This window comes from Mustela nigripes, chromosome 18 (assembly GCF_022355385.1).
Source record: "Mustela nigripes isolate SB6536 chromosome 18, MUSNIG.SB6536, whole genome shotgun sequence".
NCBI classification, from domain to species: domain Eukaryota; kingdom Metazoa; phylum Chordata; class Mammalia; order Carnivora; family Mustelidae; genus Mustela; species Mustela nigripes.
Genome location: NC_081574.1, coordinates 33692700 through 33763185, shown reverse-complemented (window position 1 = coordinate 33763185; position 70486 = coordinate 33692700). Strand labels below are relative to the sequence as shown.

General features: G+C 43.2%; 3 protein-coding genes across 7 annotated transcripts in view; 2 read left to right on the top strand and 1 right to left on the bottom strand.

Annotated features, from left to right (window-relative positions):
• The window catches only part of LSM1 (LSM1 homolog, mRNA degradation associated), an 11110-nt gene extending 666 nt beyond the window's left edge, over positions 1–10444 (top strand). The window contains exons 2-4 of the mRNA XM_059384487.1: positions 4728–4796; positions 6126–6241; positions 9931–10444. Coding sequence (XP_059240470.1) covers positions 4728–4796; positions 6126–6241; positions 9931–10101 — 356 coding nt within the window. The 3' untranslated portion in view covers positions 10102–10444. The remainder of the gene's footprint in view (positions 1–4727; positions 4797–6125; positions 6242–9930) is intronic.
• A 10202-nt stretch (positions 10445–20646) lies between these two features.
• Positions 20647–25405, top strand: STAR (steroidogenic acute regulatory protein). Its single transcript, XM_059384213.1, has 7 exons — positions 20647–20710; positions 21822–21935; positions 22228–22355; positions 23625–23783; positions 23944–24128; positions 24715–24808; positions 25292–25405. The coding sequence occupies exons 1-7, from the start codon at positions 20647–20649 to the stop codon at positions 25403–25405; spliced, it is 858 nt and encodes a 285-aa protein (XP_059240196.1).
• A 4360-nt stretch (positions 25406–29765) lies between these two features.
• On the bottom strand, positions 29766–59145 carry ASH2L (ASH2 like, histone lysine methyltransferase complex subunit). 5 transcript variants are annotated; one of them, XM_059384155.1, is made up of 18 exons: positions 58875–59145; positions 58146–58212; positions 57891–58042; positions 53628–53716; positions 53265–53359; positions 49375–49470; positions 48647–48742; positions 47194–47269; positions 46448–46465; positions 44892–44985; positions 43919–44136; positions 36759–36926; positions 36329–36522; positions 32756–32848; positions 31417–31515; positions 30616–30675; positions 30410–30521; positions 29766–30305 (listed from the first exon to the last, which is right to left on the bottom strand). In XM_059384155.1, exons 1-17 carry the CDS (start codon positions 59060–59062, stop codon positions 30414–30416), a joined length of 1911 nt encoding a protein of 636 aa, XP_059240138.1. In that variant the 5' UTR covers positions 59063–59145; the 3' UTR covers positions 29766–30305; positions 30410–30413. The 5 variants fall into 5 exon arrangements, with proteins under 5 accessions (XP_059240138.1, XP_059240137.1, XP_059240139.1 ...); XM_059384154.1 differs by having other exon boundaries at positions 29766–30521; positions 58875–59143; XM_059384156.1 differs by having other exon boundaries at positions 29766–30521; positions 57891–58036; positions 58875–59139.
• Between the last annotated feature and the right edge of the window lie 11341 nt (positions 59146–70486).

Here is a 70486-nt window from a genome sequence, read left to right as displayed (position 1 = left end):
GCCTCCACCGGTCCCCGGGCCGATAAGCCACAAGCTGTAGAATTCATTCCTGCTTTGGAGGGACGCGGCTGCTAATACTCAAACTTGAGAGTTGCCCCTCCCTACGTCCACTATCTCCCACCTGCAATATATCGACGTACCTGGTTGTTACTCGTGGGTGAATGAGAATAGTTAAAGAAATGGTTCATTAAGGAACGAAAATTTTCAGATAACAGCTGTTGGACTTAATTGTCAGTAAACGTAGGTTTTATGCCATGTAGCCGTTTGCATTGCAGTCTTTAGCACTTTTAGGTTATGATGATAGAGATCACTGCCAGACAATGATACTGACTTTTCTGGAAAGCCTGAATCACTTCAAACCTATTTTTCTGTTCGACAGTTTTCTTTTACTTGTACTAAGAAGACTTCCCTTTTTCTAAACTCTCATCTGTGAATTATTCCTCAAGCAACATTTTCTAATCCTTTTAATCCTGTGGTCTGTCTCATTAATTTCTAATTGCTGCAGAATGGATTACACAGTTCCAAACAAGTTACAACAATCACAGTTACTATGTATACAAATTTTAAAAGTGAGTCCGGTGGGGCACCTGGCTGGATCACAAAGTAGAGCATGCAGGACTCTTGATCTCTGGATTGTGAGTTCAGCCCTTGGGTGTGGGGATTACTTAAAAATAAAATCCTCTAAAAAATAATAAGTGGGCACCTGGGTGGCCCAATTGGTTAAGCGGCTGCCTTTGGCTCCAGTTATGATCTCAGGGTCTTGGGATCAAGTCCCACATCTGGTGCCCTGCTATGCAGGAAGTCTGCTCTCCCCTCTCCCTGCTGCTCCCCCTGCTTGTACAGTCTTTCTCTGTGTCAAATACATAAAATCTTTAAAAATAATAGTAATAATAAAAAGTGAGGCTGTGATCATACTCTCTTTTTCTCATGGTCTGAAATCATTCTTTAAATCCAAATTAATGATTTTGCTATTGAAAGAAAATGTAGTGTGAACTGGACTATGTTTGTATATGAATAACAATTGCACAAGCCCATCTGTAATATGGTGGCTTTTTTCTTTTTTTAAGATTTTATTTATTTATTTATTTATTTGACAGACAGAGATCACAAGTAGGCAGAGAGGCAGGCAGAGAAAGAGGAGGAAGCAGGCTCCCCGCTGAGCAGAGAGCCCAGTGCGGGGCTCGATTCCAGGACCCTGAGATCATGACTTGAGCCAAAGGCAGAGGCTTTAACCCACTGAGCCACCCAGGTGCCCCATCTGTAGTATGTTATGAAATCTTCACTTTTAGTCATCTATGGATGCCGTTTTGCTCCCACCTCTCATTTTATGTATCTGAACTATGTGAGGCCCCTAATACATTCTGCCAGTCTACTAAAAATAATTTTTATTCTCAAACTTCTAACCACTTCTTTGTGGACTCCAAGCCTCCTTTACTGAGAAGTTTGAAACCATTTCTTACGCACCCTTCGCTGTCCCCCCAACCACACAAACTATTTCCTCTTATCTTCTCAATCTTTCTGCATATTCACCCATCCTCTCATCTGAGTAGGAAGTATTCCTCCCTTTCAGTCTGTGTCCTCTATTACTCTTTCTTCCCACTATTTCTTCCATTAATGCCCTTTTTCTCTCATATCATCTCTCTCTCCCTGGATCCTTCCCTTCATTCTTGTCCATCCATCTCGTACTTTTTTCAGTTATGTCTCCTCATCGAACTCCTATCCCGTTTTCATATCTTTACCACCAAACCTTTTGCATCCTCTCCATTTTGACTCTACTTCCTGGCCATCTACAGTAGACCTCCTCTGTTACTCCCGCAGTCTGAGTTTTGTTGTCATCACACTGCTGAAGCGGCATTCTTAAAACGCAGCAGTTTGATGCATTCTTCTGGGTTCTTCCCTGTCCTCTGCAATATTGCGATACTATTAACACTGGATTCGTAATTCTGCTCTCTTGATTTCTGCAGCACTGGACTTGCTGATTTTCTCACCTATCCAGCTCAATGTTCCCTAAAATAGGTGGCTCCTTGGGTCCTAACTTTGGTCTTCCTCTTTTTTTAAGATATATTTATTTAAGAGAGCATGTATGAGGTGAGTGTAGGGAGGTGGGGGCAGAGGGAGAGCGAGAATCCCAAGCAGACTTCCGTCTGAGCATGAAGCTCAATCCCAGGACCCTGAGATCATGATGTGAGATAAAATCAAGAGCCAGCCACTCAACCAACTGAGCCACCCAGGTACTCCATGCTTCTTTCTTTAAATCTCTAGGAGAGCTTCATGGACTTTAATGATTATATCACCTCTTCGTGGACTTATCCAAAATTGCTCTCATTCTGACCTCTTTGACATTCCAGTCTTACATTTCCAACTGCTTGTTGGCAGTGACCTGATCAGCACTTCAGAATCATAAATAGCTAATAATCTTCCACCTTAAGCTTCTTTTATTGCCAGCTTCTGGTACATCATCCACCCTAACATGATGACTCAAAATTCCTACATGTGGGGGCGCCTAGGTCGTACAGGCAGTTAAGCATCTGACTCTTGGTTTCAGCTCAGATCATGATCTCAGGGTCACGAGATAGAGCCACATTGGGCTCAATGCAGAGTCTGCTTAGAATTTCTCTCTCCCGCTACAGTACACACCCCCACATTTGAGCACTGGCACAAGGTCTTGCTCTCTCTCCAATAAATAAGAAATCTTTAAAAAATTCCTGCATGTCCTTTACTCATTTCTTCAGCACCCCCCCCACACACACACACAGTCACACCCCACCTTTGCAGATTCCCATCACTTAGAACTACACGGTCTTAGGTCATCTGGGTGACAGTCTTTTAAAGTCCAACTCTTGGTCTCAGCTCAGGTCATGATCTCAGGGTCCTAGGATGAAATCCCGTTGTCTGGTGCGCCTGGGTGGCTCAGTGGGTTAAGCCTCTGCCTTCGGCTCAGGTCATGATCCCAGGGTGCTGGGTTCGAGCCCCGCATCGGGCTCTCTGCTCAGCGGGGAGCCTGCTTCCTCCTCTCTCTCTGCCTGCCTCTCTGCCTACTTGTGATCTCTGTCTGTCAAATAAATAAATAAAATCTTAAAAAAAAAAAAAAATCCCGTTGTCTGCATTTGGTTTGGTCTGCTTGAGGATTCTCTCTCTCCCTCTCCCTCTGCCCCTCCCCCTGTGAGTGTGCATGTCCTCTCTTTTTCTCTCTAAGATAAATATATATGTTTTTTTTTAATATTTTATTTATTTATTTGGCAGACAGAGATCACAAGTAGGCGAAGAGGCAGGCAGAGAGAGAGGAGGAAGCAGGCTCCCTGCTGAGCAGAGAGCCCGATGCGGGGCTCGATCCCAGGACATTGGGATCATGACCTGAGCCGAAGGCAGAGGCTTTAATCCACTGAGCCACCCAGGCGCCCCAGATAAATATATTTTTTAAAAAACAGTAGAACAACACCGTCTTAGTTCTCGCAACTCTCCCTTCTCATTGGCCTTAGTGTAGGTTTCCTCTTCATGTCTCACATTCTGCTCTCCCTTTTCTGCCCGTTCAGTCTTCAGTGTTTTCTTGTAAAGTATAATCCAAATTGAACCTGCTTCTGGTACTTTGGGGCTTCATAGCCTGTGACTTCCCTTTACATCCCCACCTTTTAGCCAAACATATGGATACATACCTGCCTTTTTCCCCTCTGCTTCCTAAATTACAGATTCCCCTTTCCCTTTCCCCGTCATTCATCCCAGAGGCCAAAAATTATCTTTTAAGGCTCAGCTCAGATACCTCCACCAGCTAGATAATTTCCCTTACATATAATTAAGATATGCTTTCTTGTTGTATTTAATTATAGTGCAAAGAAGGTTATAAATTCCTTCAGGGAAGAATCACTGTCTTATTTCTCTGTTATGTTTCTAGAATGTACTTTATGCATAGCATTAAAGAAATTAATGAATGAATTTTGCTAGCTATTCTGGTAACTGGCTTATTGTCATTCTTCAGTGTCAGCTCAAAGACACCTCTTCGGAGAGTTTTCCCCTAGTCACCCTCTCTTCTGTAGCTACCTTCCCTCTCTCTTCATCATGTTATCCTGCTATTTTGTTTATTATTCCATTGTACTAATCACAGTAGGTCGTTCGTGTGTGTGTGTGTTTGTGTGTGTGTGTTTACTTGTTTGCCTTTCTCCACCAGGAATGTAAGTTGATATGGTTGGTGACTTTGTGAGCTTTCTTCCCTACTGTATATCTAAGCCCCAGACCATTGCTCTCAATAAATATTAATTGAATTTTTGCTCTAGCTTACTATCAGCATCCTCATTCATCTGTTGGAGGCATTGTTTTTATTTAAAACCTTCCCTGCTCCCAAAGTGTGAAATAGAAGCTCTTCTATAAGTTGAGAGGAAAATAATTCTAATATTAAGATCATATAGGTCATCTAGACTAAATTTCTCAATTTGTGTATATAGTAACTGACATGACACTGGGAGGGTTTAACTGCTAACATCAGCATCTAGAGCTGGGAGTCAGACTTCCAGGCTGCTCACCCAGTCTTTTGCCCACTCTGCCACCACGGGAATCTTCTCATCTAAACCACAGGATGCCTTGGTCCTCCCTCTAATTTCCTAGTAAACTGTGCCTTAAATACTTTGGAAGAAGTGGTAGAGCTTAACCTGCTGTTAACTTTGTTTTATTGTTAATCCTGTAAACTCAATGAAGCTAACAGTGCTCACTTTTTAAATATTTTTTCCTCTCCCCAGAAAAGCATTTGGTCCTGCTTCGAGATGGAAGGACGCTCATAGGTTTTTTAAGAAGCATTGATCAATTTGGTATGTACTAGTTACAGACTTCTCTGTAGTGAACAGCTGCTGTTGTATGTTTGTGTTATGTCATGTTGAAATTTATTTATCTGCAAATTTTTCAAGTGTCTGGCATAATGGCATACTGTTTGGAGTCATTACATCATTGTTTTCTGTTTTATGATTAAGTGATTCAAAGCTAATATTTACAAGCTTGTATTTCTAAAACTGGTTTTCCCTAGAACATTTGATTAGTGTTTTGGACTTTTTTTATTTTCCCCAGTAGAGGGAGCCAAATGATAGGCATAAACTCAGTCCACTGAAAAAGCTGCTCATTTATACATTGGCTTGGGTGCGACTACTCTTCAAAGCAGTTCCTGCACTGAAGGTAATCCCTCCCTGTCCAATGAAAGCTGGGTAGTAGAAGGCATTTCCTGAAGCATTTTTGGGGTCCCAACTTTCGGTTCAAGATTTTACACTTTAGGGATACATCAGACTCGGAGAATCTCAGTCTTTGTTTTGCATCTTGCATTTTTCTATATAGAGATCTATATTTGCTTCTGTTTCAAGGAACTTCTCAGTTCATAACAACATTTGTTGGACATCTGCTAGTGGATTTCAACATAATTGAAATGCCTAGAGAAATTACAGAAGATAGCATAGATACAAACCAAGACAAATAGTACCAATTTATAAAAGAAAAATAATTATTCTTAAAAGACTGGGGTTCTGAATCTTAAGTCAGGTTTGTCCTTTGGGGGAAAAGTAGCAAATCCTGACTTTATTGTCAGATTACCAGGTATTGTTATCTGACAAAGTAAAAAAAGAGGTTTTTGTGTATCATAATCGCTGGATACCTGCACTGGGTTATGTGAATCTTAAGTACTGAAACAAAGTTAAATCTTTGGTAAATCATCATATATACATACTCACGCAACATAGAAAAACTGCTTTTTGTTTAAAAAAAAAAAAAAAGTTTCCAACTCTGCAGTTTTTTAGGTTCTAGAGTCTTCCAAGTGCCCTGCCCTTTTATATTTTCTTCTAGTCATGTCAGTATTCACAATCTCACTGATGTAAAGGAATTTAATTTTTGTAACTGATTCCCACCATCATTCATGCATTAGTGCAACATAATCCCCAATATTCTCTTTTTAACAGTTGTTTAGAAGTCTCACAAGTGGTGTGTCTTAATAAAACAGGGGAAGACTGTTTAAAATTTTAGCTTTTCCCAGAATTAGAAAGTTTGGAAATCATGTTCAGTGAAATCTTTTCTACTCAAAATAACTGATTATTTGAGTTATGGACCTTTACCCAATAATTTGAACTAAATATCTTTGTTTCTTCCCTGTGCACTTATAGCTAATTTAGTGCTACATCAGACTGTGGAGCGTATTCATGTGGGCAAAAAATACGGTGATATTCCTCGAGGGATTTTTGTGGTCAGAGGAGAAAATGTTGTCCTACTAGGAGAAATAGTAAGTGAAAACCGTTAAGCTGCTGTGGGTCTTGATAATCATACTAGTCAGGTTTCTTTTTGCCTTTTCAAGAGGAAAAAATATATTTTCCACATGGCACCCAGCTTCTCACAGAAACCACCACATCAGTTTAGGAAAGCTACAGGTATAAAAGGAAAACTACAGAGAATAATTAACTTTGTTTCAGTGCCTCTTGGCATTTTAAACATTTTGATCCCATTAGCAGCAAAGCATCATTGATTTTACCTGATGTAGAAGTAGCATACTGTACAAACATGTTCATCAATATATTATTTCTTCTATCTTTAATAGTAGAAAGTTGAAAAACTTAATAACAAACAGATGAATAATTCAATAAAGTATGATTTATACACACTGGAATATTTTGCAGTCATTTAAACAATTGGTTATAAGTAGGTTTTCATGACAGAGCTAATGAGCAAGGCTGGGAGGAAAAAACACATTGGATATACATCGTGATGTCCTGTTTTTTAAAGGGGGAAGGGGAAGGAACGAAGGGGGCTGTAGGAGAAGCCTTTCTGTTACCTCTTGAGAACGGAGCTCAGCCTCACTTGGATCCTTAGCTCACAGCCAAAGAGGATACCTCAGTATGCCAGGGAGACCAGTTGGCAGGTGAAAAGTTAAGTCTTCTAAAGTGTTTAGGGGTGTGTGTGTGTGTACATACATAACCATGCATATACACAATATACATTTATTTAGGCATACACACAAACACACACACTATTAGAAAACTAGATAGCTAATAGAAGTGCTCTGACTTTTTGGGGGCGGGGGGCTTTTTAGGTTTTTATTTTAGTTACAGTTAGTTAATATACAATAGTTTTTTTTATTGTTGTTTAAGATTTTATTTTCAAGTAATTTCTACACCCAACATGGGGCTCGGACTCAACCCCAAGATCAAGAATCGCATGCTCCTCCAGCTGAATCAGCCAGGCACCCCAGCATACAGTGTTATGTTAGTTTCAGGTGTACAGTATAATGATTCTCAGACATTTTTAAAAGAAGATAAAACTTGATTTCATGTTTTACATAAAATATTTACTTAAAAAGAAAAATACCTTATTAAAACCTTTGGCTTTGCTTCTGATTATTGGGTTTGCCAGGAGTATCGAACTAAAAAGTTTTGGTGTTTGCTTTTATCCTTTTCTGTCTTGTTTGTAAAGATTTCAGTATAGTTTCTCAATAGCTAACTGCATCTTAAATCAGGTTTACAGAAGTCTTTGGAGTGGAGTGGTTTGGTCTATAGTGACTTTTAACATGAAGTTGTTTGAGAAAGTAAGGAGATAATCTGCCAGGGTCCGGTTGGCCTGGAGACCTCTAGCTGAAACACTAGCAATGACAAATCAATACTGTCAGTAACAGCATTGCTACGTGCTGCTATGAAATGGAGGAAATATTTTTTTCTAATTTTTAAAGTGTTTTTGCGATGGGTATTTTTGGTTCAGTAGATCGTTTTTTGCATGTTTCAGCGGTAGAAGTTAATCTCGTTGTAATACACAGAGGCTGAAACACAGCACTGTGGTACCATGAGGTGTGGGGAGTGGCGTGAGCAAATGACTAAAGTGCCCTGCTGGTATATGAAGAGGGGCTGACCCATCTCTGGATAGTAGAAGTAGGAGTGATTATTTTTCCTTTGTTTATGCTTTTCTTAATTTTCAAAGAGGAAACACGACTTTGCTCTCAGGAGAAAAGATTTAAATTAAAATATTTACACATACTCTGCTTCACTTTTATAGTCGTGGACACCACAAAAATGCTGTGTGTGCCATTGCATTGGCACACGTGGGCCCTCATCTACGTGGTACACATATAGATGAGGAGGAGGGAACTTGCACTTGGTCTTGAGAAAGAAAAAGTTTGTGGAGAAAATACTCATATCTGTTAATGGTTTGGATACTGCAGAATTTTTACAGTGGTACCACTAAAGCCTTGTGGTTTGGGAGTGCTTATACAGCTCTATGATTAATGGTCAGTGTGATGAAATTAAGTATCAGCCCCAGAGAAACTCATACCCAGAAACCAATTCAGGGCTGTAAACATCTTTTGTTTAGGAAGTCCCTGGATTCTGCCTCAAGGATGGTGATGCACACAGCCTTAAGTAATAAGACTGATTGTTGGGAATTGGCATCATTAGAACCACATGACTAGCCTGATGAGTAACATATTGAAAACTAGGCAGTACACCACGCTAAGAACATTATCTTCCCTTCAGCTGCTACCCATGGATTGTGAGGGTGGATTATTCTTGATTAGATATATTTCGCCTGGTTCAGCTAACATTTCAGCCAAGGCAGGACTTGCTTATGTAATTTGTGTGGCTTTCATTCCAACCTCTCTGGTGAAAATCTTCCCCCTGATGTCCCTGTCTGTGGGTTCTGAGGTCTTGGCAGCACATGGCGTGTTAGTACCCAGTGGAGGGTGCAGCGTCTGGAAGGTTTGTGTATATGTTGATGCCTTCCCAGAATTTTATAATCGAAAACCATAGAGGAAGATAAATAAGAATACCCTGTATATATAATCTTTCCATTTTACAGAAACAAGAATAGTACCTATATGTTCATTTTAAGGAGAATAAGTTGAATCTGGATAGTGAGATACTTTTATAGCAAGGTTCTGCATTATAAGATTAGTTATCAGATATTTATCAGGTGTTCAGATCTAAAAATATTAAGAATAGGGGCACCTGGGTGGCTTAGTTGGTTGAGCATCCAACTCTTGATCTCAGCTCAGGTGTTGATGTCAGCATTGTGAGTTTGAGCCCCACATTGGGCTCTACACTGGGTGTGGAGCCTACATTAAAAAGCATATGCCCGAGTGAGTGAAAAAATTACAGTTAATATTTGCATTGTAGGATTTTTTTAAGTCAATATATACATGGAAAAATTAGAAGGCTATTCACCAAAATATTGTTCCATACTGGAATTATGGGTAATTAAAAAAAATTTTTTCTGTTTGTCCATTTTCTAAATTTCATACAGTGAGCATGTATTTTTAAAATAAGAGAAAAAAAATTTTTTTTCAAACCAAAATATAGAGATATATATTGGAGCCAAACTGGTTTAGTAACCTAATTGGTTTACTGAGGTTTTCTCTAGTAAATTTGTTACCATTAGAGGGGCAAAGAATCTTGCATTATAATTTAAAGACTCCTAGTTAATGGAACAGAGGGACAGTTTTTTGTCTTTGGGTGGGGGGTGCTTCTTTGAATCAGTGTTCTCTACCTCCTTAGTCAGCCACAACTGTCCTTTTTAAGCTGACTTTGATAACATAAAAATATAAAACTTATATAAAGCCATCTTGGTCTCAGTAACTTCTTTCTTGGATCCTTTGGGGTTGGGGAAAGAGCTGTTCATATGTATATACATATATATGTATAATTATTGTTTAAGAAAAACAATCCTTGAGTAATGTAGGACTTCAGGTAACTTAAAGTTTATGAGACACACTAATACTTCTCCCTGTTACCAAATTCACATAAGTATATGTTCTAGGTGGTGTTGCCAGCCACTCCTGGCAGCCACTCTGTCCCCAGGAGAAGGCTATTTCAGCCCTGTCACAATTATAAAAAATAACCCAAGCCCGACCCAGGAATCCATTTGCATAAAGGTCTGTAATGTTTTCTATTCTCGATGGTCAGTTGAGGCTTTTCAACCCTGCTTCTTTTGTAGGACTTGGAAAAGGAGAGTGACACACCCCTCCAGCAAGTGTCTATTGAAGAAATCCTAGAAGAACAAAGGGTAGAACAGCAGACCAAGCAGGAAGCCGAGAAGCTGAAAGTTCAAGCTCTGAAGGATCGGGGTCTCTCCATTCCTCGGGCAGATACTCTTGATGAGTATTAAGTCACCTGCTCGGAGGCTATTGCTCTTGGGGAGCAGGGGCTGTCACCCAATGAAAGTGACATCTGGTCACCTTACACATTTGACTAGAGACTAGAGTTTTGGAAAGTCCTTTTTATTTTGAATTCTTTCACATGTGCAACATGAAGAAAACACGTGGCTTTTTTTTTTCCTTTTTAATGACAAAAATCATGGTTAAAAAAAAAAATCAGTGGCAAGGACTCCTTTCACATACCACTGTGGAGCAGGCAACTACTTCTTTATATTGCTCTTCGTGTCCCCAAATTAGCGTTCACAGAAGACATTCTTCATTTACTTGTAAATAAAATAAAAGTCTCAAAACTTGTGTTATTTCCTAAGTTTGAGTTGCCTCCAGTGAATAGATAAAATTAAGTTTCTGCTCCCAAAGGTATAAGCTGTCCACACACCAGGATCTCTCCCTTCTGTGACAATTCCAAGTTGCTAGTTACTTACGAAGGAATATTTTCATTCTAAATATCTTGCAGGCCCTCCCCCTCTCCCCTTTTCATGTTTTGGTCTGGTAAGAAAAACACATTTTCAGGCTTGAGGAAGGAGCTTTCAGTCAAGTTTTGCAGTTACCAGTGGTACCAGAAGCCTCCGTTTTGAGAAACCGCATCGCATCACAGCTATATTGGCTGGTCCTGCTTCGGCAGCAGGTGCTCCAAACTCTGCATGAGATCCAGCACTTAAGTTAACACAGAGATGGACAAGACTCATCACCCACCTTTGAAAAGCATGTGTGACTTTAATCACAAGAAGATACTGCAGGCCATCAGAATTACATTCGTTTTCCTGAGCACCACTCTTTCAGAACATCTGACACCTCCAAGGAATTTGGTTCACTGTAGGATCTTGTTTTTTTCCAACCTCCTTCAAACAACTCCAAATGCATTAGCGAGAGTTACGGTTTGTGAGGAAAAGGGACCTCATTTTCACAATAGAATTTCCTACCTTCACACGGGAAACAAAAGCAAAAATGAACTTTTGGGACTTCATCAAGATAAAGAGCTGCACAGCAAAGCAAACAGTCAACAAAACAAAGAGGCAACCCACAGAATGGGAGAAGGTATTCACAAACGACACTACAGACAAAGGGCTGATATCCAAGATCTATAAAGAACTCAAACTCAACGCCCAAATACATAAGTCAAAAAATGGGCAGGAGACATAGCAGACACTTCTCCAAAGAAGACATACTAATGGCTAACAGACACATGAAAAGATGTTCATCATCCGTAGCTATCAGGGAGATTCAAATCAAAATCACATTGAGAAACCTTACATCATTGGGATGGCAAAAATCGGCAAGGCAAGAAACAATGAATGTTGGAGAAGCTGTGGAGAAAGGGGACCCTCGTACACTGTTGGTGGGAATGCAAGTTGGTGCAGCCACTTTGGAAAACAGTGTGGAGTTTTCTCAAAAAATTAAAAATAGAGCTACCCTATGACGCAGCAATTGCACTACTAGGTATTTACCCCAAAGGTACAGATGTAGTAAAAAGAAGGGTCATCTGTAACCCAATGTTCATAGCACCAATGGCAACGATAACCAAAGTGTGAAAAGAGCTGAGATGGGGGCGCCTGGGTGGCTCAGTGGGTTAAAGCCTCTGCCTTCAGCTCAGGTCGTGATCCCAGGATCCTGGGATGGAGCTCCGCATGGGCTCTCTGCTCAGCAGGGAGCCTGCTTCCTCCTCTCTCTCTCTGCCTGCCTCTCTGCCTACTTGTGATCTCTGTCTCAAATAAATAAATAAATAAATAAACAAAAAGAGCTGAGATGGCCTTCAACAGACAAATAGATAAAGAAGATGTGGTCCATATATGCAATGGAATAGTACTCAGCCATCGGAAAGGATGAATCCCCAACTTTTCCATCAACATGGATGGGACTGGAGGAGATTATGCTGAGTGAAATAAGTCAAACAGAGAAGGTCAGTTATCATATGGTTTCACTTATTTGTGGAACATAAGGAATAGCGTGGAGGACATTAGGAGAAGGAAGGGGAAAATGAAGCAGAGAATATCGGAGTGGGAGACAAACCATGACAGACTATGGACTCTGGGAAACAAACAGGATTTTAGAAGGGAGAGAGGTGGGGGGATGGGTGAGCCCGTTGATGGGGATTAAGGATTGCATGGAGCACGGGGTGTTCTATGCAAACAATGCATCATGGAACACTACATCAAAAACTAATGATGTACGGTTTGGTGACTAACATAACACAGTAAAAGAAAAAAGATATATATGATCTTCGGGAAAAAAAAAAAAAAAAAGAATCCCAGCCTTAGTAAGTTTTGATCCTTGCTTTCTCACCTCTGTCACCCAGGCAGCAGCTAAGAATTAGACACAAACGGTGAAACCGGACTGCTAGCTTCCTTCCATCTCCAGCTGCTTGGCACAATGGCTTGCCCCCAGCTCTGCCCGGCCCAGTCTTTTTACCGGTACTGATATCTGGTGCTGCTTCTCCTGGCCCATTGCTGGCACTCTTCTTCCATTATTAGATTTTAGACTCCTCAGTTCACACTTTTCTATTATCTTTAATCGTCTCTTCCACCAGTGGTTCCCATACGACTGCTCTCTAGGGAGACAAATAAGGATGGCCTGCCAAAGCCCTTTTCCTGTCCGTCTTTATTCTAATAAAATTGTATACAAAAGGGTATCTTTTTCTCCTCTAGCTGTTCTTTTTCCTTTTTTCTTGGCTCTTGACCTTATATTACATGCTCTTAGCTAATTTAAACCACAGCTTTGCAGCACCTGGTGGGCTCAGTTGAGCATCTGCCTTGGGCTCAGGTCATGATCCCACATCTGAGCTCCCTGCTCAGTGGGGCGTCTGCTTCTTCCCCCCCCCTCCTCTCTCACTCACTCTCAAATAAATAAAGTGTCTTTAAATAAACAAATCACAGCCTTCCCCAGCTGTGATAAGCTCCTAACAGGCCCTGGATACTCAGTAGGGCCAGATAGTCTCACAATGTCCATGGTGCAGGGCTTTTCAGGGAAGCCACGTCCACGTGAATCCCAGGCGTATTACACAGAGGGGAAGATGGCTGAAAGTGGTCTTGTTTTGCTCACGTGAGGAGGGGCTGGCGGGCTCAGGCAGAGACAGTACAGATAGTAGACACACCGGGCCACCTCTAGTCTCAGCCATGCATGAACCTCATGACGACACTGCCCAGCTCAAGAGCCAATCCCGGGAATTGCAGCGGGGAGAAACAACTAGAGGCGAGGCAGTTAAGGAACAGTTCCACACCTCCATTCTCCCCCCAAAACAAGTTAGGCATATCTCCGTACCTGTGGAGCATCTTTCACCTTTCAAAAGGCCTGCTACAAGAGCAGCTCCATGCAACTTCCTTTCCCATTAGGAGCCAGGATTCCCACTGAGGTACACAGAAGGCATCCTGGCCGCAGACGTTGCAGGCCAGAGCCCCAGTGCCTAAACAGTCCTCCGGCTTTAAAGGAAGGCCAAGCCTGCTCGTAATCAAGGGAAGAGGAGCAACAAAGAGTAGTCTGAGCGGTCGCCTTGGAGGTAACATGAGCTGAGCAGGAATGTCATCCATGATAAAAGCTCATGTGCAGGGGTGCCTGGGTGGCTCAGTAGGTTAAAGCCTCTGATTTTGGCTCGGGTCATGATTCCAGAGTCCTGGGATCGAGCCCCACATCGGGATCTCTGCTCAGCAGGGAGCCTGCTTCCTCCTCTCTCTCTCTCTCTCTCTCTCTCTCTCTCTCTCTGCCTGCCTCTCTGCCTATGTAATCTCTGTGTGTCAAATAAATAAATAAATCTTTAAAAAAAAAAAAAAAGCTCATGTGCACACACACTCTACCAAAGCAATTGGTTCCTAAAGGTGACCCTTGACAACACAGGGTTTAGGGATGCCAGCCCCCCTACACAGTCAGAAATTCCTATGTAACTCCTGACTCCCCAAAATCTTAACTAAGAGCCTACTGTTGACTGAAAGTCTTGCCCATAACATAAACAACTGATTAACATGGGGGCACCCGTGTGGCTCAGTCAGTTGGGCAGCCGGCTCTTGGTTTCTGCTCCAATCATGATCTCAGGGTCCTGCGATCCAGCCCTGCACTGGGATTGATCCCTGCATCGTGGGGCTCTCTATGCTCAGCAAGGAATCAGCTTGAGGATTCTCTCTCCCTCTCCCTCTGCCCCTCCTTTCTGCCCTTCTCTGAAATCATCTTTTAAAAAGTCATAAGAGAAAATACATTTACAGTACAATACTGTATTTATCAAAATATGCCCCTGTAAGTGTACTTGCGCAGTTCAAACACATGCTGTTCAAGGACCGACTGTACCTTAAATCCAAGAGAGGTCAGGTCTTTGCTGGTAAGACTGAACATGAAAATAACTGGACCCGCCAAGCAACCAACAGGATTAATTAGTAGAGATCATTGGGTTGAATGTGGAGATGTCCTTCGCTGCAGACAGATGTCCAGGTGTGTAGAGTGGAGATACTTGGTATAAAAACGTCTGGAAAAGCATCCCAGGGAAATGTGGGGGTGGGGGTGGGGGAGGACTTGTCAGGGGTGCTGGAAGGAAAGAACATAGTCTTTAGCCTGTTTTCTCCCAACTGCAGTGCCCCCCATCTTACAGATCACCCTCCGGCACTACCGCCCCCCAATAAGGAGAGCAAGAGCTGGCTTCTGAGAACTAAGCAGCTCTTGTATCCAGTTAAGTGAACCAAGATCGAAAGTAACTTTTACTATCCCCTTCCCAACATCTTCTAGCCTGAAAGAATTAGAATACCGGCTCCAGGAAATGGAATGTATCCGTTGTTCATCTGGCTGGGTGCACTTCGGCAGGACTCCCCTACCGGCCTCCTCCTGGGTTCTGCCTGGGCTCCCTCGAAGCAGAGGATGAAATCAAGTTCTTTTCTTTCCTCCTACCTCATTTCACTGCTCTGCCTCTTTCCCATACTCAGCCTATACTGTACCCATTCTCCTTTTTTAAAAAGATGTTTTTCGGGGTGCATGGGTGGCTCAGTCCGCATTAAGTGTCTGCCTTCAGCTCACGTAATGGTCCCAGGACGGAGTCCCACATTGGGGGTGGGGTGGAAAAAAAAAATCTCTGCTCAGCAGGGAGTCTGCTTTTCCCTCTGACCCTCCCCCTTCTCATGCTTGCTCTCTTTCTCTCTCTCTCTCTCTCTCAAATCAACAAATAAAATCTTTTTTTAAAAAAGTGTTTTTCCTAACTCTAGCCATTCAGTAGTTGCTACAACTTGGCTGGGAATGGCCACAGATGCTGCTGCTCTGGGCAGCCAACTAGCCCATAGCAAGGACAAAAAGGAAGAGCAAGGACTCAATGTATCTCAAGGTCAGGTATCCAGATGGCCTGGGAATTTATCTGTAAGACCAGATTTTGTTGATGTACAATTTATACACAGTAAAACCTCCTCTTTCAATGCACAGCTCTATGAGTTCACAACTGCCTACAGTTATGTGCCCACCACACCTGCCCCTTTGAATTTAACTTCTCTCTCCTTCCTGGCCCCTGGCAACCACTGACCTGTTTCCTGTTGCTATAGTGTATGTTGGCAACTAATACAAAATTTTCTTAAAATACTGTACAGGTTAAAAAAAAATTCTGGAAGGTTAAATTCAGCCCACCCGTGTTCCATTTATTCTTCTGGTTTAGGCTATTCCAAAAGGCAGAAAACTTTGTGTACCCTGCCCAGGTACAAGAGATCTCCAGGCAAGGAGACCTAAAGCCCGGCTTACCTGCAGAGATGGAGAGTGAAGGGGAACACGAAACAAAATATAATCTGAGAAAGTCATTCATCGCCCTAAGTTTGTTGATGACCACTATATGCCAGGATTGACAGGCTATGAGAGGCAACACTTGGTACCAGTTTCCAGAGAGAAACACGAGGGTTGGTTTTTGTTTTTGTTTTGTTTTTTAAGATTTATATATCCAGTTATACACAATTAATGAATTATTGCACATTACATCAAAACTAATGATGTACTAGAAGTTGGCTAATTGAATTTTTTTTTTAATTTTTTAAAGAAATTGTATAGCAGTCTATATTTTTTCTTTAAGATTTTGTTTATTTATGGGGCGCCTGGGTGGCTCAGTGGGTTAAGCCGCTGCCGTCGGCTCGGGTCATGATCCCAGGGTCCTGGGATCAAGTCCCGCTTCGGGTTCTCTGCTCAGCGGGGAGCCTGCTTCCTCCTCTCTCTCTGCCTGCCTCTCTGTCTGCTTGTGATTTCTCTGTCAAATAAATAAATAAAATCTTTAAAAAAAAATGTACTCTAAAGCGAGGTAATCCATAATCACCTCAAGTCTGATGACTCAAACTTGCCTTAACTTTCTGCTGCCTCCTCACAATGCCACCTTGGGAGGAAAACACTGCGTACTTTCCATCCTAAATGGATGGAAAGCAGTCCAGGATTTGCCCTCCCCTCCAGGCTGACCACCTTTCAGAGATGGAAGAAAATCAGTATTTATTGAGAATGTGTGCAGTACCAGCCTCTTACGCTTTCCGAACATTTATTAAACATTGATGTGGTTATGAATTATCTAGCACTGTGCTGAGCACGAGGGGTTTAAAAACTTGCAAAGGATCCAAGTTCTCATGGAGTTTACAGGTCCTTACGGAGCTATGGACATGCAAAAAAGGGGGACCTGCATGTGTGGGGACACGGAGTATATAAAAAACCTCTATCCCAGGGCACTTGGGTGGCTCAGTAGGTTAGACATCTGCCTTCACCTCAGGTGCTGATCCCGAGGTCCTGGGCTCAAGCTCCAAGTCAGGCTTCCCACTCTGCAGGGAGCCTGCTTCTCCCTCTCCCTCTGCTTCTGCCCCTGCTTGTGCCCTCTCTCTCAAATCATTAAATTTAAGAAAATCTTAAACACAAAACCTCTGTGTCTTTCTTCCAATCTTGCTGAGAACCTAAAGCTGCCCTAAAATAGTAGTATTTTTAAAAAGGGGTGTGTGGGAGTGAGGGGCGGGAGGGACAGTGGTCTTCCTGATACTGTGATACACTTTTATCAAGGGGGCCCACGGGAAAAAGTACTGGATTCTAGTTAAAGAGCAGAGCAAGGTGGGGGCCCAGGGGAGGGCTTGAGGGCAGGTGATGCTGTGAGTTACCTGTGAGTTACCTGGACTAGAAAAGGGTGTGTACGGGGCAGACAGCCCGCAGGCCCCAGAGAAGACAGCCAGGGTGGGAGACACTGGAGGACCCAGAGACTGGGCTAAGAGGTCTGGACTTTCTCTTTTGAGCTCCTGGTGTATTGTCACCTGATGGCAGCCTTCCCAGCACCCTGAGAGGGTCACACAAAGGAAAAGAAAAGGACAATATACCCCCATTTCATGGATCAGGAAGTTCAAATGGAAGCAGCGAGTGGCTGGGAATCTCGAAGCAAGAGACAGATGGGGGACCGGGGAACCCACTGCAGTGTAACACCCGTGTCTTCCACTCCCCAGCCTCCCCACATGGCCAGCCCAGCCTCTCAGGTCGCGACGAACCCCCCACCCCTGCCGCACACCTCCTCTGAGCCAGGGACCCAGACAGCTCAGCCCAGCACTGCAGGGGAATCTTCCCGTACCCCCCAACCCCGTACTCCACCTCCCACCAGTCCTTACCCTGCTATGGAGCAACCCTCGGATCCTTTCTCTGGGCTGCTGGCCAGACGCTCTTCCCGGAACACACACCCCATCCTCGATCTCAAACCCAGCAGCTCCTAACTGCACTTTCCATGCTCTGGCTCAAATGTCCCTTCCTCCCAGAAGTCTTCCTTCCCACTCTGCGCTCCCCCTGCATGGTGAGGCCCTCTGTACTTCCAAACTCCCTCCTGGGCTCCCCTGCTCTCCTCCACAGCCACATGGTTCATTTTCCCTCGCGAGGGCAGAGCGTCCACACAGTGGACACTCAACAAGGGGGTGTTGAAGGAATGAGGGCTCCCAAACCTGGCCTCTCGCCCCCGCCCACCCCCACCCACCACTCTGCATCGTCTGAGCCTGACCTCTGGTCGCCTTTCTCCCTGGCCTGGCTTGGCCACCCAGTCTCCTCCCTTGGGGCCTCTGTCCTCCTCAAAAAGCAAAGCCAGACACAAATGACATCCAGAGCCAGAGGAAGTTCCAAACCTGTGTCTCCCCACCTTACTGCTCAGAGGGACGGTGAGAGTTAACTGCTCATTGGTCCTGGAAAGGATGAAGAAGGGACTACGAAGGCCTTGGCCTTGGGGGAGGTCACCAGCACCCCTCCCTGAGTCAGTGGCAGCGCTGACATCAGCAGCAGCTGATGCTCGAGTCCGCCATCTCCCGCCCCAACTCCTCCCTGCTTACGGTGGCCAGAACTCTCCCCAGGATGGCAACAGCGGGGCCTTGAACATTATCTGCGTGGACTGTCCCATAATAACCCCCTCCCGCTCCCCACCACCTCCACTGAGGGGCACATGTGCTTGAGGGCGCACGTGTCCCTGTGAGGAGAAGCCAGGGGTAGCTGCCACCCAGCCTTCCCAGCTTGCCCTCTGCACCTTCTCTTGCAGCCGTGAAAGGTTCAGGCCTCCCATGCCTCCGCTGGGGCCTCTCCCTTTGGTGCTGTCTCCTCTGGGACTCTGCCGAGGCTGGAAACAAAGCCTGCAGGCTAGTTTCCTCAGCCAAAGAAAGAGTTACACCCCCCCACCTCCCGCAGCTGGTCACCCCATAGAGAAGGAGCATGAGTCTGCTCTGGGTCCTGCCTGTGGCTGAGTGTGGGGGAGAGAGGGGAGTGGACACGGCGCCTGCCTCAGGGAGGAACAGTCCCATGGAAGAGACAAGAAAACACACACAAACCATTATACAAATCGGGACCCCACACGATGTACCCCGCCAGTGGCAGTGATAGTAAGAATGGGAGACAGGGGAACAAGCCGTTCCAGAGGGTTGGGGGGGGGGTCGAGGAAGGCTTCCCGGAGGAAGAGGGCCCACAGTGGGCCTTGAGAAATGGGCCGAGGGATCTCTGGGCAGCCACTGCTCAGAGAGGAGCCCGGGACAAGGACCCCTGGATTGCTGGACCCTTTCCACTGCTCATGAGGGGCTGATGGAGGGCGGTGGGGGGACTCACTCTGTTCTGCTGGGCGCTGGGTGCTGGGCACCGGCGGCTCTGAGCTCCCATCCCTTTCATCCTCCCTGTAGTGAAAGAGACAGCAAGAGCCAGTGGGGGTCTGCGACTGCTCCCCACCTCGGACGCCTCCCCTACCTGCCACCTCCCGTCCACCAGAACTTTCTCACAAAGAAGGCAGGCCCTGGGCCAGGGGCCACGTAGTGTGATTCTCTTGACCCCCAATATTCTTGCTGGGTGAATCTCGCTTAAAAAGCAACCTCAAGTTCAATCTTTTTTTCTTTTTTAAAGATTTTACTTATTTATTGATTTGAAGGAGAGAGACGGAAATAGCTACAGAGAGCATGAGCAGACAGGAGAGGGAGAAGCAGGCTCTCCGCGGAGCAGGGAGCCCGATGTGGGAGCTCCATCTCAGGACCCCAAGACCATGACCCGAGCCAAAGGCAGACACTTAAGATTCAACCGACAGAGCCAGGTGCCCCTTTAAGTTCAATATTAAAGGGAAAAGAGTTTGTTAGAGACCAGGGCAATGCTTCTCAATGAGTACCATGCAGTTCACAGGATACCTGTGTAGCAACCACCTGGGAATTTTTATTAAATACAAGCTTTAGGGCCTCAATTCTAGACCTGTTAAACTTGAGAGTTTCTGAGGCTGAGGGCCGAAAATCTGCATTTTATTTTTTTATTTTTAAAAAATATTTTGTTTATTGGGGTAGCTGGGTGGCTCAGTCAGTTAAGCATCTGCCTTTGGCTCTCAGGGTCCTGGGATCAAGCCCCACATCAAGCTCCCTGCTCAGTGGGGAGCCCGCTTCTCCCTCTCCCTCTGCCTGCTGCTTCCCGTTTGTGCTCTTTGTCATAAATAAATAGATCTTTAAAAAAATATTTTGTTTATTTATTTGACAAAGATGGAGAAAGCGTGAGTAAGAGCGGGAGAAGGAGAGGGAGAAGCAGACTCCACACTGAGCACAGGACCCCAGAATCCTGACCTAAGCCGCGGGCAGATGCTTAACTGAGCCCCCCAGGCACCCCCAGAAACCTGCATTTTAAACAGTACACCCACATGCTCTTTGAAAACCAGTCGGAGAGTGTGTGCTTTCTTCCAAAGGGCCTTGACCTCAGCGGCTGCTTTTTCTCCTCGCTCCATCCACTGCTCCTTCGGCACCGGCCTCCGGGCTCCTGTCTCTGCACCCTCCTTCAGGCTCCCCGCAAGTGGCCAAAACCACAGTGTGAGGCAATCCCTCTACCCTTGACCCCTTCCTTCGCACAGCGAGCGGTGGCTTTTTTTTTTATCTCCGGATGATGAAGTACAGCCTTCAGCTGGGGGGCATTTAAGACGCAGAACCCTTGGCTGGTCCCCAGCCACAGCTGCAGGACCTAGAGGCAGACCTTGACAGCCTCAGTGGAGGCAGGAGAAGCCGAGGCAACAGCAGCAGGGGCCACAGCACCGCGCCCCTGCCTCTCCCCACTGCCTGGACACCATGCTTCTGGCCACATTCAAGCTATGTGCTGGGAGCTCCTACAGACACTTGCACAACATGAAGGGTGAGCTCCCTGGCCTCTGGGGTGGCCCCGTGCTGACCCAGAGCACTCGGGCAGTGTGGTTGTGTGCGACTGGGAGTGGGGGAGGGAGCCAGCTGCTCAGGCGCTGATCCCACTTGGGCCTCCTGTTGGGGGAACCTGCACAGGTCTCTTTCCTTCTGGACCGCCCTGTTTCCCAGGAACAGCTGGGCTGGATTCTAAGACGCCTGTGTCCCTCCCAGAGTCTGTCACTTCTGCCCTTCTCTCCAGGGCTCCAATCTTTCCTGAGCTCTTCTGACTTTGCCTGGATTGGCCCCAAGGATACCAGGAAGGACTGAGCCACAGTGCAGGGGTGGGAGTGAGCCTTGAGTCCAGCAAGCAGTACTGGGAAGCCCATGCAGAGAAGAGCAAAGTGAAGAGAGAAAGTGGAAAGCTGGAAGTCTGGTTAGATTGTACAAAGAGGAGGCAGAACTGGTTACCCAAGTCTGATTTTATAGAGCTAATCAAGACCTAGGGTTATCTGAGTCAATCCCCTGCAGTTGTTGAAGGGTGCACAGACCAACTTAAAGTGCTTCCCAATTACACCGGGTGGAGCGGGCTTCTGTTTCCGTGGAAGCTGTGCTTGGAATCCCTGCGCCAGCCCTAGACCAACAAGCCTCACCGCTCAGCTCACCATGCTCAACGCCAAGCTCACCGTGCTCAACCCCAAGGACATATTGAGCAGTTACTCCTGCAAAGGACCCCAGCTGCTCACAGCAACACAGACTACAGGGGATGGGGGGGGGGGGTCTTTGATTCTCCTCCTGCAGCAGATTTTTTCTAGTTAGACGAAGCTTCTTTCGGCTCCGGTAACCAACCCAACCCCCCCCCTCCCCCAGTCCAGGCAGGATGAGGCCTGGCCAGCCCAGGCCAGAGGGAAGGTTGACTCTGGCCCCCGGATGCAGCCTGGCTGCCAGAGTAAGGGCCCTGGACAGGGAGTCAACCTGGCACTAATTTAGGTCCCCACTAGGGATCTGTGTTCCTGAGCAAGTCACCTCCCTCTCCCAGTGTTTCCTCATCTGTGGCAAGGAACCCAGTGGTCCCTCTCTAAGGGCGTTTCTCGATCCTAGGCAACAATTTGCTCCCCTCTCTGCAGGGCTGAGGCAGCAAGCTGTGCTGGCCATTGGCCAGGAGCTGAACCGGAGGGCACTGGGGGGCCCGACCCCGGGTGCGTGGATCAGCCAGGTTCGGCGCCGGAGCTCTCTGCTTGGTAAGTGCTGAGGCTTCAGGCTCCTGCCAGCGGCAAATTCCCTCCAGCACCCTCACCTTCCCCTAACCCTAAGCTGGCCTTTCTCACTCACTTTGAGAGTTCCTGGAGTTCCTCAAGGCCAGACCCCCTGTTGGCTGCAGCTTTGTGTTTAACTTCACCTGCAGAGGGGACCCTCTGGCTTTGGCCTTGGCTCTTCAGAGGAATGAGCAGATCCAGATGGAAGGGATGGAAGCCGTGGGTGGGGGAGGCCAGGGAAGCCGAGCAAGCTAGGTCTCTCCTTGGCTGTGTACAGGTTCACGGCTGGAAGACACCCTCTATAGCGACCAGGAGCTGGCCTATATCCGGCAGGGCGAGGAGGCCATGCAGAAGGCCTTGGGCATCCTCAGCAACCAGGAGGGCTGGAAGAAAGAGAACCAGCAGGTAAGTGTGGGCCTGGAGGAACCCACGCTCCTCACCGTTCCACTGCCATCCTTAAGGCCTCAGGATGCCTTTCTCATGCAGCAGGTGGTTTTAATCTGAAAATTCTCCTTTCCCAAGAATACATCCTCAGATACTCCCCTGGCCCCTCAGAGACATCCTGGAGACTCGAGTTTGGGAAACACTGTTCTGGGATCCTTTGTTACCTTCCAAACACATCGTATGCCGCATCTGGCAGAGACCATGCAGTGGGAGTTCTGCATGCGTTAGAGGCCTGCACCAGCCTGGGTCAGAAGTGCCAGGGCCAGGGCGTGATGTTGGGGCTGATCAACCTGCAGGGCTCATCTGGGTTCAGCCACAAAGGAACTGCACGAGAATACAGATGGCCCGAGGCCTTCTGGGTTTCTGGGCTCCTGAGCACTGCATCCTGACAGGGAACCGGTAATAGGCATGTGTTCAAGGCCAGGGGCTCTACTGAGACTCTGGTGGCTCTGCCGTCTTCCAGAAACTTCTATGCTGCCTGTTGCCCTAAGTTCAGGTAAACCCACTCCTTCTTCAAGTTCTGAGTTAGCAGACTCCTGGTTTGGGAGTCAGGAAATCTGAGATGCAGGCCCCGCAATGGCCTAAGGCTAAGGGTCTCTGGGCCTACAGCCTTCCGTTGTAAAATAAGGTATTGGACTGAACATCTCTTTTTTTTTTTTTTTTAATTTTTATTTATTTGACAGATACCACAAGCAGGCAGAGAGGCAGGCAGAGAAAGAAAGGGGGAGGCAAGCTCCTCGCCAAGCAGAGAGCCCGATGCGGGGCTCGATGCCAGGATCCCGGGATCATGACCTGAGACAAAGGCAGAGGCTTTAACCTACTGAGACACCCAGGTGCCCCTGAAAACCTCTTTTAAGCTCCCACCCGACATTGGGTGTGTGTGATTAGCTGGTTGTGGACCAGGCTCTCCCACTCCCAGGTTTGTCTCGCTCAGCAGCTTTGTGCTTCTGAGTCAAGCAGAGCCTTTTCAGTTGGACCTGCCTACGCCCATCAAAACTTACCACTAAGAAAAGAGGGTCCAGGAGCGGGCAGGTTACCTCTCAAGGCTTTAGCAGATGTTCGAGGCTCGCAGCAAGAAAGATTACCGTCTTAATCAGAAGTGCTGTTAGGCTTCTTCATGCTTAGCTCAGACTTCTTTCCTGCCTTGCCTGCCTTGACGGTCTGTGGGCCTTAAGCAAGAGATATTTTTCTCTGACCTTTTTCCTGAACCTCCTCTTTTGTCCCTGACAGACGAACGGGGACAAAGTGCTGAGTAAAGTGGTCCCAGATGTGGGCAAGGTGTTCCGGCTGGAGGTGGTGGTGGACCAGCCCATGGAGAGGCTCTATGAAGAGCTCGTGGAACACATGGAGGCAATGGGAGAATGGAACCCGAATGTCAAGGAGATCAAGGTGAGGAGAGTCCAGATTTGGGGGTGGGAGGAAGTGGGAGGGTAGGGCCGGAACCCTGGGAGCTCAGTCAGAAAGCTACGCAAAGAAGCTACAAGCTGTGAGTGGTGCCTTTGCCCCAGCACTGGGTGAGTGGTAACTCTGACTCCCTGTGGCCTACTAGGTCCTGCAGAGGATTGGAAAGGACACAGTCATCACCCACGAGTTGGCTGCAGAAGCAGCAGGAAACCTGGTGGGGCCCCGTGATTTCGTGAGCGTGCGTTGTGCCAAGCGCCGCGGGTCCACCTGTGTGCTGGCTGGCATGGCCACACATTTTGGGGAGATGCCCGAGCAGAAAGGTGTCATCAGGTAATACTTGCAATCCCTCTTGGAACATAGGCTTGTGGGATGCACCGCCAAGTGTGTGATGAATCCTCAGCTCCAAGAAACCAGGCCTTGATCTCTACCTTCAGCTTCCTGTTACATGGAAATATTATTTTTCCATAGCAGGGGAGGAAGACAAGTTTGGCCCCACATAGCCACTTTGTCCCGAACTTCCCAGGAAATTTAAGCACCTTAATAATTTTCTAGAACACTTAGGGTTGAGGTTTAGCTGGTGTGTTCAGGTACAACCCTACTGGTGATCAAAATGTAATCCATACTACTCAGAACACAGCTGCTACCCCCATTTTCCAGGGGCACCAGCCACTGCCCTGGACACTTTCTCTGGCATCAGCAACTTAAAGGCACCACGGGAGGCTGCCAGGCTCCAGGTCCACCCAACATGTGTTCTGATGATCTGGCAACCATGCCAACCTTTACATATCACCCTTGGCAAACAATATTTCTGAGATTGGGAAAAGGCAAGGTAATAGGGAAGTGTGGCTAGTAGAACCGATCAGCATAAAGAATTCTGCACGGTCCTCCTGACTTGACTTCTCTCTTCATTTGCCAGAGGTGAGCATGGTCCCACGTGCATGGTGCTCCATCCCCTGGCTGAAAGTCCCTCCAAGACCAAACTCACCTGGCTGCTCAGCATTGACCTCAAGGTGAGGGGTACAAGACAGCTCAGTGTGCAGGTGGTGGGGAGGAAAACTGGCTCTCACCCTCCCACATTACCCCAAAAGGAACGGGAAAAACCCTCTTCCGTTTTTAGACAGGCTGTTGGAGGGAAGAGGCTTGAGTAATGACCTGTTATTCCATCATCTCAAAAGCCTGTAATAGCTTCTCTCCCTTTTACCTCTTGTGTCGCATTTCAACTCTGCAGTTATCAATTTGGAAAGAAGAAACGTAGGCCCCACAAGATATGGTCGCTAGCTCAGCGTCACACAGCTGGGATGAGAGCCGTTCTGTGCTTCTTACACTGTTGGGACAGCAGGGCAGTAATGCAGTCTTCCTGGTCGACCCCAAGGTCACCCCCATAAACAGAGCTGGAAGACCAAGCCCTAAGCAACTCATGTTTGTGATAGGATACAGAGGTTTCTACAGTGGAACATTACCCATGAGATGGCCTAATTCTTCTTCTTCTCTAGGGATGGCTGCCAAAGACCATCATCAACCAGGTCTTATCACAGACTCAGGTGGATTTTGCCAACCACCTGCGCAAGCACCTGGAGTCCAGCCCTGCTCCTGAAGCCAGGTGTTAAGGACCAGCCTGCTTCTTCCAACTGTCCTTAGCTGCACTGGCTTGCACGCTCATCGGGAAGATCTCTGCTAGAAGCCTACAAGTCTAAGATCTTCATCTGGGACTGTGGGATGGGGTGGGAGTGTATTTCCAGTAGGATACTGGGACTCTGATTGGTCAAATTTTACAACTAAGAAAATGGGGACAAGGCTTTTTAAGAGAAAGAGCTTTCTAACTTCATTCGGGGATTAGCTGCGAAATGAAGGTTAAGGGACCCCAAATATTTGTAAGACTTCTTTTTGGGCCCTTACACTTCTATTAAAAACATCTTTAAAATGGTACTGATACAGGGTGCGAGGGTGCTAAACACAATGACTGGGGCCTTGTGTTTTATGGGCTCATGAGCTCCATTCCTCATAGGCCATGTGTGTGGATGCAGCGGGGTTTGACAAAAGGGACTCCAGCAACCCTCTGCTCCTCTACCAAATAAGTAGCAAGCAGCACCAAAGATCAGCAACTCCCCACAGCAGGTGCCCTCAAGAAATGTAGTCTAAGTTTTCTTGATTGAAAAAATGCAGAAAACTAATTAATTCCATTCTCCTATTTTTCCCATGAGCACCAGTCAGAATAAAGACTCATAACCGACACAAAAACTTCAGTCTCTACCGGTTTGTTTAAAAATTCTTTTAAAAAAAATCATTCTAGTAAACTGCAACTTTTTGATAAAGGAGTCCTGGACAAAGGTTTTTTTTTTTTTTTTTTTTTTTTTTTAAAGATGTTATTTGAAAGAGAGACAGAGAGAGCACAAGCGGGGGAGAGGGCCATAGGAAGAAGGATAAGCAGACCCCCAGTTCATGACCTGAGCAGAAGCTGGACAAAGATTTTAATGAAACTAGATCCCATAGCTCACTAGAAGGAAAAACTACTGGGCACTTAGGTCACTCAATTATTTAAAATCTGTTATCAGGATCTTTCATAAGGGTTTAATTTCCATGATAAGGACAAACCTAAATCAATTCTTGAAAGAACTCTAGAACTGGTGGCTGATGGATGAGTACTGGAAGAGGATTCTGACTGAGGATTTTTATTTACTGACTTAAAAGATAGAACAGAGGGACGCCTGGGTGGCTCAGTTGGTTAAGCATCTGTCTTCGGCTCAGGTCATAATCCCAGGGTCCTGGGATGGAGTCCCGCATTGGGCTCCCTGCTCAGCTCCTCTGCCTGCTGCTCTGCCTACCTGTGCTCTCCATCTCTCTGTTCATAAATAAATAAAATCTTAAAAACAGACAGGGCAGGACCAAATATGAGACAATGAATGACAAAGTTGAACAGAAACAAATCTTATTATTTTCCCTGAAGAGAATGTTGAGATCTGAAAAGGGAACTGAATCTTTAGTTCAGAGCTAATTATATCAGCTTCCAGCCTGGTTCAGGGCTGCCACTTTCTGCCATTAACAGGTCAGTGTTTTACAATCTCCAGGGGAGATGGCTAAAAAGAGGTGCTATGGTGATAGCCAACTCCCCTTCCAAGATTCAGAGAACTTTTGCTTTAAAGATATAAACTGGGATGAGATCACGTTGCTAATGTGTGTAGGGAAGGTGCAAATCCAACCCTTACCACCTGAAGCTTTTCGATTCTGGTTCTAATAGCATTGCTGATTTAAAGCATTTGGAAATAGAGCCCTAGCTTATTTATTAAAGAGTTTAGCAGGAGTGGGAGTGCTAATATTTATTGAGCTATTAAAATTTTACAGCTCAGAAAAGCATTTTTTATTATTTATTCTGATCATTTCCTAGAGTGGTCTATTTTTAGCATAGATCACATTACTGTTGGGGCGCCTGGGTGGCTCAGTCCGTTAAGCGTCTGCCTTCGGCTCAGGTCGTGATCCCAGGGTCCTGGGATTGAGTCCCACATCAGGCTCTCTGCTCTGCGGGAAGCCTGCTTCTCCCTCTGCTTGTGTTCCTGTTCTCACTCTCTCTCTGTCAAATAAATAAAAATAAAACTCACACACACAATTATTGTTTATCTATCTGGGAGCTTCAGAATGAGAGGGCATAGTTGTAGAAGTATTTCTAGAACAGAATTATCATCCACTCCCAGCTAAGCGAAAATGATTGTTTAAAGATGTTTAAAGATGTGTGAAGCAATATACACTCTGGTTTCAAAAAAGAACAGGCTGAAAGCAAAACAATGGCATTTTACCACATACCAGTGAAGTTTTGAGCTTGATTGTAATTTGCCTTCTTCAAACCAAGCAACTGTGTCTTTGAGGGGACTGGGAGATATTTTCCCACTTGTTTAATTTTACATTGGAATAAAATTAAGTTGTCAGTGATGATCTGCTTAGAGGTCTCCATGAAGAGTGGGGATTCTATGAGCTCTCCAAATGAACCTCGAAACACACATGCTTTTAAATATAAATGGGCAAAATCATTACTTCTGCAACCTCTGATCTATGAAAATCCGATGTACAAAAATTTTATCATTTAAATGGAAAGTGGGTGTACAAGTAACGTGGTAATTTATATTACAAAGAATTTACCTCCAGCTTCCCTAATGAATACTACCCTCAGTTGAAAACTAGAGCTATAATACAACCCAGGAATCACATTACTGGGTAACTACACTAAATATCCAAATGTAGTGCTCTGGAGGGGCACATGCACCTGAATGTTTATAGCAACAATGTCCACAATAGCCAAACTATGGAAAGAATCTAGATGTCCATCAACAGATGAATGGATAAAGAAGAGGTGGTGTTTATACACAATGGAATACTATGCAGCCATCAAAAGAAATGAAATCTTGCCATTTGCAACGATATGGATGGAACTAGAGGGTATTATGCTGAGTGAAATAAGTCAATTAGATAAAGACATTTTTCATAGGATCTTTCTGATATGAGGAATTTAAGAGGCAGGGTTGGGGGCTGTGGAGGGTAGGGAGGGAAAAACGAAACAAGATGGGATTGGGAGGGAGACAGACCATAAGAGACTCTCAATCTCACAAAACAAACTGAGGGCTGCTGGGAGGTATGGGGGGGTAGGAATAGGGTGGCTGGGTGATGGCCATTGGGGAGGGTATGTGCTATGGTGAGTGCTGTGAAATATGTAAGCCTAATGATTCAGACTTGTACTCCAGGGGCAACTAATACATTTTATGTTAATAAAAAGTGAGCAAGGAAAAAAAAAAGAACACTACCCTCATTCTCTGAGTTCTTCCATCTCTGATCATCCAGCTTTATAACCAAGTCTGCCCTTTAAGACCAGCCAGGAATGAATAGGTAGGTGTTCAGTGGTGATAGACTGAGTCTTTAGCCTACAATCATACTGACTGTTAGGTCTTCTGTGAAAAGATGCAAAATGGCCAAAACAGCCTGGACGGTTTGTTAGGAGACAAATATATTAGCCAAAGCTACCGTGTTCTTTTTTTGGTTTCTAATGGTTATGTCACCATACAGTACCATATATTAATTTTTGATGTAGTGTTCTATGATTCGTTGTTTGTGCTGAACACCCAGTGCTCATGCAATCCATGCCTTCCTTAACACCCATCACCGGGCTAACCCATCCCCCACCCCTCCCCTTGAAAATCCTATTTCTTGGAGTCCGCAGTCTCTCATGGTTTGCCTCCCACCCCGATTCCCCCCCCCTTCATTTCCCCCTTCCTTCTTCTAATATCCTCCTTGCTATTCCTTATGTTCCACAAATAAGGGAAACCATATGATAATTGACATTCTCTTAGTATAATCTCCTCCAGCCCCAACCATGTTAATGGAAAAGTTGGGTATTTATCCTTTCTGATGGCTGAGTACTATTCCATTGTATATATGGACCAAATTTTTATCCTTTCATCTGCTGAAGGGCATCCCGTTGCCACAGTTTGGCTATTGTGGACATTGCTCAAAGCTACTGTGTTAAGACACCAATAGTCACTTGAGATTTGGGAAATTTCTTTCTTCCCCCTTCACTTCTTTCTTCTTTTCTTTCTTTCCTTCCTTCAAGATTTTATTTATTTATTTGATGGAGAGAGAGAGAGAGAATATCCCAAGCGGACTCCCCACTGAGCGCAGAGCCCGATGCGGGGCGCAATCCTGGGACCCTGAGATCATGAGCTAAAATCAAGAGCCAGCCACTTAAGTCACTGAGCCACCCAGGCATTCCCCCATGAACCCTTTTAAATTCTTGTTCACCTCCTTGGTATTCCGATTTCACAGGATAAAGACCATAGCTGGGTTGGCTGGAAAGACTGGAAGCAGGAGAATAGGGCTTGGGATCGAGTCAGAAACGTGCCTGTCTTCCCAGTTCTGACCACCGTTCCTCAGACTGCCTACCTTGCTACCCCAGTCCCAAGAGGAATCCAATGTGAAAGGGAAGCAAAGTGCCACACACACTTGAAGACCAGTTTTATTTGGGAAGAACTTCTAAAAAGCTGCAAGCAAGTTTTTTTTTTTTTTTCACAATTACAGTTCTACAGACCTAGTAGTTCCAGAGACCCCAGTGTTCAAAAATATTTCAAAATGAATAAAAACCCACATCAAAAGGAAAGACCTTTTAGATCTGGAATGTACAGCCACAGATTTCAGGTGTTCTCAGATTCAAGCCAATTACTTCCTTGCAAATCAGATAGGATGAACTCAACATCACAAAAAGAAATGTCTTTAAATAAGTTAGCTACTTGGACAAGATTATTCATTCGGTAGAAAATACAGCAAGGTATCAAGTCCCAGTTGGTGGGATACATTGTACAGCACCAGTTTCACAGGGAGCGCATGGGATCCGAGGGTCAGCAGCTGCTGGCATATGGCACACAAAATAGAAGCAGTCACCAGAAGTGGGCAAAGTGTTGTAGGGCAGGCAGTCTCTGCCGGTCTCACCCCCACTTTTCGCTTGCTAACAGGAGAGGCTCTGTGCTGCAGTATCTTTGGAAGAATGTTTGCAATAGTTAAAAAAAAAAAAACAAAAAAACAGATCCCCCTCCCCAATTTATTCCCCAGAAAGTCCACAGCTGCAAAGAAAGAGGGACCTGGTCAGGGTTCCCATGGCGGGCTGCGCCTCCCATCCACCTCTGTTTCCACATGATATAAGACATCAGCCAGAGTATGTTCTACCACAGCGCCCCAGCCCATGTCACTCATCTGTGGGAAGGACAAGAAACAGAAATGAGGTGATGAGAACAGTGACAACGAGAAGTAACAGAGATACTGAGATTGCGTCGTGACTGTTACTCACAGGGCGGTAAGTGAGATCCTTTGGAGGATACTTGAAGCATGGTCCAAAGTTAATGGAAACCTGTGACAGTTTGATTCAGACAGACATGAAAACACAGAAGAAAAGAGTGAAACAATTTAATGTGACACAGGAACTTTTTAAATGTAGCTATGACATTCAGGGTGCAGTGGAACAAATGAAACAGATTACCATTGCTAAAAGTGGTCAACACCCTAATGTCCATCTAAAATTAGATAACTAAAACAGACTTTTGTTGAGTTCTGTTTATAACCTAAAGATTTCCTTATTCTACTTAAATGGTGGTTACTGAGAGACTAAAAATACAAGGAAACTTCCAGATTACCTTTTCAAACCACTTAAAACAACCACAAAAACCTAAAAGGATCTGATGAGAGTCCCCTTCACACTGGATCATATTAAAAACAAAACAAACACAAACAGCACAGTGTATGAAGTAACCAACAGTTAATAGTCAATGGTGGTAGGTCACCATGACCTATAACACCAAGCTGACTGATGTATGTATATACTGCATATGCCTTACACTGAACAATAACATTCGCCACACAGTACATTCAAAAGAAAAGTATGGGGCCCACTAACTGCACAATCTTGTATCTATCCAAGCAAATACTTCCTAAGACACCCAACTGTTTTTGGAACTGTCACAGCAGGAACGTATTTCCATCTCATTCAGGCTACTTAGACTTCTTTCTGGAACTCCCATCAATGGCTCTTCCAATACTATGATTCACCTATTTCCTTCAAGTCGTGTTCACAGGATGAACAGAGGATACATACCGTGCAACTCTTATATAGTGAGATGGCCGGAAAATAAACCCCCTCAAAAATATCTTTGTAGGCCACACCTTGATTGACACCGTTTTTATAAAATATTATCTGAAACAAAAACCATGGTTTTACTTCAGAATTTAACAACGGAACAAACAAACTGAAAAGGAACTCACTTGAACCCTTTAGCAGTGCTGTCACCATGCTGCTAATAATGTCTTCCATGAACAGCATGTAGCTTGCACAGCAACAACAGTGTCTTACATTTATAGAGGACTTCCAGGTTTTTCAGAGCATATTCACATGCACTAATCTAGTTGGTCTTCAGGTTTATTTGCTTTCTGGATTCCTATACTTATACCAAACTATTACTTATACCAAACTATTCGACTCTGTATTATTCGTTACACTGTATTTATAAAAATGAATTTTGTTTTCCACCAATTCCTTGGAACCACACCCTCGTGAGCTTATTCATTTGCCCCCTTCCCTCTCGCTTCTGTATTTCTCCTTTGAAAATCTCTTCAGATCTTCTGAGTTTCAGAATCCTCATTTTCTTTGTCCTTTTGCTTTTGAAATTATTCTAAATATTCTCTCTCAACCACTATCTATGGACTTCAGAAAAGGCTTTTTCTGAAGTAACTTTCTCTGCCTGTTCTTCCCAGCAAGAGCGCTATTCTCTCAGGCTGGATTATCTGGTTGTATTATCCTTAGACCTATTAACTGTTTCCCTTTACATTTTCTCCCTAAAGACAACTGGAGCCCTACTTTATTTTCTCCTACATTCGCCTCTATTACTGTCCCAGGATGTTTTGCAGAATTTTTATGGAGAAATGTCTCCCACTCAAAAATTTCTTCCGCCCTTTTCCTATTTTCGTCCCCTGTGGCTGGTCCAGTCATGCCAGCCTTTATTTACACTAGGACTTTGGGCAGACGTGTTTCCATCAACCTTGGAACAGGAAGTAGAGAAAGTTCTAGAGGACCCTGAATGAACCATGACAGCTCCTCCGCCTCTGGGTCACACAGCAACATCCTCTCCTGTTCTGGTGTTCCTCCCTCTGTGCTTGATCCTTCCTCTGAGAAGAATAAATATCTTTGACACGCTTCCTCAATCGCTTGTAGATTTCCTCAGTAGGTTGCTGTTTCTACCCCTTTCTCTGTAGACTGTCCCTAAAAGAACCCTGAGAGCAGCAGCACGGTACCACAGGAAGAGCATAAGCACAGCAGGCAGGAGAGGGAGCTCGCTCTGCTGCCCCTTTGGGCCTCATTTTCCTTACTTTAATAATTAGGAAGTTGGTCCCAATCTTCAAAGTCTTCTAGTTCTGACATTTTTATGACCATGACTCACCTCACTATGGGGAGTCTGCTTTAAGCTCTTCTCTGCTTTATCCACAAAGTCTTTTTCCTCAAAATACAAATAACTCTTGAACTTTATCAAAGCCTTGAAAACCAAGAAAGAAAGGGGAAAAAAAGGAACATTGAAGCATCAGCTACATCATCATGAAATTAAAAAAAAAAAAAAAAAAGCCAGAATCACACAAATAGCACGGAGTCCTTATGTTCTGCAACAGATATTAAAAAATCTATGTAGGGTTAGCTTTGCTAGATTTTAAACAACTACGTGGTTCTTAAAAGTACCAGATAGCACATAGTTGTTAAACATTTCAAAAAAGGTCTTTACTAAAATTTATGAGGAAACATACATATACACACTTTCACCACAATAAAAATACCCATTAAACTAAAACTAATTCAAGGTTTCTTCCCCTCAATAATCTCAGTGAAAGAAGTAAGTTTACTGAGCTTAAAATCTCTTATTCTATAAAAACATTTTTCAAGGGCTACTTCCTTTCATCCGAGTTCCCTACCTGCTTCTCCCATAGGTGGTCTCTGGGTCATCCATTCTTTGCAGTTCCCAAGAGCCCAACTATTCACTCCCAGGGAAATAGATGATATTAATTTTTTTAAAATTTGAATCTCTTAGCACATACATACATTAAACACAGTAAGAAAAAAAATTTCAAGAGATCTACCAGAATGTAAAATGAAGAGTATCTCTCACTCTCTCTCACCATGTCCCTTAACACTCAAGTTTCCCTTTGCCAAAAGCAATCTCTGTTCCAGTGTCCTTGTATATCCTTCTAGAAAGTCTAGGTATATACTAGTATCTTCAAAATTAAACACACACACACACACACACACACACACACACACACACCAGACAAAAACACAAAGAAGCAAGAGGACTGATAATACCCAATTTAAAAATTTACTCTAAAGCTGCAATAATCAAGACAGTGTGGTATGGCATAAAAGTCAACAAAGAGATCAATGGAACAGAGAGCCCCAAAACAAATATAACTGTAAAAGAAAAATTTGATAGATTTCATAAAAATTAGAAACTTCATTTCATCAGAAGACACCTTTAAGAAATAAATTAGTCACAGACTAGGAGGGGAAAAAAATGTTACTTTTTAAGTAGGCTTCCCGTCCTGCATATGGCTTCAACTCACGATCCTGAGATCAAGACCCGAGCTGAGATCAAGAGTCAATGCAACTGGGCCACCCAAGTGCCCCCAAAAATATTTTTTAAAAAGCCACTTCTAGGGGTGCCTGGGTGGCTCAGCTGGTTAAACATCTACTTCTGGCTCAAGTCAGGGTCCTGGGATTGAGACCTGAGCAGGGAGCCTGCTTCTTCCTTTCTTCCCTAGCTCGTACTCTCTATCTTCTTTCTCAAATAAAACCTTAAAAAAAAAAAAAAAGCCACTTCTAACCAAGAAGTGTAATCCAATATATATATTAAAAAACCCTCTATAACTCAATAAAAGGATAACCTTATATATATATATTTTTTTTTTTTAAAGGTGAAATATTTGAAGAGAAACGTTACAAAAGAAAATAGATGGCTAATCAGCACATGAAAACCTACAGAATATCATTAGTCATCAAAGAAATGCTAATTTAAACTACACGGGGACACCAAAAAGGCTAAAATTAAGCTGACAGACAACAAAAATGCTGACAAGGATGTGAAGCAACTACAATTATCATACATTGGTGGAAAGAGTCCAGCAATTGCTTCCCTGCTCAGTAGGAAGCCTACTTCTCCCTCTCCCACTCCCCCTGCTTGTGTTCCTCTCTTGCTCTGTCTCTGTCAAATAAATAAATAAAATCTTTAAAAAAAAACAAAAAACATTTGTACAAGAAAGTTCACATCACCTTTATTCATAATAGCCCCAACTTGAAATAGCTCAAGTCTCCATCCATAGGAAAATGGAATAATCTGATCTAGTAATTCCATTAACTGGGTATTTACCCAAAGAATAAAAAACACCAATTCAAAAAAATATATGCATCCGTATGTTTATTTACATTATTTACAATAGCCAAATTATGGAAGTAACCTAAGTCTCCATCTACAGATGAATGAATGGATAAAGATATGGTGTATACACAGTGGGACATTACTCAGCCATTGCCATTTACATGGATGGAGCTAGAGAGCATAATTCTAAGTGAATTAAGTCAGAAAAAGACAAATATACGATTTCCCTCATATATGGAATTTAAGAAACACAACAAAGAAAAGACAAAAAACCAGACTCAATGGTAGAGAACAAACTGGTAGTTACCTTAGGGGAGGTGGGTGGGGGGAGTGTAAAATATGTGAAGGGGATTATAAGTACACTTATCATGATGAGCACTGAGTAATAGATGGAATTGCTGAATAACCCTATCATACACTTAAAACAAATGTAACACTGTATGTTATTTATACTGGAATTTAAAAATATTTTTTTTAAAAAAACAGGAAAATGGATAAACACACTGTGGTGTATTCATACAATGGAATACTACTCTACGATTAAAGGAAACAAGCTATGGATACATGCAAAAACATAAAAGAATCTCAAAAGCATTATGCCAAACAATAAAAGCCAGATTCAAAAGATGACATAGTGCATGGTTCCATTTACTTAAGTTTAAGAACAAACAAGACTAATGGAATAGGGGTGCCTGGGTGGCTCAGTGGGTTAAGCCTCTGCCTTCGGCTCAGGTCATGATCTCAGGGTCCTCGGATTGGGTCCCGCATCGGGCTCTCTGCTCGGCAGGGAGCCTGCTTCCTCCTCTCTCTCTGCCTGCCTCTCTGCCTACTTGTGATCTCTGTCTGTCAAATAAATAAATAAAATCTTTAAAAAAAAAAAACCTAATGGGTGGGAGGTCGGGGTACCAGGTGGTGGGTATTATAGAGGGCACAGATTGCATGGAGCACTGGGTGTGGTACAAAAACAATGAATACTGTTATGCTGAAAATAAATTAAAAAAAAATTAAAAAACAAAACAAAACAAAACAAAAACCTAATGGAATAAAATTACGACAGGGAATAAGTATTTCAAGACAGTGGTTGGCTCTATAGGGATGGGAGTTGGGACTGATTAGGAAAGAGCATGAGGGAACTTCTGGGGTGGTAAGATTCTAATGTCTCCTTTAGGCCAAACTCAAAACTCAGTGAATATACACTTATTTTTGTACATTTCATTTTATGTAAGTCTTATATCAAAAGTAAAAACTAAATAAAGGCTGAACTCTAGCTAACAACACGAATCCTGAAATACATGGGCAGGGGTGCGGTATATTGATGGCTAGCATTCTCTGAAGTGCATTGAAACAAAATGGACGGACAGATGGGTGGGTAGAGGAATGAACAAATAACAGGTCAACGGCAGAATCTAGGTGATGGGTATTTGGACATGGACTTTAAAATTCTTTCAACTCTGTCTAAACATTTTTGTAACAAAAAGTGAGAAAAACATGGGAATGGTATGTCGGTATTACAAAAACCACTCAGGCCACTGCTGCAGCATTCATTGGCAGCCACAGGTCTTCAAACCCGGGAATCTCTCAAGAGGACAAACTCACCTTATCTTTATAAGTATCAGGAAGTGACTTGGCTGTTTCTGTGTCTTCCGGAAGATTGATATAGAATCCTAGGACGTCTCCCTGTCCATAGCCAGAAGAGTAGTGTTTGCCAATTGACTGGTGGAACTTGGTTCCTTTTTTGCTCCGCCATGAATAGCTAAATTTATCATAACCTAAGGGAGCTTGAAGGTTACCTGTCCCAATAAAGACAAACGGGAAGTCAAAAGATGGCGAATCAACCCCGGTTTGCTGGAAGAAAAAATTGTACTCCTTCTCATTTTAGTTTTTGTTTTGTTACAAAATTGCAAACCACCCAATCGTTCAGGAAGCGAATTTTATGCCTCTTATCCAATAAGGTGAAAAGTCACAAAGCTCATGCAGATGGTCTGTCTCTGCCTGCTGCAATGCCCACACAGCAGCTCTCACTTACCTAAGGGCTGAGACCAGCCCAGTCTGGCAGCAGTGTCTGGAGGCATCTCATCCACTGTGATTTCAAAGTACCAGGCACCTTTCCGAACCCCGTGAGAAGCCCGGACCATGGAGTAACCCTTCTCTCCAATCACAGTGAGTCGGTCATCGGAGATCTTCAGCTGGGGAGCTGCAGTACGAAGATGAAAACAAAGGTCTGTAACTTACTGGAGGCACTTGGAGACAACTGCCCCCCAAACCAGAGTCTCCTACACTCTAGTAGAACAAAGTAAAAAATTAGAAATAACAGGTCAGGAATCTGAAGTATTAGTTCAGGAATTTCAAAATCTCAATGTAAGTTATGGCTGAAGGCAAGAGGAAAAAAATGGGAAGGAAGTGGTCAGGTAATTTAGTTTCTACCAAATGATATTTAAGTTAACAGGTTAAAATTAATAATGCTGTCTATTCCCTAAAATATAACAAACCAATTATAATGTGCCTGGAGCCTGATTTGTAGAAGCCATCTTTTTTTTTTTTTTTTTTAACTTTAAAAAAAAGATTTTTTTTTTTTTTTTTGACAGAGAGAAATAGATCACAAGTAGGCAGAAAGATAGGCAGAGAGCAGGCATGGGGGTGGGAAACAGGCTCCCTGCGGAGTAGAGAACCCAATGCGGGGGATGTGGGGCTCGATCCCAGGACCTGGGATCATGACCTGAGCTGAAGGTGGAGACTTAACCCACTGAGCCACCCAGGCGCCCCAAACCATCTTTTTTTTTTTTTTTTTCTTTTTAAATGAAGTTTTCCACCCAATGTGGGGCTTGAACTCACAACTCTGGAATCAAGTTGCATGCTCTACCTACTGAGCCTGCCAGGTGCCCCTAAATAAGCCATCCTTTAATAAACTTGATATTTGATTTTGAAAGAATTTTAGATTTTAAAGAATAGTATACATTCCTCCTATGTCCTCCATTCAGCTTCCCCGAATGTTAACACCATCTATGGCTATAACACAATTATCAAAACCAGAAAATTAGCCTTGATAGAATGCTATTAAGTAATCTATAGATCATCTTCAAATTAAGCCAATTATCCAAATAATATCCTTTTTCTGTTCCAGGCTCTAATCCAACATCCCACATTTCATTTGGTTGTTGTGTGTCCTTAGTTTCCTCCAATCTGGGACAGTTCAAGTCTTTCATGACCATGACATTTTGAAGAGTACTGGTCACTTTCCTTTGTAGAATGCCCCTCGGTTAGGTCTGTCTGATGTTTTCTCCTGCTGAAGCACAGGTTTGGCTTTCTCGTCAGGAATATCAGTGAGGTCAATAATGCTGTATCTCTCAGTGGACAGTATCAGGGAACACATGATGTCAAAATGCCTATGTTACACTTTGATCACCTAACTAGTGGGGTGCCTCACTGGCTTCTCCACTATGAAGTCACTATTTTCTTTTAATTAATAAGCATTTTGTGGGGGAGAGGAAAAAAGGTATCTGACACAATCAAGGAAATCTGATTATGGACTGAATTCGGATGATGGCAAGAAATGATCTATTTTGTTAAGTATGATAAAAGCATTGTGGTTGTGAGAGAAAGAAAACACCCCTATCTTTTAGAAATGCGTATTTTTTTTAGAGTATATAGGGTGAGATTTACTTCTTAAAAATTCAGAAAAAGAGAGTCACAAAAATAAACAGATAAAACAAATATGGCAAAAACTTGATAACTGTTAAATCTGGGTGAAAAGTATGCAAAGATTCATTATATTCATCTTTCCACCTTTGTGTATGGTTTGAAACTTTACTATGAGGCTTATGTAAGATAAGGGGACAATCTAAATCAATAGGAGGGGATATTGTGACTTGGAAATGAAGAAAAAAAAATGACAGAAGATAGAAGAGTATTTTCAAGTGATGTAGGTTTGATTTTATCAATGTAGAAACATCACAGATCCAATTAAGACTTCAATGAGGAAAAAGCATTTGAAACTGTTTATGACACTAAAAGCCTGAGTTCTATTGGAGGAAGCACAAAATTTAGATTAGCTATAGCTTTTATAAAGGTCTTTACGATTTACAAAGTACCTTCCCAGGTAGGTAGGTAGGTAGACAAGACTCTGAGATGGAGCAGCCGATCCTGTGACTGTTCGTGACCACACCACAGCTCAGTGTGGCACGGCTGACTGAAAATTCTTGGCCCCACACTCTTTCTGTTACATGGACCACAATGGCTCCTGTCCCAAGCAATGATAACTTCCTTAAATTAAATACATCCTGTTTAATGGGACTTTCTTAGGTATTCAGCAAATTCTACCTTCTCAAATACTTCTTCCCTTACCCCTTTCTGGGCAATTCAGCCCTAAAGCCATTAGGTGGGGACTGAGCAAGGCAAGTGTCCAGGATAGGGCAGTAAATAATGTACCTCCCTCCTAAAACACTTACTAATTACATGCGGGGGAGGGGGGAAGCAACTTTTCAGTGGATAAACCTGGCAGATACCATGTTAGCCAAATGATCAAAGCGACATCATTGGTAATGAGGCAAATTAAAATCAGGCACCACCTGACAGGATGCAACATGCAGAACATAGCATCATTTTAATATTTCTGTCAAAGATGCAGAACTGAATCAAATCTTCAGATTTCAACCAGACAAACTCAAATTGCGGGATATTCTATAAAACAAGTGGCCTCTCATTTGCAAAAGCTTCCAGGTCATCAAAGTCTAAGAAAGACAGAAAAACTGTTACAGATTGAAGACTTAGGAGATATGACAGCTAAATGCAGCAAATGATTCTCAACGGGATTCTTTGCTACGATGGCATTATTGCACCAACTGGAGAAACCTGAATAAGATCTTAAATTCATCAGATGGTAGCAATTAGTGTTAATTTCCTGTCTTTGACGTTTATATACTGGTTCTGCAAGAATATGAAAGTTTAAAAAATATCTACTAACTCTTTGATATTCTTCCTTTGAAGAGGTGGAGGCTAATTTCCCTCCACCTGAGTGTGGGCTGAACGTAGTGACTCATTCCTAACAGAACAAAGCTGAAGCAACTATCCGGCTTGAAAGTTGGGTCACAGAAGATACTCGAACTCTACTGCTCTCTTGGATCACTTGCATTGGGAGAAGTTAGCTTCTACGGATGAGGATAAATAAGTAGTCTATGGAGAGGCCCACATGGTGAGGATCTGAGGGCATCCTGTCAAAGTAACACAAGTAAGTCATCTTGGAAGTAAGTCCTCCAGCCTCTGTCAAGTCCTCACTTGTTAATAGGCCCAGCTAAGAACTTGACTGCAGATGCCTGAATTCTCCTGAGCCAAGTCACATAGCTAAGGTGCTCCCAGATTCCCAAACCTCAGAATCTGTGGGAGATAATGAACCTTTGAAGTTTTAGACTGCTAAGTTTTATGGTGATTTGCTAAGCAGCACTAAATGACTAACACATAACTGGAATGTCCTTGCTTATAAGAAATACACCATGAAGTTCTCAAAATGAAAGGGCATCATGGCAACTTACTCTCAAACGGTTCGGAGAAAAAAAAAAGTTCAGTACTATTCTCACAATTTTTTTATACATCTGAAGGTATTTCAAAATAAAAACCTTAATAGATACAATATAGATTTATTTATAAATTTATATACAGACTTATAGATTTATTATATATAATTATAAATATATAATTATTATTATAATTATATATTATATATAATTATATATTATATTATATTATTATTATATTATAATTTATTATAAATCTATATTTATTATAGATTTATTTATTTATAGATTTAATTTTTGTAAGGCATAAAGAGCAAGCAGTCATTGCTATTTTATATATTATATATATATATTATATATTAAGTTCTAACAAATAATTAACTATTACAGGTCAGTGTTCTCACTTTTTTTCTCCTTCTGGAATTATAACTATTATATATAATAGTTATAAACAAGATATAGTTATATATATATATATATATACACACACACATACATATAAATATATAACAAGACAAGCCTCACTTTTTAAACCCTGAAGTCACTTACTTGGCTGGCCTTCCTTACTTTCAAAGTATGCTTGTCACTATCAGAAGTCAAACAATCCACATATAATGGACATTACAACATGGGATTACATTACTTCACTTTGAAATGACCACCATCAATATAAGTGTTAGCAAAAAACTAATTTGATTTGATTTTTTTTTAAGTAATCTCTACACCCAACATGGGACTTGAAATTGCAACCTCAAGATCAAAAGTCACAAGCTCTACCGACTGAGCCAGGCAGGTACCCCTACAAGTGTTAACGTTTTTAGTATTAAACCAAGAAATAATGGGATTTCAAATACAGTAAATATATGCCCTGTTTAGATCTAATTCAAGGAGACCACTGAAAGGAATATTTTAAACCATGGAAATATGAGTATGGACCGGGTATTAGATCATTAAGGAATTATTATTCATCTTAGTTAGGAATAATAATGGTATAATGGTTATATATACATATTTTAAAAATTTCATTTATCAGGGCGCCTGGGTGGCTCAGTGGGTTAAGCCGCTGCCTTCGGCTCAGGTCATGATCTCAGGGTCCTGGGATTGAGTCCCGCATCGGGCTCTCTGCTCAGCAGGGAGCCTGCTTCCTCCTCTCTCTCTCTGCCTGCCTCTGTGATCTCTCTCTGTCAAATAAATAAATAAAATATTAAAAAAAAAATTTCATTTATCTGAGAGAGTGAGTCAGAGAACACGAGCAGTGGCAGAGGAGAGGGACAAGCAGACTCCCCACTGAGCAGGGAGCCCAACACAGGTCTCGATCCTAGAACCCCAGGATCATGACATGAGCTGAAGGCAGACGCTTAACCAACTGAGCCACCCAGGCGCCCTGGGTTAACCTTTTTGTACAACTCCTGGAACCACAGTCAGGTTTCACAGACCCTTCATGCACTCACTCCCCTGAAACACATACACAAACTCTCTCTCCGAGAGGTGGGAGACCCTAAAAATAGCAGAAAAATACTAACAAATGAACCTAACTATTGTAAAAGAGACACACAATCACCCTGAAGGAAGTGGGGCAGAAGAGAACTAATCTAACAGTAACCCAAAAGGATGCTGCAACGCTAAAAGCTGAAGAGCCGGACGTAACTGCTGTAAGCTAGCTAGTGAATGTTTCTCATAGAGGTTACCAATTCTGAATCTACTTATGTGCACACTAGAAATGAACAAATATGGGAGTACACCATAGACAGTCAGAGTCAGGTTTCTCACTGTTGGAGAAAGAAGTGACCAATAAGGATAGACGGAGGGCTGGCACAAACCGGGAGTGTTTGACTAGAATCAAGTCGTCAGTGCAAACGCAGTAGAGCCCTGTATATTTATGTGTCAGCTGGTACACATACGGTCTCCTCCTGTCCACTGGGTGGGGTCTAAAACTGAGCATACTGAACACTCAGGTCTTCATTTCTAAATCTCATTCTCCAATCAAAGGAACCAGGGCTCTTTGGAGCAAGTGGCTGATATATTTGGCCTAGGGCAGGGAAAAGACAAGGTAAGCCAGGAACATTTTGTGATGTTGGAAAGTAAAGGAAGTACTATTCAAACAAAAAAGGAGGCTTATCAAAAAAACACGGGAACTGGGGCACCTGGGTGGCTCAGTGGGTTAAAGCCTCTGCCTTCGGCTCAGGTCATGATCCCAGGGTCCTGGGATCGAGCCCCGCATCGGGCTCTCTGCTCAGTGGGGAGCCTGCTTCCTCCTCTCTCTCTCTGCCTGCCTCTCTGCCTACTTGTAATCTCTGCCTGTCAAATAAATAAATAAATCTTAAAAAAAAACAAAACACAGGAACTAATCTGAAGAAGCTCCCAATGGCCAAAGCAGGAATAATTTGAGCTACTAGATAAAGTATATCCCGATGGAATAAAATAAATATCTGAGTTCACACTGATAAAAGTAAAAATTGATTAAATAATAAGTGGAGACAGGAAGAAAGAAATATAAAATCGTCAGGCAAGCACAACACACTAATAATTGTTGCAGGAGCATCTGGGGGGCTCAGTCAGCTGGGCATCTGCCTTTGGTTCAGGTCACGATCTTGGGGTCCTGGGATCGAGTCCCGTGGCAGGCTCCCTGTTCAACTCAGAGTCTGCTTCTCCCTCTCCCTCTGCTCCCCCTCCCCATCGTTTGTGCTCTCTCTCTCAATCTCTCAAATAAACAGAATCTTTAAAAAAAAAAAAAAAAAAATTGAAGAAAAGATCCACCGAAGGATATTAGAGCAAAACTTTATAAACAAGGTTATCTCCAAAGCTCAAAGCATCTTTCCTCAAGCTATTTATTAACTACAAAGGATAAGACAGAGAAAGACACAGAAACCACCTTAACCAGATGACCATGGTCAACATGATCAATCATAAGACATCCACATCATGACTGCCATGAGATGATGCAATGAGGACTCAATTCTCTGGTATTCTGACAAAATATGCATAGCATCAGTCTAATCATGAGAAAAAGTCACACATTCACTGAGGAATATTCAACAGAATCCCGGATTAATATTTATATAGTGTCTGGTCATTAAAGACACGCAAGGACTAAGGAACTGTTAAAGGCTGCAAGAAACTGAGGAGAAATAATGAAATGCAACGTACGACCGACCTTACAGAAGAGGCCTTACTGGGGAAACTGGAGAAATGTACATCAAGCCTTTTGTTTCATTAATAGCATCATCCAATGTTAACTTCCTGGTCAGGTAACTATATGATCAATCGTGTAAGATGTTACCATTAAAAGCTTGGGGAGGGAATATACTAAAACTATTGTTTTTACTCTAAGTTTATTTTGGGGCATCTGCCTGGCTTAGTTGGTGGAGCACGCAACTTCTGATCTTGGGGGTGTAATTTGAGTCTCACGATGGGTGTCAGAGCTTACTTAAAAAGTAAAAAATAAGTTCAAAAATAAAAAGTTTTAAACACACACACACCTATTTATATATAAATGTCTAGAGCTTATTGGAAGAGACAAGGAGATTCTTTGAACGTGTTCCCACTGTGTCTAGTTAAAACCAGATGGTGGGAGTGTGGTAATGATGTTGACAAGTATATCTTGTCTGGACTGGACAAAGCTGAAGACAGTATTCAAAGTAACACCTGGGTCCAACATGAACATTAACACCTTGCATACCTCGATCATGTAGGGCTAACAAAACTCGTTCATACAAGCAGGCTCTGTAGAGGTCTCCAGGAATAGGCTTTCCTGCCCAGCAGTCAAGTTCAAGCTTCTCAGGGTCAGGAGCATGGGGATCGGGCTCAGCTAGAATATACCGATAGCCATCTTTGTTAAACGGGTGTTCCAAGGGGTAGCCATGAGGGGGAAGGCGCTGAGCAGAAAACAAAGGGTCACTGCAGAAAGGAAAAAATAAAATCAAGAAACTAAAACCCCCTCTAGCTCAAATGCCTGCAAATCTGTAAGAAAGACACCTGATTTACTAGATTTCAGCAGGAGTACATGCAACTTCACAAATGGTTTTCATTGCTAAAGTAGATGATCCTGCCCTCTGGAGGCAAAATAGGGAAATGAAACAGGTTTGTTTTTAAATTTAGTAAAGTGGTTTCAAATTACTCTCTAGCCTATAGGACCGTCTTTGAAACAGAGCCAGTACTACGCGGGGAGAAAAAGGGAAAAGCGGAATAAGGGCAATTTCCTTTAGTACATTAATTACCATAAACTAATGAAACAAAATTCAGAGATGGGAGCACTATCTTGCCAATCTAAAAAAGAAAAAACCAGGCTTTACTGAACAAAGCACAGGGAAGAGGCATGAGGGGAGAGGCACAAAGATGACATAAAAGTGCGTAAGTTCAATACTGGGTCCACTCTCCCTCTCCTCCACCTAACTCTTCTCAAGATGTCTTGACAGAACTTTACTCCAACAGGGTTGCCGCCCCAGGGGCTGTTTTCACAAATCTGAAAAACAGGGCTCCTCACGTGGGATTATTTTACCCCTCAAACTGCTCAAGATTTGAGAAAAATGGATAGGCTTTTGCATCTCAGACACCTGAGCTAGTGAAGAGGACAGCTCTTTGCCCACTGATGGACTGTGCCAGCCCCAAAGAACCGTCTAGCAGTGATGAGTGGGAGTGGGTGTTCTGCCCACCTCCGGGCCTTCTTGGTGGTCCCTGTGGTCCCGCCGTCCTGCTGCTTGCGCTTGGCTCCTCTTCCTTTGCCACTGCTTCCTGCTGCAATTCCCCCTTCAAAGACAAGGTAGATCACTTTCAGTGAGCTGTGACAGAAGCTTCACGTGGATATGGAAATTCCACGGCGACTAACACTCCCGACGTGCATTTGTGTAACACCGCACCCAGGAGGACCTCCTTCCTGAGAGCATAGTGGATTTCACCCTGCTTCCGAAGGAGTCTGCTGAGCATCTCATGGCTCAGAACACTGAGCTCTGGCAGTAAGCTTAAACGAACCTAGCACTAATGACGACTGTGGACCGTTTTCAACCTTCCTTTCTTATTGAACGGCAACGACTTACTGAACTACACTTTCTGAGGATGTGACACAAATGCATTTTCACTCATTCAGATTCCGAATACCCACATCTAAAAACAACCGCAAGGATAAAGATTTTTTCCATCCAAATCAATATGAACATCCACGAAGACTATCCTCACTCTAAGTAGATGTTCACTAGCTGGAACTATGCATGATACAGTCCGTAAACATAATAAAGGCACAATATCTGCTAAAGCACTTAACTGGAAGATCCAACAAGACAAAGGTACAGAAAACATAGAAAACAGAAATGGAAATATTAAAAAGGTGTTTCTCTCCAGTGCTACTTGGTATCCACTCTGGGGTGTGCATGACACAAGTAGAAAGGCTTTAAATTTAGTAGGCAGCTTTTACAATTCTTAAGATTGTGCCAATGTATAACATTCAGTTAGACTGCCCTAGCTTGTGGAATTAAGAGCAAATATCAATCGACAATTTACTTATGTTATACAAAAAATAATTTAGCTACATACTAAGCCAAAGAAATGCTACCTAGTGATCTCTAAAATAGGTACTTGGAAATTTCTGTCCAGTTCCATCTTTCCTCTCAATTTGTTTTTCTGTCCACCAGAATATGTCCCTGAACTGCAGGAAAACACCTTTATGGAAACAACTACATAGAGTACCATATCTTAACTTGGGGCAAGCTTGGAAATTATCAGCAGTTCTGCTGCAATGAAAAGGATCAAGACATTGAGAGCAGGTCATATTCTGCACATACAGGACCAGATTTATGCAGAACTACCTTTTATGAACATACCAGGTATTAGTCTTATTTCCCATAAAAAGGTTTAATGTTAAAACTTGCAACATCCATTATCTCATGTTTGAGTTACCTAAAAAAATTATTAATTTTTAATTGCTATTTGTATTTTAATTAATTTAAGAGAGAAGCTTTAGATCTACCTGGAATAAAACAAGCAATACTAAGGGGACTGCTGGCCATGTTAGGCAGAATATGACAACATATAAGCTTTTAATTGCTAACATTCAACTGGAACTACAGTTTCATATCAAGTGCTATTGCCACCATTTTCACAATGCTTTAAAATTTTAATTTAGTTTTAGCTTCTACCACAACTCAGCAAAAAGCATTTTCCAAACCACATAATACTTAAGTCTGAGAGGCTGAAAGAAGACAGAGGAGGAATTCACCTCCAAAAGAGGCTCCACCTGTAAGAACAGAAGTGGCACCATGTATTTGTCAAAGTTTAACAATTAAAACGGGAAAAAATGGTGTAAAATATAAACAATACACTTAGCTATTTCCAACCCATCTAATATTAGTAACAGGAGACACGATTACATATTTAAGATACTATCACTCCAAAGGACAAGTTAATGACATCACATGTTAGATGAATAGCTCACTACCTCCAGCTACCCCTACTTTCATTGGATTACCATTAGTACTGAAGACCATTAGTGTCATTAGGTGGGTTACTCATAGAAAAACACGTATAGCAGGTGATAAGTACAGATTGCTGTCACGGGACTAAGCTAATGCTTCAGGGCAAGAAAAATTAGAAGACCAGCATAGGAAGTCTGTTAAATTGCAGCTGAATTAAGAGTAGGGGGAGAGAGCGACTCAATCTATAGTAGGTGTTAGTGATGAGGATACAGACATGGAGTCTAAGGTGAACACAGTAAATCTGACCTTAAACCTGTACCTTGTTTTATGCTAAATCTATTTCACTCAAGACCAAACTGTGGTGTAAAGGGACAAAATGTTCTTCACTACCATTTGTCGAATCTTTGGCTAGCTTCCAAAAACTGGGTACTGGACTTTAAAGCTTCTGTAAATATCTAATTGAGAACCAACCCAAAGGATGCCCAATTCTAGGCATATTTGGATTCAACAGCTTACAACTATTTCATCAAGAAGACATTTAAACACTTACCATTTAGATTCCCACTTGTAGACACAGCACTGCTTTGTTTTTGGTTGTCGTAAGCAGGACCAATGTTACTAAGATCCTAGAGGGAAAAATATATTCAATTATAAAGGAAGGCTAGATAATCAACGTACACTGGCAATGCTCAAAAACACCAAGAAATTCTTAAAGAATGTGAATCAAAACTGACAACCGTAAGAAGTCTGAAATTTACACGGTCCCAAACTTGGATGCTTCAGAGATCAACAAGTAACGTGTGTGTGGTGGGCCAAGTGTAAGGATCAAAGTGGTTAAGAACGAATTGGGGGTGGAATGGTGGAGGAGGCAAAGGCACACAGGAGTGCCTAAGCCCCATTTTCTCAGCTGCTGTGGGAATTCAGGCCCACTGTAATCAGATCTTCTCATTTTAGAAAAAAAGACAGATATCTGAATTTCTAAAACCAGCACAGTAAGTTAGCAAATGCTTTACTCACCTACCTTAAGAAAACTCTGGCTAACCTGATTGATTGATGAACCGATTTTGCAGAAGGTGACTGACCAAGGTCAAGACTAGCTAAGAATGGAACAAATAAGTAATTGCTGCAACTTCGCAGAAGGGACCAAGAGTAAACAACAGTAACCTCAATAAGGACACCCGTCCAACCCCCCCCAACCTTATGCTGCCATTTTTTGAGCACATGTCCCATAAAGAGGCTTGATTCCTGAATGCTCACACTCAGAAAGGAAGACATCTCCTTTTGTCCCTATATCCAATCAGCATATTCTATTCAACATACATGCCACCTCATGACATCCTGTCTCCTTATGATTAAATATACCCAAGACCCATCCTTCGAGAAGGCAGATCTGAGAAATTTTCTCCCGTCTCCTTGCTTGGAACCCTGCAATAAAACCCTTTTTCTTTACAAAACTGGCGTCAGTGTTTGCCTTTCTGTGCATCATTGGGCAGTGGACCCTTGTACAGTAACATTTCTATGTGAAACCTTGAATTTTCAATGGTGCAGGTCAAACATTTTAAGGGACAGCTGGAAGATTTGGCCTCCTGACCTACTTGCCATTGAACAGAGTGGAAATTTTCTTTTTCCTCATGTTATGCTAGATACACAACACAAATTCTAATTCACAACAAATTTTTTCTTTATAATAACAAATGTTTTTAAGAGTAAACTTTGAGATGGAAAGAAAATTAGAAACAACTTGGCACAGCCCATTTATAAGGGAGGAAATTAACATTAAAAAAGATAAAAAGAATATGCATAAAGTTGTAACGTGGAGGGGAAGAGCCAGAACTAAAACGCCACACTCCTGGTTTAAGGTGAGGGCTCTTTCTTTTTGCACACAGCAATGACCCTTCATTTGGAGCCCACCGTGTTAGAAGTCTTTCATGGCAGTGGCAAACAGACAAATGTTAACAGAACCTAATTCTCTGTCTCCAGATCACAAGGGGAGTACAAAGTACCTGATCCAAAAGTCCAAATTTGGGGTAATCTTCTTCTGGGTCCTTACTCCCGGGATCAGGATGTTCCTTTACTAAAAATACATCTCTTTCTTTACTCTGAAAGGAAGCAGTATTTTAGCATTACTGGAAAATTTTATTCTTCAAAGTAGTACTGAATGGATGATCAACCAGCAACTCCAATTCCTAAGTGTAATCTCCCAAAATGACAGTATTGCTTTTCCCTCTGATTAGAAAATTAATACATGACCATCCAAAAATTCAAACAGAGAAACTTGAAAAAATGAGAGCCAAAGTCCTTCGGAATCCTCACCTATCCCTCCACCTCACAGAGATAAGCACTGTTAACAGCTTGCTGTTGGCTTCTCCCCAGGTGCTCTCTTTAATTCTAAGGACAATAATGTTTAGAACAGTGTTATTTGTTTTTGTTTTTAAAGCAAAGGAAAAAATAGTCTGCAATGTCAATATAAAATTATACTTGCAAAAGTACAATGGACAAAGGTTTCAGTGTCATGTATAAAGCAACCAGGGTGATATTCACTTTAGACACAATTTGTGACGTGTGAAACCTGTTAAAATTTACAATTAGTGATACCTTACTCTCCAAGATTTAAAACTAAGTTGTTCTCATTTTCTTAGTCATCACATTTCAGTGAGACTAAAACAAATTTAATTCTTACAAAGAACACTGACTTTCAAAATGTCGAGTCTAATCATTTTAGTCTACTCACCATTGTCTTAACAATGTTATTTGGCCAAGTCATTTTCCCAGGTCTCTGTCTGGTCGTCATGCACTCCCAGTATTTATCAATAAATGGTATGATATCCTAATTTTTAAAACAGAATATATTAAGATTTCTATAGTTGCTTTCAAAGTTATACTCACAAAAAAGGAAAGAAAACTGCAGCTTTTTCAAAGACCTTGTCAGAATTGAGAGAAAAATCCAATGTTTAGTCTTCTCATGATTAAATAAATACATAATTGCATGCAAACACATAGATTGTGAGGAATTTCCAGAAAGTATATACAAACCTTAACTACATAGGGCTTACAATCCAGTTGGAAGGAAAGATCTACTCCATTCTCTTGGGTGCCATCTGGACAATGATTCCCAAATCATTCTCTCCCCCGAGTTCCTATTCATTCCTACCTGTTTCTGACATCCCTATGTGGCCACCCCACAGGTACTTAAAACTTCTTGTAAAGAAAACTAAACTTTGGCGGGAGCAGGGGGCGCCTCGGTGGCTCAGTTGGTTAAGCATCTGACTCTTGGTTTCAGCTCAGGTCATGATCTCAGGGTCATGAGATCGAGCCTTGCATCTGGCTCCAGGGTGTGGAGGCTGTTTAAGATTCTCTCTCTCTTCCTCTACACTTCACTCCCACCCTCTAAAACAAAACAAAACAAAACAAAAATACTAAACTTTGTATCCTACCTCACAAATCTGCTTTGATTTCTATTCCTTTTCTTTCTTTCTTTTTTTTTTTTTTTTAAAGATTTTTTTGTTTATTTGACAGAAATCACAAGTAGGCAGAGAGGCAGGCAGGGGGGGCGGGGAGCAGGCTCCCTGCCAAGCAGAGAGCCCTATGCTGTACTCAATCCTAGGGCCCTGAGATCATGACCTGAGCTGAAGGCAGAGGCTTAACCCACTGAGCCACCCAGGTGCCCCATGCTGATTTCTGTTCTTGCTCTTAAGGCTCAGAATCACCTATTACCTAGAATCACAAGCTAGAACCCATGGAGCCATCTTGGATTCTTCTCTTGTGTACGCCTTTCACATCTAAACCAACACCAAATGCCTGTTCAGATTTCAGAAATTTCTCACCAATCTGGCCTCCGTTCTATCCCTGCTGCTTTGATTATCATCCTCACCAGTTCTTGCTGGTGTGACTGAAAAAATATCAGAGCTTGCTCTTCTGACATCAACCTTCCCCTATTCTCATCATTCTCCCAGAGTCCACCAGAGTCAGAGTCTACCACTAATATCCTCCACTAGTCAGTTCCATGAATACCAAATCTTTACCAAAAGAAACCAGGATTGGGGTGCCTGGCTGGCTCGGTTGGTAGTGTGTGTGGCTCTTCAGCTTGTGATTGTAAATTCAAGCCCCATATGTTGGGTGTAGAGATTACTTAAAAATAGTATCTTTAAAATAAATAACCAATAAAATAAAAGGAACCCAGGTTCAATCAAGGAAAGTCGAAAGGAAGTCTGGAATATTCTGCTGGTCCAGAAAGTAAGGAAGAGTTCAAAAACGGATAGGAACATATCACAAAGTATCAGGAGTCAGCCTAAATGGGGCTACACTGGTCAAATTTGAGCACCATTTATGAGAAATCTAGTAACAGAGTATAAAAATCCACAAATCCACAGGGATACTTTAAAAAAAAAAAAGTGGACAGAAAGAACTGCAAGAAATAAATGAATAAATGTATTCTTTTTCATAATGATCACTCTATTAACCTGATTCAGGCTAGGATAATAGGTGGTTGCTAAAACCACAGCTTGAAAGGGTTTGAACAAGACGGTAACACAATCTCACTGCATCAACACACAGAATGCTTAGTAATTACAAACAGAAAATGTCCCTTTACAATGGAGAAATCTGGTGATACCTCCTCTCTACCTAAGTAATCAAATTTAGGACTACTTCTAATAAAACAAACTAATATTTTATGCCTCCTGATGTGACACAAGGAAAACTATACACTATCTACATAATATTCTTGCAAAAAATGTTTAACCAGAGGGGCACCTGGGTCGCTCAGTCGATTAGGCATCTGACTCTTAATTTTGGCTTAGGTCATGATCTCAGGGTTGTGAGATCGAGCCCAGCACTGGGCTCTGCACTGGATGTGGAGTCTGCCTGAGATTCTTTCTCTCCTTCTCCCGCTGCCCCTCTCCTCCCCTCCGTCTCTAAAACAAACAAACAAACAAACAAACAAAAAGCTCAACCATGAGGAAACAATCAGATAAATGCATATTGAGGAGCATCATGCCAAACAACCGTCTAGGCTCCTCAAAATTTTCATGTCACAGTGGACCTCGGCGCCTGGCTGGCTCAGGGGGAGGAGCGTGCAACTCTTAACCTCAGGGTCATAAACTGGAGCCCCACATTGGGTGTAGCCACTCTTAAATAAAATATATAAACTTTGTAAATAAGCAAATCAATAAATAACTGTACACCACAGCAGACCAAAAAAACAAAGTAAAATTAATTTGGGAACTGTTTTAAAGACAAAAAAAGACACTACAGGGACACCTGACTGGCTCAGTAGGGAGAGCATGTGATCTCAGGGTTGCTGAGTTCCAGCCCCATGTTGGGCGTGCAGCCCTACTTTAAAAAAAAAAAAAAAAGAGAGAGTGAGAAAGAGACACATTACAACTAAATGTAATGTGTGATCCATGCCTGGATCCTGGATGGAGGAAAAAGCTATGAGGGATTTAAGAATAGCAGTGAAAAAATAAAATTATATACTTTATTTAAAAATAAAAACTACATATATTAGACAGTAGTATTACAACAGAATTAAATTTTCTGAGTATGATCACTGTATTGTGGTTATGAGAGAATACTGGGTATAGTGTTCAATGTAGTCTCATATAGCTTAGAGAGAAAACAGAGACACTGGGCAATAAAGCAAATGCCGTAAAGTATAACAACCCGTAAATCTAGGTAAAGAATAAACTATCTGTACTATCTGAATTTTTCTAAATGTTTGAAAATCCTAAATAATAATTTGGGGGAAAAAGTAAGAAAAAACCCAAACTTGATCACAGCACATCTCGAATGCAGGAATAAAAAGAAAGTGAAGGGGCCGTCTGCTGACTACTCCAGCTTGCAGGACTACGTTCTCACTTCTATTCAGGAGAAAATCCCTTGCAGGTCTGATCTCAGCCATACTAGTATCACCAGACACCCCACACCAGTGTCTTTCAAACAGTAGATTGCAATCAATTAACAGGTTATAAAATCAATTCTGTAGGTCAAAACTAGCATGGACTAGAATAGAAAATAACAGTGCAGAGGGAAAAGATTGGAGAGTAAGCACTGTTTGGTGATATTTTTGTTTCAGTTTTAAATGAAAGGTAGGTATAAATGTACACTAGGCACAATGTAAACTCCACTGTTCTAAAATTTACATAATTTTCTTATTTTCTTACCATGACTCACAGTAGGAAAGACTCATGATCACTCACTCTATTAAAATCATCTAATTTTGATTCCTGACTTTGGTAATGTGGTTTGGCAGTTTAATAATGAAGGATAATTCGTTTAAATAAACTCAACCCCTTCCCTCTGACAAAATCTGTAATAGCCATCTACAAAAACAGATAAACTGAGCTGCTGAGAAGGTCCACCTCAAGATCTGATTATTAATTGTTACTTATAAAGCCAACCAAAACTATTTAAGGATTCACCCAACTAATAGCTAAGCAAAGTGACATACTGTGTACATACTAAGAAGTTAGTAAATCACATAAAATATGTAACATATAACCAATGAATCTACCGTCATATATTCATAAAAATTGTGGGGAAAGTACTTATTGTTGAGAAGTATATTTAGAAGTTCCACCGGATTCTTGGGCATAATTGCAATTACATTAATTTCTTCTCTACCTTATCTTTGGAGAACATGGTTTTCGGATGCTCATCCTGTGTTCGGGACTGCCATGTTAGGTTGGCCAAAGCACTAAGGCACATTTCCTTCAAGTCTAGCAAAAACAACAAAAAAAAGTTATCTACAGTATTATATCCCTATTACCAAAAGAAATTCAACTAGGAGGTCCACAAACTAACAATTATAGCAGCAAAAAGTAGAGTCATCATTGATCTGAAATGGACAATAGCCATTATTTGGAGCTAAACCCGAACTTCTACTAGCTACCAGGCAGTGGCTTCCTGATTCTGCTACATCCAAATCCCTTTTCTTTTGCAGCTCATCAGAGGGCAATTTTGCCGCACTCCATAGTTTGTTCTTACTTGCTTGTTTCCGGAGGAAATAGGTATTCCCACTATGATGGCACACATTGCAGTGAAAACTATAGTTGGTCATGAAAGGTAGACAGGATCTGCAGAACAGCCAGATTAAACACATTAGTGAACTTCTCAACACATATTTCCTTTTGAGGAATAAATCAACAGAATCAACAAGGTTTCTCCTCTCCCCACCGTGAAAGTAAGGTAATAACAATATATTAAAACTTAGTAAAACTAGTAAAACTTAAAAAGGTCATCAAAGCCAAAAGAGGGCTTGTATTTTTACAAATACCTGGATTTTTCTTTTTCTATAGAAAGGTTTTATTTGTCAGAATGATCGAGAGTGTGCACATGCATAAGCACCAGCAGGGGGAGCTGAAGGCCCAGGGAGAAGCAGGCTTCCCGCTGAGCAGGGAGCCCAACATGGGCTTGGACCCAGGACCCTGGGATCATGACCGGAGCTGAAGGCAGATGCTTAACCGACTGAGCCACTCCAGGTGTCCCTACCTGGATTTTTCTGTTACAGAAATTTAATAAGACATTATGTACCATGGCAGATAATTCAGCACCAGGAAGTTTCTCTCTGGGACCTTGTCCAAGCTAGTTTATTATAGAATTTGAGTACCTAAAAAGAGTATGTCAGGGGGCGCCTGGGTGGCTCAGTGGGTTAAAGCCTCTGCCTTCGGCTCAGGCCATGATCCCAGGGTCCTGGGATTGAGCCCCGCATCGGGCTCTCTGCTCAGCAGGGAGCCTGCTTCCTCCTCTCTCTCTCTGCCTGCCTCTCTGCCTGCTTGTGATCTCTGTCTGTCAAATAAATAAATAAAATCTTTAAAAAAAAAAAAAAAAAAAAGAGTATGTCAGGCCAGTTGTGGAAGAAGACAAAGCAGTCTCTTTAAATATATTTATATCTAAATATTTGTATGTAAATTATATTTAAATATAAACAGCTTTATAAATGTCCATACACAAACTATGTTTAAACACTTAAATATTTACTTAAACTGCCAATAACACCATTGGAAAAGGCAAACAGAAATTATGACAAGATTAATTAAAAATGTAAATAATGGTGGTGCCTGGGTGGCTCAGCTGGTTGGGTGTCCAACTCTCAATTTTGGCTCAAGTCCTGATCTCATGGGGGTCAGGAGCTTGAGCTCTGCATTGGGCTTCACACAACTGCACAATCTTCTTGAGATTCTGTCCCCCGCCATCCTCTCTCTCAGCCCCTCCCCACTGCTCTCTCCCTACAATAAATACATAAAATCTTTTTTAAAATGTACATCATTATTCAGGAAAACACATAGGTCACAAAACATTACTTGTCTCATCACCAAAAGAATCCCACAGATGATAATTAGTCTTATAAGAGTTTTAAGGATACAGGTAGGAACTTCACATTTAAGAGTTAGAAAACATTTTTGGAGGATATAAGTTACGAACTGGATTTGGGAAGATGAGTCAGTTTTCTTTTCTCTACGTGAACTATGTATAGAGATGACAAAGGGCCAACCAGTGGGCAGAGAGGCAAACTGCTATAAACAAATTTGTCCTAGAGAGGGGATCTGTCAGGGATTTTTTAATTAAAAAAAAAAAAAAAAAGGTAAGCCTTAAAAGGTAAGGAGTCCAAGGAGTCAGGTAGAGTTGGATTTTTTTCTGTGGGTAATGGGAATTCCTTGAGGGGAAAATGACGTGGTTAAAAATCCAAGTTTCATAACAGGATGGGTCCAAAGGAAGAGATCAGAAAAAGCAAATGTATGTAAGATGCTTTTTTGTCTGTTCCAGCAGAAGGTAAAGAAGGCCTCGGCCTCACCTAGGGTGAAATAAATAAAAACAGAAAGGACAAGCTTGTAAGAGAAAAAAACTGGTAAAGCTTGGTGACTAACAGAGCGGGGGTGGTGTGGGTTGTGGAGTGAAAGGAGTTCTTATTACTAAGGGTGCTTTTATCACAAGGATGAAATCTTCTTAAAGGAGAGTTTGGGGACAAGAGAAGACCGTCTGTTTAGAGGCAGAGAGAAAGATGCCAGTGGAGGGAAAGAGTTAAAAAATGGTGGTGCTGGGGCACCTGAGTGGCTCAGTGGGTTAAAGCCTTTGCCTTCGGCTCAGGTCATGATCCCAGGGAGCCTGCTTCCGCACCTCACCCCCCACCCTGCCCTCTGCCTGCCTCTCTGCCTACTTGGTGATCTGTCTGTCAAATAAATAACATTTAAAAAAAATGGTGGATGCTGAGGATATAACTGAGGAATCAATGCATTGGAGAAGGAGGAGTGGTGGTGACTGTATCCAATGACTGGAAGTAGAGTACAGGGAGACATTAGTCTTAAAAAGGAGAATGTAACAGAAAAATACAAGACTAGTTCAAGTTGTAAGAGAAGAAATCAAAAGCAGGCTTATAAAAAAAAAAAAAGAAAAAGGGTTTATCTTGGACTCAGCTGAAACTTGCTTAAGTTATGCTCAAAGAGAAGCTTCCCGAGTGTGTGTCCATTGCCACCATTCAAGAAATTAAGAGACATTATTGTGAATGTAAAATTGAGTTCCCTTGCCTTTACCTTGCTCTCGAAACCTTTCTGTTCAACAGCCCCCTGTGATAAAATCACCTACAGAGAGCAAAGCCTCAAACTAGAGATATGTAGGCAGTCATTATTTAATTCAAATATAATCTGGTGTTTATAGCTGCCTTTTTCCAATCCTGCTAGCTCACTTCCTCCATCTCAGCTGTGAAAGATAATCTGTCCCACCTAATTGGGCTTCAGGTGTAACTTCTCAATTTCAGGTACAAACTGGTTCCTACCAAAACTCCAAACTGTGCTTTGATTCTTCCCTAGAGCACCCCAAGTTCTCTCTCTGGTAAATTTCCTAGGCTTTTTAAAAAAAGATTATTTATTTATTTATTTGACACACAAAGAGAGATCACAAGTAGGCAGAGAGGCAGGCGGTGGTGGGGTGGTGGTGGGGACAGGCTCCTTGCCGAGCAGAGAGCCAGATACGGGACACGATCCCAGGATCCTGAGATCATGACCTGAGCTGAAGGCAGAGGCATAACGCACTAAGCCACCCAGGCGCCCAAATTTCCTAGGCTTTGTCTATCCAAGTAAACTCTTCTTCGCCAAAGGGGCCCAATTTTAGGTCTTGTCTAAATGACAAGCTTAGCTTATGTTGTATATTTTCCCTACAGATCCTTCTACCAAGATCAATTCTTTCCTCCAGATCCTTTAGTATTTTTTTTAAATTTTTTTTATTTATTTGACAGACAGAGACCACAAGTAGGCTGAGAGGCAGGCAGAGAGAGAGAGAGGAGGAAGCAGGCTCCCCGCTGAGCAGAGAGCCCGATGCGGGGCTCGATCCCAGGACCCTGGGATCATGACATGAGCTGAAGGCAGAGGCTTTAACCCACTGAGCCACCCCGGCGCCCCAGTATTTTCTCTTTTTTAAACATTCTATTTTAGATCACCAGTCACATGTTAATTAAACATTAGCATTTCCAAAACCCACTATAAGTTTTTAACTAGAAAACATAAAATAAATTATTAAAGGATGATATTTCTTTGCAAACCCACCCACTGAGGAAGAATTTCAGACTTAATAATGTAGCCTTGAAACAATCTAAATTTACTTGCATAACCTGAACCATAAGGAACAACAGAGAGCCAGCAATACAATTATTTCCATAGACAAAGTCAATATTGAGCACTTGCTGTTGACTTGCTGTTGAGAATAAAGCACAAAGCCTTTTATTCCCAATCAATCATAAAATGATTTTGATTCATTAGAAGAGGAAATTGGAAATATGCTGAGGAGTGAACATCGGATACTTAAAGAGAGTGAGTTAGAAGCCAAAAGGATAAAAAGAATGGCTCAAGCATGAAGAGGCACTGGTCATCTCAAATTTTTGACAACAGACTTTGTCTACCATAGACACCAACCCTTTCCCCAAAATCCATAACACCCAACACAACATTTAAATGATACTGTCCCATATTTATATAGTGCTTCATAATTGCACAGCTTTGTCTCCTAACCAGATTGTAAGATCCAAACAAGGACAATATCTATCACTGCATCTACTAGGTCTGGGCCCTCAACAGGTAGAAAACACGCTCAGGTTACTAAAACAATTTCTGATTCAAATCCTACTACTCACTGAACAGGGGTTAGAAGACACAGAAAATAATGTGCTTTTATATTTGCTCACAAACTATGATTCAGGTGTTGAACATGCTGAGATTTATTTTACAGGGCGATTCTTACAGATTACCAAAAAATACTCACGAAGTATCTATGCCAAAGGTGTCCGCTGTGAACCATTTTGTACATATCCCACACTGCAGCTCTACCTCCCCCAGCTGTCGGCCATTCTCTTCATCCACCGAGCCCGCCTGGGTATCCATCACCTCTGAAGTATCCCCAGCACCTTCCTGTGTCCACAGAGCAATCAGAAAATCAAGTTAGTTGATCCAATTGTATTTCTGACTCACTTAAAAATGTAAAACCTATTTTGCCTTGCAGACATCCAAAAATACTTACTAGTGTATCTTTTCCATTAGAAGATTCTGTCTCCAAACCACCACCTACATCGACTGAATTTGCATCCCTACGAAATAATGGAAGCATTCAAGTAAGAATTTTCAGGAGAAACAAACCTCAAAACGCGTATTCCCAAAGGTAATGATCCAAGTCTAGCTGAACTTCACACTTCTACAGCTTTTTCAACTAAGCCTGTTCTCAGCCTCGCTGCCCCGGGTTAGGAAGAACACGGCCTAGACAGACGCAGGCCCATGGGGCACAGGGAAGCCTGGTCCGCCCTTACAGGCACAACTACATGGGATGGAACTGGTCCTGGGGAAAGTTCGCAGGGGTGCAGCTCTCCCACTGTTTTCAGAGGAACCGTTACTTCTTCCAGTCCGGCAATGCAAAGTGGTTTTTTCCCTAGGATATTTGAGGGGTTCCTGCTAGAAGACAGAGCTACGAGCCCCCTGTTAGGATGCAAAAGCAGGATAGAGAACAAGAACCTTGACTCTCACAAACCGCGAAAGGTGCTGAAAGGGGCGTAGTTTCAGACCCAGTTCAGAGGGGAGGGCCAAGGGGACGGGCCAAGCAGCGGGCGGGACTACTGTCCTGGAGGGGGCAGGGCGAGCCGTTGGCGGCTGGGCCTAGGTTCGGAGGGGGCGGGCAGGAGGGCTCCTGGGAGCCGCCGGATTCCAAGAGGGAAGGGCCTCCCGCCCTGTGTCTGCCTCGGGCCACAGGATGTCTTACCCGCTTTCTGCCTCTCCAGAACCGGGTTCCGCTACTGGAGCAACAGATGTCCCCTCTCCAGCCGGGGCAGTTGCCACCGCTACCACCGGTTTTGTCTCCCCTTCTTCCGCCGCTGTTGCATTTGCGGCCGCTGCTGGGCCGGGTCCTGCATCCACTCCCGGTCCGGGTCCAGTTCCCGCCGCCGCCATCACTGCCGCCTCCCAGAGTTCTCGCGAGAATACTATCTCTGTCTCGCGTGAGTTGCTGCCAGGCTTTCTAATCTTCAAACAGTAAAGGCTCTTGATGGGTCCACCGCTTGTCTGAAGAACGGGCACTCCGGGCCCACTTTAAGGTGGGGCGGGCAGGGGGAGGCGGGCGGGGTCTCGGGGTTGGGATCGCTTGGGGCTGCTCTGGGCTGGTCGGCGGGAAGGCGTAGGAGTGGGTTTCCTCTAGGACTCACTTCATTTCAGGACTGGACGCTGCGTTTTCGTAGCCAGCACTGGAAATCACCGCGCAGCCTAGGCGCTTTGAGAGCGCTGGGTACCTACGGACTCTGAAGGTTGTGGTATGCAAACATTCCTCACCATGAAATGCGGGAACCGTCTTCTGCAAACGCTAGCTAGCGCTCAGTGCCCCGCTCCAGACGCAGTTCGCTTAATTGCCCTTGAGATCGGCCACTTCGAGCACGTTTTCAAGTGGCCGTCCAGCCTAGACTGTGAATGCAGAGCCCCCGCTGTACAGGCGAGGAGCGGAGAGGGGATGTGGTTGGAATATCCAGGCGGTAGAGGTAAGCAGCAGTGTGTGTTCTGGAAGCTGCCAGCCGCTTAATAGTGTAAGAGAAGGAAAATGAAGCCCAAATTAGGCAGTCAGGTGCTTAAGGACTTACTGGTTGAAAGATTGGCCTTGGAGAAAGGAACAGGTATCGACCAAAAGGTAAGAACGTGAGGAATCCACAGGAGTATTGGTGGGTGAAATTCCTGGAGTAGAATCATTCAGCGCCGTGGTCTTCCAACTCGAGAATACTAACCTCATGAAGTATTCAGGCTAAGACAGTTTTCAGGAAATCAGTGTGTACATCCTGATTTTTACAAAGTTGCCTAAGGACACTCTTTCCTCCCACTTGGCAGAAGAAGGCATACCTGTCTCCAATCCTGAATCATATCTATGATGCACTGCCCCAAGGTGTACAAACCTATGGGACTCCAGACACAAGAACACTTGGAAATATGTAGATATTTGGATTTCGCCATTGGTTCCCAAGTATTTGCTGTCAACAAAACTGAAGGAGGACCTAATTGCATTACCAGCTGATAAGATTATTTTAAAAACTGTTGGTGATAAATGCTAAAAGTAGTGGGTGGAACTTTAAGAAGAAACAATATTTCCACAGACTCAAAGTATTTTCCCCCAAAATATTTAATAGTTATAGTGGTGGTTTTAACATACAGCTAAAAATCTGTGGTACTGCTTCCTCCAGGAGGTAGAACTTGAATCCCAACTCTTGAGTGTGTGGGCTGGTCTAACTTGCTTCTAAACAATATAATATTTTATTTTATTATTTTTTAAAAAGATTTTATTTATTTATTTATTTATTTGACAGGATTATAGATTATAGATCACAAGTAGACAGAGAGGCAGGCAGAGAGAGAGGAGGAAGCAGAGAGCAAGATGTGGGGCTTGATCCCAGGACCCTGGGATCATGACCTGAGCCGAAGGCAGAGGTTATAACGCACTGAGCCACCCAGGCGCCCCAAGAACAGAATATTTTAAAGGAAGATAGTAATTTTTACAATGGAGAAACTGGCAGACACCACCTTAGCTAAGTGGTCAAAGTTAACATCCCATTAGTAAATCAAATCATGTGCCCCCTGATATGATGCAGTGAGAAGGACTTCATCTCTGGAATTCTTTCCCCAAAATCTATAATCCTAGTCTAATAAAGAGGAAACAGTCAAATCCAAATTGAGACATTCTAACTGATCAGTACACTTCAAAACTGTCAACATCATGAAAGACAAGAAAAGACTGAGAAACTCTGGGGGAGACAAGGAGATGACCACTAAAAGCAGTGTGGTGTCCTGGATTAGATCCTGGAACAGAAAAGGTATAATAGTGGGAAAACTGGTGAAATCTACAATGTCTGTAGTTAGTAGAATTACAGCAATGTTAATTTCTTATTTCTGATCAATATACTATGCTTTAAGATGTCAGCATTAGGGGAAGCTGGAACAAGACTGTATGGGGGAACTCTTTGAACTATCTTTGATTCTTCTCTAAATGTAAAAGTAACTGAAAATTTAAATTAAAAGAATTGATGATAGATCACAGTATGCTCTGGCATAGAACTTTGAAGGAGTTCAAAGAATTGAATTCGGTAGATTCAATAAATCCTAGATGGGAATCTGCTTATTTGTGTAAACAAAGATTGTCAGCTCTTACATGTATAAAAAAAGAAAAATAGGAATAATATTGATGCTAAACCTGTCTCATTCTAGCAATGGTAGTATTCATCCATGGATGTGAATTAAATAAATTCTTGGGTGGCTCAGTCCACTTGGCATCTTTAAAAAATAAATAAATAAATATTTAAAAATCTTTTTAAATATTTATTTATTTATTTATCTTATTATACATATATATCTCTCCATCACTTGGGCTCACTCAAATAAATAAACCTTAAAAAAATAAAGAGAAAATGAGATGATGTAAAATTTCCAACAATTAAAACTTGTTCACGTATTTTTTTTTAAAGATTTTATTTATTTATTTGACAGATCACAAGTAGGCACGGGGGGAGGGGGAGGTGGGGGGGGGAGGGCGGGAAGCAGGCTCCCTGCTGAGCAGAGTCCGCTGTGGGGCTCCATCCTAGGACTCTGGGATCATGACCTGAGCCAAAGGCAGAGGCTTTTCCTGGCACCCCAAAACTTGTTCATGTATTTGTTTGAAGTTTATTTTTATTTTCATCTTCATTCTTTTTTTTGTTTTGTTTTTTTAAGATTTTATGTATTCACCTTGAGAGACAGCACGAGAGACAGAGCATGAGCCAGGGTGAGGGGCAGAGGGAGAAGCAGACTCCCTGCTGAGCAGGGAGCCCAAAGTGGGGCCCAATTCCAGGACCCTGAGATCATGACCTGAGCCAAAGGCAGACTCGTAACCTACTGAGCCAGCCAGGTGCCCTTTGATTGTGTATTTTTTGAATGGATTATGGAAGATGTCAAATCACTACAGTGGAAATTTCTTTTTAGTTTTATTTAACAATGCTAATGTTTGCAATCCACGTGAAACCCTCTGCAGATAATTAAACTTACAATAATAAATTCATGCAAATAAAATTTTGCAGACCACCAGTTTAGAACAAGGTCTTTCAAGTGTTTGACCACAACTCCCATGATACATTTTGCAATGTGATCCAGTATATACATTACATTATTTACAACTAAAAGATTCCTGAAACAATCTGCACTCTGTGTTAGAGCTTCTTTTTAAATGCCAGTAGTGACCCATTAGATTGATTTGATAACCTCAGGGAATCATGTAACAGGTTTGAAATAGTCCCTAAACAAATGTTTGACTCTGAAGGTGACAGAACAATTGAATGACAGCTGGAAGGGAATGCAGGGTGAGGGGACAGAACTAATGACACACTTCTACTCATCAGTAGGGAGCCAAAGGTTGAAAATACAGGAGAAGTGGTGGTTGATGGAACAGCTTTCTAAAGAAACTGGGTCAGGGAGCTGAGTCAGCTGTCTGATGGAGTTCAGTTTGATGGCAAGGAGAGAATCCATTCCTCTGAGACAGGAAGAAATTGGGGGGATGGAATAAGGATGTGGCTTGTAATTAGGAACAGGACGCCACGAGACAGTACAGGTGGCCGATAGTGACGGCCTCCCTGAGCTCTGAGCCTGCACAGCTATGGTGGTTCCACTTTCTTTTTTTTTTAAAGATTTTATTTATTTATTTGAGAGAGAGACAGTGAGAGAGAACATGAGCGAGGAGAAGGTCAGAGAGAGAAGCAGACTCCCCGCAGAGCTGGGAGCCCGATACGGGACTCGATCCCAGAACTCTGGGATCATGACCTGAGCTGAAGGCAGTCGTCCAACCAACTGAGCCACCCAGGCATCCCTGGTGGTTCCACTTTCTATCTTCCGGTTCCTGCAGCAACACTAGGCTATAGGACAGTGAAGGTGAAACAGTTTGAGTGTTCTGTTTTGCCAGGCACATAAAAGGAAGGGCCAGGAGAAAGGGCGATCAGAGAGGATAGCAAGAAAGCAGTTCCGATGATTAACCATGGTCTGGGAGAAAGCAGAAGGACAGGGAAAACGGGGAACCCAAGCGTCCAGAAGTCCAGATGAGAAGGTAGGAACTGGAAAGGGGAGAGTTTGAAGTCAGAGAATATTTGAGTTTCCAGATGTTAGAAGAATTCAGAGCGCCTGGGTGGCTCAGTTAGTTAAGTGTCTGCCTTTCCCTCAGGTCATGATCTCAGGGTCCTGGGACTGAGCTCCAGGCCGGCTCCCTGCTCAGTGGGGTGTGTGCTTCACCCTCTCCGTCTGCCCTCCCCCTGGCTTGTGCTTTCTCTCTCTCGCTTGCTCGCTCGCTCTCCCTCTCCTGCAAATAAGTGATCTTAAAAAAATATTTTAGGAGAATTCCACAGCCAGCTCACCTGTGGGTAAAAATGGGTAAGGCTCAGGTGGAACCAGACCTAATTTCAAGAACTGGAAAGCAAGGCATCCTCCACACTGGGCAGCTGTTCAAGATAAAGGTTACCGAAAATCACTAATAGCACCGGGTTAGAAGTTTAAGATGGATAAATGGGAGAAACTCCACATTTTTAGAAGCTCTCCCTGTCAGCCGCAGGGAACTCCCCTGGCTTGCCAGAAAGCTGTCTCCCTCTGCCCGCTGGAGAGTCCATTATTCGCCCAGCCCTGGTGAAAATACGGAGCCTGTTCCCTCGTCCTCAAACACAGTATTCAGAATGCTCACAATTGTTATTCTTGAGCAGTGGGTTGATAAAGACTGCCTCTTACTCTCTCCTCTCTGTTTTCCAAGTGCTCGACAATGTGCAAGTGTTGTTCAAATCAGAAGTAAGTAAAAGCTTTAAAAAAAAAAAAAAAAAAAAAAAAGACTGTCTCCTTCCTCATTTTTCTCCAGATTTGTCTGGAGATTGATCCAGACTGATCCAGACTGATCCACAACTGTCTCAGTTGTGCCTCCCTCTGGCCTCTTGTAATTGTTCACCTCACTAGGATGATCACACCTGAACCTTCCTGCTTCAGGGTTTCCTACTCCAGCCCAGTCAGCCATTCGACACCCCTGCACCACTGCATCTTTCCTTAGCAAGCTACCTACCACCTTTCAGGGAAAACGCCGACTCAGCCCTGTGTTCAAGAGTGCCCAGCAGCTGAGCCCCAGACTTGTTGGAACCCACCATTCTCAGGATAGATCTCTAGGTCCTGTTTCCCTCCATCTGGATTGCCCCACACCCCGTTCTTACATCCATGTGCATTACATCTAGGACGCCTGGGTGGCCCAGTCAGTTACGCCATGGGCCCTAGCCATGGCTTAGCAGGAAGCCGGCTGCTCCCTCTCCCATGCCCCTCCCCTCACTCATGCTCCCTGGTGCGCACTCCCTCAAATAAATAAAATCTTCGAGAGAGAAAAAAAAGACCCACATCCAAGTTATTTCCTCCTGGAAACCTTGCTTCATGCGGTCTTTACGTGAGTACCTGTGACTCAATAGTCCTCAGCTGCAAATTAGAAAATTTTATTGCAGACACAGTGTCCATAATCCTGGTTGGTTCACCTGTATGAGGTCAAACACAGGCAATCATTTCATTTCTAACAAGCCATGATGTCTTATGAATAATTGACTTCTTTAAAATGTTCAAAAGCAATCAGCACCCCACTCTGCACACAGTTCACATTGAGCTGCTCCCTCTGGCTTGAAGAGCAAATGTGAAAAACCAGGTTTCAGATCGGTATTGTTTGACGCTGTGGGATTTAATTATTTTGGATAAAGTTAGTAGGGCACCTGGCTGGCTCAGTCAATAGAACATGCTTCTTCATCTCAGGGTTGTAAAAAAAAATGTTTTTTTTTTTTTAGATTTATTTATTTATTTATTTGACAGAGATCACAAGTAGGCAGAGAGGCAGGCAAAGAGAGAGAGAGAGAGGGAAGCAGGCTCCCTGCTGAGCAAAGAGCCCCATGTGGGACTCAATCCCACGACCCTGAGATCATGACCTGAGCTGAAGGCAGCGGCTTAACCCACTGAGCCACCCAGGCGCCCTAAAAAAATTTTTTTAAAAGATTTTATTTATTTACTTGACACAGAGAGAGAGATCACAAGTAGGCAGAGAGGCAGGCAGAGAGAGAGAGAAGCAGGCTCCCCGCTGAGCAGGGAGCCCAATTCGGGGCTTGATCTCAGGACCCTGAGATAATGACCTGAGCCGAAGGCAGAGGCTCAACCCACTGAGCCACCCAGATGCCCCTCAGGGTTGTAAATTTGAGTCCCATGCTGGGTGTAGAGATTACTTTAAAAATCCTAAATCAGTTTAAATAAGAAGCAATTATTTTGTCTGATGGACCTTCTGGATTTAAGAATAAAAAGAGTGTACAGGAAAAAACAGTATTGGGGCTCCTGGCTGGCTCAGTCAGGAGTCTCTTGATCTTGGGGTTGTGGGTTCGCACACCACACTGGGTGTAGAGATTACTTAAATAAACTTAAAAAACGAAAAGAGAACTATTATGCTGTGATCCTACTTTTGTATGTTTGTTACTATACACAAAAAAATCTGGGTTATGGCTTTTCTCAGTGGTTATCTCTGAGGGAGGGGAGGTGATTACAATATATACTTCCGTAGTATCTGTAATATACTTCCATAGTAATATACTTCCCGTAGTATCTTAGGTTTTTCTGTGAATTGGATTTGTTATCAGAAAAGGTGAACTCATGGGGCTCCTGGGTGGCTCAGTGGGTTAAGCCGCTGCCTTCGGCTCAGGTCATGATCTCAGGGTCCTAGGATCGAGTCCCGCATCAGGCTCTCTGCTCAGCAGGGAGCCTGCTTCCTCCCCCCTCTCTCTCTCTCTGCCTGCCTCTCTGCCTACTTGTGATCTCTCTCTGTCAAATAAATAAATAAATAAATCTTTAAAAAAAAGAAAGAAAGAAAAGGTGAACTCATGGGGCTCCTGGGTGGCTCAGTGGGTTAAGGGTCTGCCTTCCACTCAGGTCATGATCCCAGGGTCCTGGGATTGAGTCCCACATCAAGCTCTGCTCAGCAGGAAGTCTGCTTCCCCCTTTCACTCTCCCTCTGTGCACTTTCTCTCAAATAAATAAAATCCTGAAAAAAGAAAATGCGAACACATTTTTAAGAACTTTACACATATATGAACTAAATAATTCCCCCAAGGTAAGTGTTGAAGTGAACTAACCTAATCATCTTTTAAGCTGAAAAAAGATGTTCCAGACCCTTAAGGAACTGAAGATTTTTTTTCTCATTTAAAAACAAAACTGGGGTGCGCCTGGGTGGTACAGTGGTTAAGCGTCTGGCTTTGGCTCGGTCACGATCCCAGGGTCCTGGGATCAAGCCCAAAGGACTGCATCTGGCTCCTTGCTCAGCGGGGAGCCTGCTTCTTTTCCACTCCCCCTGCTTCTGTTCCCTCTCCCGCTGTGTCTCTCTGTCAAATAAATAAATAAAATCTTTAAAAAAATAAAAACAAAACCAAGACCTATCTGAGCCAGTTTCTAACTGTTGCTGGATTATTTCTCACTCCAGAAACACACTCAAGCTGTGTCCATTTTGTCTCTTCATCAAACAGCTGCAGTAACTTTTTTTTTTTTAAGATTTTATTTATTTATTTGACAGAGAGACACAGCGAGAAAGGGAACACAAGCAAGGGGAGTGGGAGAGTGAAAGCAGGCTTCCCGCTGAGCAAGGAGCCAGATGCAGGGCTGGATCCCAGGACTCTGAGATCATGACCTGAGCTGAAGGCAGAGGCTTAACGACTGAGCCACCCAGGCGCCCCCACAGTAACTTCTTGCATGACTGGTTTTTTTTGCTGTTGTCTCCAAGAATGAAACCTTCCAGAAAGCCTTGCAGCTTAAAAACCTAGTTCTAGACCTTCCTCCTCCCAAGAGTCTGCTTTAACAAAATAGCGGCATTGGCAACGGGCAGTACTTTGCAGAGGCTGAAAGTCTGGGGTGTGGCCTGAAATTCTTGCATTTGCATTTCTAACAATCTCCCTGGTGGGGGCAAGGACGCTCTTCTGAGGATCACGCTCTGAGTGGCAGGGAGTAGAGTATTTCTAACCCTATTTCACCTCCCCACTAGCTTTTCTCCTGCAATCCCTTGCAACAGGGCGTTGTGTACAGCGGGTAATAACTGACCATGCTTAGCTAGTAGCTAACATAGCAGAATGATTCCCGGAACAGTAATGGGTTTCCCGTCTTTTCTTTTCCCTCTTTAGTCTTTTTGCCGCAACACTCTTGCTTCCCACATAGTGCTTAACCCTGGTTATACGTTAAAAATCACCTGAGGAGCTTTAGGAAGAACAGGCAATGCCCTTTGGCCAATTCAATTCAACCTTGTAAAGCAGGGATCCAGACATTGGTAGATTTAAAAAAGCTTCCTGTGGGGGCACCTGGGTGGCTCAGTGGGTTAAACCTCTGCCTTCAGCTCAGATCATGATCCCAGGGTCGTGGAATCGAGCCCCGCATCGGGCTCTCTGCTCAGCGGGGAGCCTGCTTCCTCCTATCTCTCTGCCTGCCTCTCTGCCTACTTGCGATCTGTTAAATAAATAAAATAAGATTTAAAAAAAAAAAAAAAAAGCTTCCTGTCTGGTTCTAACGTGCGACCAGGGTTGCCCTATGCTTCACTGACTGAAGGAGCAATAGCGCAAGGTGACACAGTCATCTGCATTCCTTAGAGGTCCAGAAAGGTCTCATAACTAAGATACTCAGGATAATACTTCTACCCCCCATGTAGATTACCCAGATGAGAACGGATGCGCCATGACTGTGGGGTAAGTCTAGATAGATGGGACTGAGCCTGGTGGTGATTTCAGTGCCCTTGTGTGGCACAGGGGGGACAGGATGACTCCTACACACTCTGACTTGGCCCAGAAGTTGCAGAGGGTGCTGCTGGAGCTGAAGGGGCCAGGGTCCATCACTGAACACCAGATGGGGCAAGGGAAGGCTCAGTGGATACCTTTCGGGGGGAGCCTTAGGTGTACCACCCCCAATAGAACGTAAAGTTCTATTGTTGGATTATGAAAAGAAATGGAAAGAGAATATAAAGAGAAATTATTTTGGATTATATAGTCCCAGTCCTTGCTAACTTGAGTTGTGGACCAAGATTCACATTTGTAACACTGGCAAGGATTCCAGTGTTGGGCCTTCAGAAACACTGTATGTGTACTTTATATAGACGGTTCTTGACTACCAGAGGGCCTCCTGTCCCCTGGGGAGAGAACTCATGGGGTGGGGGAAGCATGTCCCATCCCCAGCCTTTGCCAAAGGTTTCTGGGCCCTTTCTGAAAAAAGAGCAATGGGCCGGATGTCCAGGACTCTGCTCCCTGCTCCCCACTCTCCCTCTACCTCCATATTTTATTTTTTTATCAACTATAAAGCAAAAAAAACAAAAACAAAAAAAAACAAAATCCAACAACAAAAAACAAACAAAAAAAAAAACCCACCAAAAAACAAAACCCAAAACCAAAGCAAAAAATGTTGTATTTGTTGTAACTATCAAAAGATGAAGATAGGGGCCCCTGGGTGGCTCAGTGGGTTAAGCCTCTGCCTTCGCCTCTGTCATGATCCCAGGTTCCTGGGATCTAGCCCCGCATTGGACTCTCTGTTCAGTGGGAAGCCTGCTTCTTTCTCTCCCACTCCCCCTGCTTGTGTTCCCTCTCGCACTGTCTCGATCTCCCTGTCAAATAAATAAAATCTTAAAAAAAAAAAAAAAGATGAAGATAATTACTGTGGTGGTTCATCTCAATGAAGCATTTATTTAGTCTCTGCCTGAGCTCTTGGTCCTTAATCTCATATGTATATAAACAGAGTTAACTAAACACTCCTGATTACTTCCAGTAACCAGACACTTGAGTCCTAAAAACAGTAAAAAGGGTTTATTCATTAGGAAAAAATGTAAGCTCCACATGGGTGGGGATTTTTGTGTTTTGCTCACTGATGTATCCCACACACCTAGAACAGTGCCCTGCACACAGAAGGCACTTGGGAAATATTTGTTGAATAAGTGAAAATGCATCTCCTGTGAAGGACTGTCCCACTATAAGTCCAAACGTGCCACCAGCCCCACTGGGCAAAAGTGGCCCAAAGAGTTCAACAAGGGGGTCCTCAAGAGTCTGAGGAGTTTGGAAACAAGTTGCCTTTGCCTACCCAAAGATATAAGGGCACCTATTGGCTGCTTCTCTCCTCTGGCCCTTGTAGCAGACGCAAGCTTGCTGTGATGATTTGGATTAACAGAGCTGACATCCTCAGATTATGTAGCTCCGTGGTTCTCAAAGTGTGGTCCCAGGATTAGCAGCATCAGAATCTTGGGCTCCACTCTAGACCTACTGAATCAGAAAATCTGGGGGTCCAGCCTAGCAATGGGTCTTAACAAGGTCTCCAGGTCATTCTCTAATGCCCTCTAACATTTGAATATCGCTGATGGAGCAGAATAACAGGCAAGAGGTTGAGCTAGAGGAGGACCAAGTGTTTAAAGTTAAGGGCCCTGGGTGGCTCAGTGGGTTAAAGCCTCTGCCTTTGGCTCAGGTCATGGTCTCAGAGTCCTGGGATCCAGCCCCGCATTGGGCTCTCTGCTCGGCAGACAACCTGCTTCCCCCTCTCTCTGCCTGCCTCTCTGCCTACTTGTGATCTCTGTCCGTCAAATAAATAAAATAAAAATAAAAATCTTAAAGTTCAGGGCCCATTTTGAGTGCTGGGCAGGTGGGGTGTGCATCCAAGCAAAAAGATGCTTCCTGCCCTCCTGCAGTTCCTTGGGGAGCTAGTGATGAAGGCTGTTTAGAACTCATGGGTTGGATAGGAGTTTTTCTGGGGAGAGTCCCTGTGGGATACTGAGGCCGAAAAGGTGGGGAGGGAAAGAGTGAAGTTAAAATTCTCCCTTGTTCTAGATATAGTAGGTTCTGACCGGACGTAGTAGATGGTTGTTCTATTGGAATTGCAGGAGAAGAGGCATAGTCAGGTCCTCAGAACATAAAGGAAGCTGTTTAGTACAAGAAACTGGAATATCTGGAAAGCTCAAGAGGACAGCAGTTATAAAGAAGAATTGAAGTAGGAGCAAAGAGAGAGAGTTTGCCTCATTCAGGAGTCCATGAAGACTCCTGGGGAGAGACAATGTTATGACCTCCTTTCTCTCCCTTCCTTGACAAAAGAGAGCTTCTGACCGAACTGTAAACTTTCATGCAGTTACTCATGCAGGGACTGAAGCTTTCATGATGCAGACCCAAGAGCCAGGGCCCTCTGCTAACCACCCCTCACTGGATCCAAATACCCATCAGTCACATATACTTTGTGTTGCATCTGTGCAAATGCTACACATAGCAGCCCAGCTGTTTTGATGGGTCAGGATCAACTATCCCTTGGGCTGAGCATGTCTTCCTGTTGGTGATGGCTTGT

What these genes read in the sequence shown, in the direction of transcription:
- STAR (XM_059384213.1), top strand. Translation starts at nt 20,647, where the DNA reads ATGCTTCTGGCCACATTCAAGCTATGTGCTGGGAGCTCCTACAGACAC. An exon ending in ACACTTGCACAACATGAAGG is followed by an intron (nt 20,711 to 21,821) that starts GTGAGCTCCCTG and finishes CCCTCTCTGCAG; the next exon opens with GGCTGAGGCAGCAAGCTGTG. An exon ending in CGAATGTCAAGGAGATCAAG is followed by an intron (nt 23,784 to 23,943) that starts GTGAGGAGAGTC and finishes GTGGCCTACTAG; the next exon opens with GTCCTGCAGAGGATTGGAAA.
- ASH2L (XM_059384155.1), bottom strand. Translation starts at nt 59,062, where the DNA reads ATGGCGGCGGCGGGAACTGGACCCGGACCGGGAGTGGATGCAGGACCC. An exon ending in CTAATGGAAAAGATACACTA is followed by an intron (nt 58,043 to 58,145) that starts GTAAGTATTTTT and finishes ATTGCTCTGTGG; the next exon opens with ACACAGGAAGGTGCTGGGGA. An exon ending in GGGCTGGTCTCAGCCCTTAG is followed by an intron (nt 36,523 to 36,758) that starts GTAAGTGAGAGC and finishes TTATTGGGACAG; the next exon opens with GTAACCTTCAAGCTCCCTTA.